This window comes from Micromys minutus, assembly GCF_963924665.1.
Source record: "Micromys minutus genome assembly, chromosome: 1".
Classification (NCBI taxonomy): Eukaryota; Metazoa; Chordata; class Mammalia; order Rodentia; family Muridae; genus Micromys; species Micromys minutus.
The window spans coordinates 163,655,596-163,727,684 of NC_137969.1; the positions used below are offsets into that span (position 1 = coordinate 163,655,596).

The 72,089-nt window shown below is 39.6% G+C and overlaps 2 protein-coding genes across 4 annotated transcripts; both read left to right on the forward strand.

Moving 5' to 3' along the window:
* Positions 1-8,453: 8,453 nt before the first annotated feature.
* NT5C1B (5'-nucleotidase, cytosolic IB) lies at positions 8,454-29,474 on the forward strand (the record flags this gene model as incomplete). Of its 3 annotated transcripts, XM_080938647.1 has the most annotated exons (10): positions 8,454-8,486; positions 10,046-10,135; positions 10,459-10,632; positions 11,219-11,350; positions 12,507-13,025; positions 13,207-13,374; positions 14,875-15,004; positions 17,564-17,686; positions 18,070-18,254; positions 29,145-29,474. In XM_080938647.1, 10 exons carry the CDS (start codon positions 8,454-8,456, stop codon positions 29,472-29,474), a joined length of 1,884 nt encoding a protein of 627 aa, XP_080794773.1. The 3 variants fall into 3 exon arrangements, with proteins under 3 accessions (XP_080794773.1, XP_080794774.1, XP_080794775.1); XM_080938648.1 differs by lacking the exon at positions 10,459-10,632; XM_080938649.1 differs by lacking the exon at positions 10,459-10,632 and having other exon boundaries at positions 12,507-12,977.
* A 679-nt stretch (positions 29,475-30,153) lies between these two features.
* Positions 30,154-34,973, forward strand: RDH14 (retinol dehydrogenase 14). The gene is made up of 2 exons (XM_080938672.1): positions 30,154-30,577; positions 33,957-34,973. The coding sequence occupies exons 1-2, from the start codon at positions 30,191-30,193 to the stop codon at positions 34,572-34,574; spliced, it is 1,005 nt and encodes a 334-aa protein (XP_080794798.1). The 5' UTR covers positions 30,154-30,190; the 3' UTR covers positions 34,575-34,973.
* Positions 34,974-72,089: the final 37,116 nt, after the last annotated feature.

The following is a 72,089-nucleotide window of genomic DNA, read 5'->3' on the forward strand; positions in this document are numbered from 1 at the left end:
GCTTCTTCTAAGCATCACACTTGATTCCCCTCTTCTCTTGTCTCTTTTCCTTCCTGAAGTGAGGATCATTATCATTGCTGTTTTATAAAGGAGGGTATGGGAGATGAGAGTAGGAAACTTCCCCTCCCCCGACATATAGCGAGAAACAGCATTAGTCTAGGACCCCAAGCTATAATGTTGCCTTATTCTTTTGCTACATATCACTCAAGGAGGTGAGCAGTGTCACCTAAGTGGTCACTCTTCCTAGAATTGAGAGCCACTGCCATTCAAAAACTAACTTAGCAATCGAAGACATAGAATGATAGACCATGTCCATGTGCTGATAACACAAATTCACTGCTTTTTTCTCTAACAGCTGTCTAGTACAGAAACCATCCTCCCCACCACCTCCCCATTCCTCCTTAGATCATAGGTCTGCCTATCAAGTCAGTTAAGTACCAATTGGTCCTTGGCCAGAAGGCATTGTTCTTCATTGTTCTACTGAAAGCTTGGTTTTGAACAACAGAAGCATTAGAGTGTCACGCAGAATGGGTCTACACACAGACCAGCTCGAAGGACACATGTCTGTCTATATATGCTGTTTTTCCAGGTACAGCTGCTGCTGTGCATTGCATATACATAAGTCCCAGTTAGCACTTGTTCAACTGGCCAGCCTGAGCAGGAAACCCCCACCCCTGGATGAGGCACATAGCAAGATGATTAATGATGTGAGGTAGGATTGGCTGAGGAGGGAAGTTCTTCTCATGCTTTTTTTGAAGAGAGCTATAGCTGGCATGTGGAAAGAAAGGTATGCTTTGTAAGGAGGTGGCAGGCAGCACTTAATTAGGGTTTGGTTAAGGCTGCAGGGTGTTGAGCATTCCTGCTAATGGCTGTTACTAATGGGAGAAATGGGATCATTTGTTAATTTTACTTATGAGAGTGGGTATTGAAGGCAAGATAGAAAGGGAGAAATGTAAATATGGGCCATTTGGGCTAAATCAAATGAAAAGTGGAAAAAGCAAGTCACGGGTTTTGTAAAAGGAACTAGACACCAGTTTCACATAGGAACCATGCTATCTTGTCTTTATGTTAGCATGGTTGCTGACTTCTGCATAGCCAGGCAGATCTCCAAGCCCTTTGGCTGTCTTCCAATTGATCTTCTCTCCCTGTTCAGTCTATAGATAGATTTTTAAATACTGCTTGTCTTGGAGATATGCATTATTAAGAATGTCTGGGCTGATGATGTAGGCCATTGATAGAATGTTTGTTTAGTATTTGACGTTTGAACAGATATTCTGCCACTCACAAAAACAAACAAACAAACAAAACTTCTGTGAACTTCTTATATACTTTTACTTCCATGACTGCGTGCTATTAGGGTGGTGTGCATGCATGTGTTTGTATGTGGTTTGTGTGAGGAAGAGGAGGAGTAGTAGTGTGTGAGTGAAAGACAGAGAGAGTGAAGGTTTAATTTTTATTTTACAAGTGAGAGGATTGTAAGTATTACTTTTTTGAAAGTTTTATATTTTAAAGAACATCTCTACATTTGAGATAGCCACTTTGGTAGAATATTTTTAAATTACCGGTGTTTTGCAATAAACAAACAAATAGACAAAAATTAAAATGTGTTCTAGTCCATCAAAGGCAGTCTATCTTAGTGTTCTTGCCAGGGTTCTTTGGCTCTCTGACTTCATGGTAACTCCATGACAATAACCTGTATGAACAACCAGTATGGACCGAATCAAGAACTGTGAACTTCAAAGACAGCTTATTGTTCACTTGGGACTTCGGAGGAGCACACTCACCTCTCTGGATAGGCTTCTTAGAACTTATATTTCATAGCCTTGGCCAACATAAGTGTAATGCTGATGTCACCATGATTTAAGAAGAGACTGGTATAGACACATTGGCCTTCAGTCAAAGTTTTAGACAAGAAATTTCCACTTAGTAGCTTTTGGCAAGCATATTCTGCAAATGTGCTGTAGCAGGGACCACATGAGAGGCTTCTCCGTAATAGTACTCTGAGATTTGGGGAGAAACAGCAACATTGGGTAATGTTCATACTTGGAAACTGCAAATAGATCTAATCCAATTCTTTAGTCTCTCTGACTGCACTGGGTTCCACATGCCTTGGCATAATGACTGATGTAGGGGACAAGGCTACTGTGGAAAAGAATGATTAAAAATGACAACCATTATAATTATTAGAGGCCTGAAGGGCATAAATAGAATCCTGACTCAACCAGTTGTCACTTTGGAACCTCAGGCAAATTATGTTGCTCCATCCTGCTTAATACTGTTTTGTGAGAAAGGAAAACACTATGAAGTATATCCAACATGCCTTCATATGTTTAAGGTTTCTTGTGCTCATCGTCCATGGTTTATCAGTAATCAATATTTTAATCCAAATCTGGCATAACAACATTCCCTGAGGTTAAAGCACAAAAGCACTTGCTATGAATGCTAAGGTCCTCAAGGAATCCTGTTACTTTGCTACCTAGAAACCTGACAAACTGGATATAATAATGCCTGTTTTATAAAGCACAAAGAAATAAGACTTCTAGATTAATCATGTAGATAGCAGCAGTTTTTACTTGTTTTACCTCAGAACGGTTAGATTTTAAATGATATAATATTAAACTAGATAAACTGGGCATGGTGGTGTGGACCTATTATCCTGCACTTCAGAGCAGGAGATAGGAGGGTAGGGAAACTGAGGCTAACCTGGCCACATAGTGAGATGCTGTCTCAAAAAGCAGGGTGAAAAGTTTCGGATATTCTTAGAAAGTAACCATGAGAGGTGCCTCCATTTATGCTGACAGCAACTAACAAGAACATATCATTTTTATTTTTATATTTAATTTTGGATGTATTTAAAACTTGCCTTTTTATGTAAATTAGGTGTAAAGGAATCCTTTAGCTTTAAAGAAACATTTAGGCCTAATTAATTCCAGTCTGGAGAATAATGACCTCAGAGGAAACAGGAGACAGGAGACAGGAGACAGGAAAAGACATCCAAATAAAAGAATATAAAAGACTTAAGCATGTGCTCCCAAACATCTGTACATATTTCCTTTCTTAGGCCATCCTCTTAAAAAGCAGGACACAAATCAAATAAAAAAGATTTTATTTCTATTTACTGAATAAATAGTGACTATTATTCATTTCAACTCTATGCATTTTTAAGTAGCACCCTACTTTAAAAGCTCAAAAAGGTAAAGTCAGTTGAAGAAGTATGTGGTAACATCGTGAAACAGTGTACAGCAATACTACAGCCAGAATACTGACATTGATAGAAGCAAGGTACCAAAACAGATCTTCCATGTTATTTGGTTATAGCTACATCCACTTGCCCTGACTCACTTTTGAACCCTAGCAAGGATGAGTCTGTTCTCCATTTCTACTACTTGTCAATTTAAGAATGGTATTCAAATGTAATAACACAGTTGATTACTTTTGAAGATTTTCTTCTTTAGAAAGTCATCTAAGTGACTGGCTATGTGAACTTTACTAATTCTCTTATTTCATACCCGGTACACTAGTGTCACTTCTCTGAAGCACAAGGAAACGACTTTTTTTTTTCTTCTGCCCCACTACAGTTGGTATAGGGCTCTGTTCCTTTCTCAGCATTGCTAATTAATGTACTTTCTTAAGAGAGTAATTTATCCATTAAACAGTCACTTAGTAAAGTACCTGGAGCCATTGTTCTGGAACAACTGTGAGAAAGGTACCCAAGTTAGGTCAAAAATTGCTTTTACTTCAGTGGGACAAGAAAAGGTGATCAATGAATAAAATCTTGTGAAATAAAGTCAGGTCAAAATAATTGTTGTGAATAAAGATAAAACAGGATAAGGGTTCTAGAGCAAATGAAAGAGGGGTGCCAATTTTAATGACAAAGACCTCTGTGAGATGTCACAGGTATGGAAAGCCAGCTGAAGGGAGCACTTGAGCCTTGCAAATATATGAAGCACATTAGCAGACTGAGCAGTAAGTTTAACTGCCTTTACTTGATTTGAGAATACTCTTACTTGCTAGACATAGAGACAGAGAAAGAGAATGCTATAGGATATGAGATGAGAACTATCATGGATGGACTTTAACAATGCTTATGTGCACTTGGATAAATAGTTTTTTGAGTGCAATTCACTTCATTGTATTACTAAGTCATTGCTTCTATTGTCTTAGAATAGGAAAGAATGCATATGAGAGCCCAGTGGAACTATTGAGGCAGGTAAGAGTTGATGAAATTAGTTCAAATCCGGTAGTAATATTTATAGTAATGAGTGGCTGAATTGAATATCTTTAGAAAGCAAGGTAGTAATGATTAGATAAGGGTTTGATAGTGAGAGAATAGTAGACTCAAAGATAGAACTAAGATTTACAGTCTTATAAGTGGCTGGGATATCTGGGATGTCACACAGGAAGATGACAAATCAAGTTGAGAAGGTTAATTCAAACTGGACTGTATAATATGCCAAGTTGAAGATGCTGTAGCTGCCTGTTGGAGTTACTAGTCCCTGTGGGAATAGACTTCATACTTCAGAAATTTTACACTGGTTGAACAAAGAAACAAGGAAGAAACATATAAGGAAGAAAAGTTGGAGATGCACCCAAAATTCAATGGAATGAAAATCCTTATGTAAATGATTGTATCTCCAGTCTGTAATAGTATGGAGTCATTAAAAGCTATGATCAGCCAAGGAATGTGACAATGTAAAAACTATACTTAATATTATGAAAGAAAATACAGAATTACATGTTATAAAATTCTTGCTATCTGATACAAGGTTAAGTGAGATAAGTAAATCTACTACCTAAATTTATATAGGAAAATATTTTTCTTTTGGTAGGTTTGATTATTTTGTTATCTCATAGTATTTCATCACTTATGTTCTTTGATTTTTTTAAGTAATCTATTTTTATGACAACCTCATGTGTGTTTATAATGTATTTTAGCTGACCATTCTTCTTACCCATGCTTTCTTATCTTCCACCTGTGCTTCCAAATCTAACTTTTAAAATTGCAACACATTTAAGCTTGTGTTTCCACATCTATGAAATCACTGTAAAATAGCAATGAAAGCTATTGACATGACATGTTGTGTTTTCCTGTATCTTTAGACTCAGTAAAGTGAGTAGACAAAATCATTAAAGTAACAAAGCCACATCTCACAGTGTTGATTTTTACAGAACTTAATGGGAAGAAAATGAGTCTTTGAAGCCTGCCCTGGATGGCAATTGCTAGTTGTAAGATTCAATCTTTGCCTTGTACTTTGAAAAGCTCCAGACTAACCAAGAGTCTCCTAACATCTCCAAAATTATCAAGTGATATCATTATTGTCCCTGAAAATAAGAATTAGAGAGAGTATGTCCAAGTGGAAACTATGTCCCAGAAAACTTTTTGAAACACCCTTTAGGAAGAACAGTGCCAACACAAAGGGGTACATCATCTTTGTAACCGTAGCAAGAACTAAAAAGTATTTTCTCCAAATAGATGAAGAATGCAGATTTACAACTCTCCATATTTGTGGTTTTCCAGCATTCCTTTCCAATCCTTTTATGGATCTCTTTTAAAAATTATATACAACTGAAACTGGCAATGGTAATTAAATCATTAAAACCAGTCTGAGGTTGTCTTAGAAGGCCACACTGGAAAAAAAAGTCATAATGAAGTTTCAAATTTGCCTTTATGAGCAAGGTCAACTTCTGGAGAGAAGAATCAGAGCCAGACAAATTACTTACCTCCTATACACATGTGTTTTCCATGCTCAATAGAGAAGTTAAGGATTAAAGAAGAATAAAGAGAAATAAAGAAATTTGAAAATAAGCACGAAAGAGCTTTTTATTTTTCTTTTATTTTTTATTAGATACTCTGTATTTACATTTGAGATGTTATCTCTTATCCCACTCCCATCCCCCCTCCCTCTCCATTTGCCTTCACAAAGGTGGCTCCCTCCTTATTCCCCCCTCCACTCTATTGCCTTGGCATTCCCCTGCATTGGGAAAACATGCCCTCCCTGGAACAAAAGCCTCTTCTCACACTGATGCCAGACACTGCTATCTTCAGCTACATATTCCACTAGATCAATAGGTCTCTCAAAGTGTGCACAGAGGTTGGTGTTTTACTCCATGGGAGTTTTGGAGGATTTGGTTGGTTGATAATGTTTTTATCTTCACATGAGGTTGCAACCCCTTTCAGCTCCTTACAAAAGAACTTTTAATGTCACCTTCAGGGCTTGAAACAAAATAATGTAGCTATATATTTAGATCTCAACTCATAAAATAATTTTAAGTACTTATTAGAATCCTATTGTCTTCTAGACTATGTAATATTGGAAATATTTAATTTCTAGGTTAGCTGATCGGAGTATAAAAGAGATTAGACAAGCCTATCTTAGCTATTTTTTGGAAGGGTCAATAACAAAGCAAACTGGTTTAAGTACTCAGCTCTATAATAACTTCCTTCTTTATTCTGTAAAATTTATGTCAGAGCTTTCCCAGTATCTGTCCCATGTCAGATGTCTACTTCACTCTGGGACACTATGTCTGCCAACTAAGGAATGAACAGTTAATATGTATTATTCAGTTATAAATTCTGTTATTTCAACAATTACACTAAATTGGGGTGGGGTTGGTTCTTCACTGACAAGAGTTAACAGTAGAGGCTGAAGGTCATGGTTGGGATGTTTTCTTCAATTGCTTTTTCACCTTATGTTTTATTTTTGTTATATTCTTGGCTTTGTTTTTAGGTTTGTAATTTTTTGATGGTGCTTTGTTTTGTTTTGTTTGTTTTGTTTTGTTTTTACTTTTCAGGTTTTTTTAAAGAGTCAAATGCAAAGGTCTGGTTCATATCAGCTCCTTCAACTGCAAAACCTGGTGGTAGGGACTGCTTCAGCTTTTCTGTCTTCTTGTTTGTGGTATCCAGGGTGGAAAGGTCCCTACTACAGCAAACTCTGAACTTAACATTAATTTTGTCCTTCTTGATCTGGACAGATCTGGCATCCTTCTGATGCGCTGTAAGCAGAAAGTTCTTGATTTCCTCAATTTTTCTGAGACATGGTGACAGGTGCTCCACTCTGGCACCTGCATAGCACCCCAGCACCCCATGGAAGAAAAGAACAGAAAAGGCTCTACCTTTCATTCTCACCTGTTGCATTTCACATACATAGGATAACAAGCCCTTAGAAACCACCTGCTTTTGTCCTGCTCAGTGCTAATGTTAAGGAGTCTCCCTCCCCCTCCACCAATCTGGCTACTTAAAGTAGTGCTGAGGATTCAAGCTCAGATCTGCCTGCTTACCCAGCAAGCTCTTCACTCACTCAATTTATCTTGCCAGTGGTCATAATACACTTTAAATGTTTTTTTTTCAATTATACTCTAAACATGTTCTCCACTTTGTAATGGAGAAAATTAAGATTGTTAAAATCGTCCAAACTCTTTGAGGTTGCAGAAAGGTACTGTGGTAGAGAGTGGTGGCATAAGGGAATTCAAAACTAATGCCCAAATGATATATACAGTAAAAAAAAAAGTATTTAGAAAATGTGAACTCGTTAAACTCATCAATCAGTCATTTCGGGGAAGATCAGAAACCTGTCTCTCTGTTTTTATGGTTTCAGCAGCTAGGACTGGCAGAGCACTGTATCTTACCTATATTTGTATGAAGATTAAAAACAGAACAAAAGCAGAATATGAATTTGACTCTATAAACCAGCTCCTGGGGTCTGTTTTAGGTCTAGTGCTCTCTCTTTACACATAGGGAAAATGTATATTTCAAAGGTTAAGGATTTGGCTAACATAAGAAAAGACATAGATACTGCAGGAAATAACCTACTTCTTCCAGACATAGGGTGGAGCTTTGACAATGACAAGGGTCTTTGCCACTGTGAAAGAAATCACACACACACAGAGAGAGAGAGGGAGAGAGAGAGAGAGAGAGAGAGAGAGAGAGAGAGAGAGAGAGAGAGAGAGAGAGAGAGAGACTAAAGCAAAGCTCAGAGTCAAATTCCACCACTAGAACCAACTCTCATCTGTCAAGGAGTCTGAATCAGCACAACAAACCAAATGCCTGAACCCACAAATGAGGTTGCATTCATTTCAACCAGAAGACGGACAAAGCCTAGTAGAACAGGTATGATGTATGGCAGAGGAAGGCTTTAAAGACATAGGCACAATGAAGGTGTAAATGGATATTGTAGCATAATGAGTATCTGAGCAATTTACACATCAGTTCCTACAACTGCAAGACAATGATGATAAGTAAATATGCTGAAACAGGCAAGGTCATTACTCTCTTTACAAACAAACAAAGCCTAAGTATATATGCGTGGCATCAGTTAGTTGCCGTGGAATCACACATGATGTCACAAATTTGACATTCTAAACTCAGAGCTAGACTGAGCCAGCGAAGTGATAGGAAATGGAGCTGGGGAGATGAAGAGCATCATAACAACAAACGAATACCATCAGTCGAAAAAATGAGTCAAACATCCTTGAAACAAAAAAAGAAAGTGAGTGAGTGAGTGAACCAGCCTTAAAATCTTACCAGAAAGCTGAGGATACATAAACATTAGTCCATCTTTCGTCTCTGGGAATGTTCTGCAAAAACAAACATTTCTAGATCATGAAGACATGTGAAAGGGAATGGAGGCAACAGAAGAAAGGGGTGGAGTGGGAGAATGTAGATTAACCTCCAGTGCCACCCTTTGTTGAGCCTATGCTCATAGTTGACATGAAGGAGCGAATACAATGACTCTATAGGAGAGATGTGTAAGCAGCGCAGTTCAGTGCTCAGAGAGATTTGTACGAAGACAAAAATAAATGATTCCCTGTGGCACTGCAATCTGATTGGGATGAGCTGAGTTTTGGAGACTATTGAAGAGAAACTGGCTGACAAATATGTGACACAAGGGATGAGCATCAGAATAGAAAGGAGTGGGGGTTCATCCTGGTGCTCCTAGTCTGCTTGGGGGAAGAAAGAGTTGACCCAGGAGTAAAGCTTAAATAGGCTTACATCCAACGAAAGAGACAGTTTTGGAAAAGTGGAGGCTTTAAAACCCAGGAATTGGGACCTGAGAAGGAGCACAGAGATAAAGAATGGTTAGATGTAAATATTTTGAGGAGTTAGAAATGACACGATGTTATGGAGCCTGAAATGGGGACACGGGTGATGACGGAGAGAGCACAGATCAGTTCAGTAATTATGCAGCTAAGCCGTTCACTGAAGTCACATTCTCATTCAACTAACATGAAGATGATGACTCCTGAGCAGGCACAGGGAGCAAATGGATGACTTCAGAAGTTTCTGAAAGGACTTTGGTCTAAATTATGCATGTATGGCACATCATGGACACTTAACACTAATATTAATCACCGTACACACCTGAATTAGCATGAAACAAATAGTCTTCTAGTATTTCCCAATCGAAATGCAAACATCAATATTTGATTAGGTTTCCACGAAGTAAGCGGTCATCTTATCTGTTCTTGATTTTTACCTATTTGTTTGCGAGTAGGAAGTTCCCCCTTTCAGCTAGATGCTGAGAGAAATTTGACATTAAGAATAGATGTTGTGCCAATAAATGTATACAAGAGTAAAACCTCTGTTTGTAAAAGTCAAATTAATACTGATTAGAGCCAGTTAAATGAGTTTCTGTTTTATATAGAAAATGATTATTTTCATAATTGGCAGTCTTGAGAAAAATGTAGGGGAAGAAACAGTTATTCTGCATGTGCAACTTTATACTTAAATCTAAATGCTGTTGATCCTTGGAAGACTCTTGTTACAGCCCTCATGTTATTATTTTAATGATAAATACTGCTCATATCCTGAACCTATGGAATGACTGAGTCATATAACAACATTTTAATGTATTTTTTATTTATAAAAGGTGTCTTCTTCTTAAACTTCTTAGACTGGGAGAGAAATCCTAGCTAAAGTTTACATATTTTATTTGTCAGCCAAGAGACAAAGTTTAGGTTTTATTTACCCTGTTTTAATTTCCAGACCCAAGGTTTCTAATGTCTTTGAGAATAAATATTAATAAACATTCTTTGTTTCCATATTAAGAATGAGCCTGGGATGAGGTACTCAAAAGAGAGTCTAGATGCAGAGAAAAGAAAGGAATCTGACAAATCTGGAGCTCGTCTGAGCACTCAGGTGAGCTACACTGCATAGCAGAGCTGAAAGAAAGCAGAAAACCCAATGGTAAAAAAAACAAGGGGAAAGCTCGGGAAGAGACATGTGAGCCCTTCAGGTCTGCACCAAGGGGTAACTAAGGTCCTAGTGAAGTGGATAAGCATACACTCAGAAGCTGGCTCTTGCCCTCCCTCCAGTCCACAACCTACCTGTTCATGCAGAATGAGAAGTGTAGAAATACAGGCTCCTCCACTCGGCCAACAGGAGGAGACTGGTCCATTCAGATCAGGGAGGGAAGGGAAGTCTGGCCATCACATTGACCCATTTTCTGCACAATCTTTCAGATGAGGCGTGCGGGCTATCCGAATCACTCGCTGAGATGTTGCCCCATGCGGTTTCACCACTCCTGTAGACGCTGCCTTTGTGCAGCTGAGGGAACTAGCCCCTGTCGCACAATACGCATTTATATTCACATGTGCCTGTTGTGGGAGCAGGGCCGGCAGATCACCATGATCAGGGTGAGCAGAGATCGCATGACTAATTTGGGAGGGGAGCCCCAGCCATCCTGGGTAGGGGAAGGATATGGGACAGAAAATAGTCTACTTGCCTCTCCAAGGTGTCATCATGAAACAAAAGTTGGCAGGTTGTATGCACTTATGTGTAGCTGTCACAGAGCCCTGTTGCAAGCTGTGGTTTGGGTACCGGCTGCCCTCGATTTATAGTATGGTAAAATCATAGATCTATAATTTTGACCTATAGTAGTAGGCTTATCTTTAAGGGAGGATGTTGGGGAAAGGAGAAGATATGACTGAAGAGTCACAGGTGGAAGACTGTGAGCTGCTACAAGGTTTTCTTAAGGTTGTATGCTCATGCTTTTCTTGGTGAACTTCTACTTTGTTACTTCATCCTGAAATTAGGATTGAGCCTAAACAAGAACAGCACAACCAGAACCTAGACTGAATCAAGGGTCATAGAAACAGGGCTGGAGGTCATCTTTCCATTGGTTGCTGCTGTTTTGAACCTGACATGGTTATCCTGTGGGCACATAAAATAGAAGGAGTAAATGGTTAAGAATTAAATATTTGGATCTCTTTTCTTACACAGGGATCCCAAGAATTACCTAATACAGACTCCCGAGGGTACATTGTGCGAAATCAATGGTCCAGAACATCACGGAGCCCATCCACTAGGGCTCCATCAGTGGATGAGCCCAGAAGCAGGAATACGATTGTCAAGGTAGAGCTAGCAATGAAAGAGAAGAGTACATAATAAATGATGTCTTATATCTATTGTGACTTAGTTTTCAAAGTGTTTAAGCCCTGATCTGGATAGGTGACTTCTTGGTAGTTAAATTAGCTCTTCCAGAAACATCCAGGCAAGCCTAAACTTACGACTGAGAAAACAAAAGCACAGAGCAATCTGCCAAGGTTTTCATACTACGAAGTGAAAGGCAACAGTTTTAAATATAGCCTTTAGGTCTAGCTGTATGTTCTCTGCCCTTCATTCAAATAACAAACACAGTCAAGTACCCATGGCTCTCAAAGGAGGAAAGGGTCAAAAAAACAATCAAATCAAAAGAGAAAAGTTGTATGTCATTGTATGGGCTTTAAGCACGTAACTGGGCTTGACCACATAAGCGAATTTATGAAATTCTTTTCAGATGCATAGAAGAGATTCCCCGATGTAAATATATAAACATATCCCATATACCTATATTTTTGTTGGGTTTGGTTCAATACTCTCATTACGAAGGCCATACATGTGAAACAAACATAAATTGAGTGTTATATGAAATATGTGAATGTTTAATAATATCTTTCAGAGCTGTGTCCATAATGTATTCTTTCTCTAGAATTGCCCCTTATTTAGAGAGATAATCAATTCTGCTGTTATCTGATCGCATACCAAGACTGAAGACACGTGACTCCCCAGCCTTCCCAGCAATTGCATGCATAGTCACTGGCTAAAGGGTCAGTCATAGAAGATCAGGATAAGTAGAGCCTTCTAGTGCCGATGTCTTATCCAGTTTGCACATGAAGCTCACTCGAGTCACTGAGCAAGGCAAGGGTTATGACTTATGTTGCTTAAGAATAAGAGAACTTGATCCTAATTACTCAAAGCCAAACACTAGGTGCTGCAACGAGCATGAGTGACACGCATGCGCGAGGTGCAGGTTGGTGGATGAGAGGTACAGGGAACAGTCTATTCTAACAGTACCATCATATATCTGGAGACTAGAAAATGCTTAGATGCTTTTCAGTCTAGTTAAAGGGGCTAGAATGAATTAAAATTCATTCAAGATCCAGAGTAGGCTAGAGCTAGGATGTGCAGTGTGGAAGACAGGGATGTGAATTGCTGTAGGCCTGAGATTCAATCACCATTTTTTCAGCAGGCCCCCAACAGCTCTGCTACCTCTCGAACTTCCTCTACTACCCCCAGTCAACAGGAGACCTCACCTCCACCTCAGGTATCAGAGAAGTCTTCCATTCAACAGCAGACTCCACAGAACAGACCTATCATCCAGCTTGACTCACAACCTCCCACACCCCCTGAAACAGAACCCACCTCCAAACGGACAACGAAGATGTATGAGGTCAGTGATCCCTGGGTCCACAGGGATCACAGAGAGCCTAGAGACTTGCAGTTGAGGGAGTATTCACACAGCTGTGACTCGCGAGAAGGGATAGCCAACACTCGAGAGTATCCACGCACTCCTCCTACGGAGTGGAAGTCCTATGTTCAGCGCCACCTGCAGTATGGCACCTCTGTGGATGTGGACCAGGAATGTCTGTCTGAGAGCCAACAGCAGTGGCAAAGGCAGCAGATGGAAGAAGATGAAGTGGATGAGGCCTATTGGGCATCTGTGAGCATGCTATATGAGAAGATCCCCAGCTGCACACGGCCCAGGCCGGTGAGAGTGCCAAGGCTTCTGGCAACCCTAGGCTCCCTTCTTCCTGCCCCTCAACTCCATTCCAGTTATTATGTAGAAAAGTCCTTCCCATCCTTCCCACCTTAGTCCTCTATCCCGTCTTAGATGCATCCCTACCCCTTTCTATATATATTGAGTCTTCTTTCCTTGACCTTCTCCACAGCCCAAACCCAAGCATGCCATCACCATTGCTGTCTCTTCCCGGGCACTTTTCAATATGGTGGATGACAGGAAAATCTATGAACAAGAGGGTCTAGAAAAGTACATGGAGTATCAGCTCACCAACGAGAATGTCATCCTTACCCCAGGACCAGCATTTCGGTTTGTCAAGGTAGTTTGGGAACTGCCTTTCACTCTCATCAGGGTCTCTAGATAGGAAGAACAAGGAGCCAGGTGGACCTTTGGAGTTTGTCCATTCTCCCCAATAATCCATATACCATCTTTATAATTCTTGTCCCATTCCATTTGACCAAGTCCCAAAGATATCTGTAATTGTTGAGAAAAGGATTTTTCATCCTGAACCTACCATTATGGACTGTGGCTTTCTTCAATGGAGCCCTAGTCATCTGACCTTTTAAAAAAAGCCTGTTTCTTCCATACGGGATTTATGTAGGAAGCAATGAGGAGTTAATGGCCCTAAGTCGTGGAAAGAAAATGCCTTATTAAAATGATGGGATTCATTTGAGTTGGTCTGACCCCACATACATTAAGCAAATCAAGAATCATGGATGTATACTAAAATATGTAGTTCTCATAACTAATCTGCATAAGTCATTGGTTATTATACAATCAATCATATAACCATGTGAAAGCAAATGACACCTTTATGGGTTTGGGGTAAAAGGTCCTTCAGGACATGTAGAACCATGGAGAGAAACCACTGGCTTATGAGACACATTGAAAAACTGTTTAAAAATAGATTAAAGGGTGGGAAAGAAGAGTGTGGTATTTAAAGCCGGCAGTGTTCTTGAAGAGGACCTGACTTGGTTCTCAATATCCCCACAGGGCAGCACGTAACTATCTCCTAATTCTAGGCCAGAGGTTCTCAGCATTTGGGTAATTTCCCCTTTGCCAACCCTCTCTCTTCAAAATATTTACCTTACAAATAAAAAGAGTAGCACATTTTCTGTAACAAAGTATCAAAGGAAAAATTCTACCGTTGGGGAACATCCATAACATGAGGAACTATATTAAAGGGTCTCAGCATTAGAAATATTCAGAGTCACTGTTCTAGACTCTAAGCACCTCATCCTTGCATATGCACACACACACACACACACACACACACACACACACACAATGAGTTATCAATTTGCTTCAATCTGCTTTCTGCATGAGTGACCCAAAAATTCCCAAATCATCCTGAATTTCTCACAATAAAATCAAGATTTACAAAATTAAACAAACAAACAAATAAGAAGGTGTACCATTAACTGTGGTATGCTGATCTTTTTCTCTACCAACTGTTGAGATAATTCTTTTTGATTGATCATTTTATTTATATTATATTTCAGATATTGCCCCCCTTTCCGGTTTCTCCTCCATAAACTCCCTACCCTATACCCCCTCCCAAGATATTTCTGTTAAGCAGAACATTGTAATAGCATCCTGTAGACATTACTATTTGTGCTGTGGGCATTAATTGAGGCTTATGTGTGGGAGTCAGAAAACATAGGAAAGGTGACATCACCATGTGTTAAAGGAGCACTGATTTCTCTGCCAGGATTCTTGGAAGTTTGATTCTGACCCCCAATGAGGTGTTTTTCCTCTCACTGCCTAACGCCACCCCCTTGCCTGTCCTTTTTTTATACATCGTGTTTGTAACCTGCAGGCACTGCAGCATGTCAACTCTAGACTCCGTGAGCTGTATCCTAATGAACAGGACCTATTCGATATAGTACTGATGACTAATAACCATGCCCAAGTGGGAGTGCGGCTTATAAACAGCGTCAATCACTATGGTAAGTAAAATAAATACCATGTGGAAGGCCAGCTCTCAGCCCTGCAAAAAAGAAACCATGCTATTTTGCTAACTGTGGCTTAAACCATTGCAATGTCTTTGATACCAACACCCCCTTCTGCGTGGGGAATGTTTATTTGCCTATGTCAGAACAAGAAAGACCATGTTCATTTTTAACTTCAGCACAGAGTTGGGCTTAAAGCTCTGGACTTAACTTGTCAAGGGTGAATTTCAAAGTCTTAATCCCAGGTCCTCAATATATTTCTCTGCTTTATGTTTTTCACTTCTGAACTTGACTTCAAGGAGCCGTCAGCCCAGAGGCTTTTTCTATGGGATCAGACTTTTTCCTCACCACAGATCCATGTTAAGGGTTTAAAGGTTTTCACCTTCCCTTCCAGCTCTTAAAATTGGATGCTCCTGGCTGTGCTCTTCCCACCCCTCCGCAAATCCATATTTTTTACCAGAAAAATGTCTTTATGACTTTACATAGAAGATTGCATTTGGTGCTGGTATTCATAGCTTTGCCATCATTGTGTGTTTCTTGTAAAGTTTCCTTTTGTGTTTCTGCTATGAAGTGGCCTAACAGTCTCTTGGGATGCCACTGTCTTTGTTTTCTAGTAATGGATCTAGTTGTGAGGAAGTCACATCAAAGTCAGGTTTAAATTATGCATATAGATACTGAGTTTTATTTTACTTCACATGACCCTAGGCTCTGAGGGGCATACAATACTCTTAGCAAATGAAAGTATTTTTTCATATGTATGAATCTCAAAGGCTAGCTCTAGATCATCTTGCCTCAGTTTCACAGTATTGGACTACAGGTATACACCATCACAATCTTACTGATTTAGTAATTGACACTGATATGTCTGTCCTGACGCATGTTAAACAGAGGTTTTCCACCTCTGCAATCACAGTTACTTATATATGAATTCTGATGCTTAAACAATTGGAACACATTTCCATCTGGCCTTTTACATGAAATTACAACCTTTTACCAAGGAAGAGTTGGTTATTTCTCTCCTTAGGTATATAAGGCAATCTTTGCTTATTTCTTCTGTGGTTTTTGTTACCAAAATCATGTCTGGGTTCATAGTAAGGGGAAACACTTTAAGAAAACAGCCAATGTTTTTTATTCAGTTTTGAAATCCTAATGCCAATGCATGTTTTCTAGAACATTATGTTGATGTTATCTAATTGTTTATAAGATATGCTTTTGAATCACTTAAAGCCAACATTGGATAAAGTGAAAATTTTATATTTTCTACCCACATTGGTGATCCATGCCATTAATTCTTCCAAAACAGCTGACCAGACTTTACATTTTGCTTTATCTACCACGGTTAAACAAAATTTTGAATAAACACATAGACTTTTATTATATGGTTTAGTCTTACATTGATGATTACATATTTTCAAATATAATCATGAGCTTAGATTTTTATACTTAAATCCTTACCAAAATTCTGTATATTCATTGAAATAATAGCATCAGAAAAGGAATTCTATGTTGAAAGGTATAACTCTCTAAAAACTCATAATAGATAACATTAAATCAATTGTTTTGCATAAGGAATGAACCTTAGACCTCATTAGTGCTAGACAATGGTCAGCCACCAAGCTATAGCTCTCAGTTTACTAAATCTTTTTTAAGACAACTTATACCAATTCATTCATTTATTCATTGCATATGTGGGTGCTGGATGTACAAGATCTTTTGAACGGTCAATTTTTTCTCTTTTAATTGTTGAAAGGCATTTAAAAGTATATTAATAAAATCCTGGTGGCATAGGCTTATCTTGCTAACTTTTCAGAACACTACAGAAAGAGGCAAGAGGGTTACCTTGGATCCAAGACCTACTTAGGCTACACAGTAACTAAGCAAGTTGAAAAACAGTATGGGCAACTTAGATATACCATAATTAATAATTTATACAAGGTAAATGGATGCTCATTGGTAGAGATATCAGTTAACATTCCATTTTCTATTAGCTGTAATCAAATATTCTAATCAAGAAGGAGTGAAATTTTTAGATTATCTTTAGAAAATAATTTAAATTCTGGGGTGACTTAGTACTAAGTATTGCATTGTAGAAATGTAAAAATAGTATTTAAAATAGGGCCATACCTGAAAAACTCCTTACAAGCAAGGAGGATGCTGTACTTTAAAGAAAAGAGAGAATTATCATAGTGCAGATATAGTTAAACATGTGGGCTGAAGACTGCCCTATGTCTTTGAACTAGTAGGTTGGGCAAGTTTTTTCAGCATCCTTTTTCCATGAGAATCATACATACCATGCTGTTTTAAATAAATTGACATGGTCTGTATGAATATGTTCCATAAACTATAGTGTGCCAAACACTGAGTATGAAGTACCTCAGCGGTTTTATAATATTGGTGCTGTAAAACTTTTTAATTTTCAAAATTTTGTAACATTCAGTTAGACTTATAAATGAACTAACAGCATTTACTAGCACAGCATTTTATTCTTACAGTAAATGTCATTTGGATCAATATTGTATCTTTGGTCATAACACAGCCTTTCTCACCTGATAATAGGTCTACTGATTGACCGCTTCTGTTTGACTGGTGGAAAAAGCCCCATTGGCTATTTGAAGGCATATCTTACCAACTTGTATCTTTCTGCGGATTCTGAAAAAGTACAAGAAGCAATAAAAGAAGGTAGTGACCTGGGTTTATTCTCATAGATCATAAGGTTTGAACTGATGGTCAGTTACTTTGGGATTCACACAACTTTATCTGGCTTATCTCTTATTGGCTCTTCTGCTGAGGCTTTTACACATGTGGTACCCCTTACTTGTGTTCCCTAAGGATTTGACCTTACTGGAAGAGAGTATTTTTCTATGGTTATTACACAACTCATTTTCACCTCCCATTCCTGGATAAACAGCCTGTGCATATTCTGAGATTTGGAGTTGTGGACAGGGGCAGAATTATGTGGCAATAGTTTCAGAAGAAGCATCACTGTGGGAGGAAAGATTTCAGTAGGAGAAACTAAAACCCATATGCTTAAGAAGAGCACTAATCTCTCCCTATGATGTCAGGCATTGCCTCTGCAACCATGTTTGATGGAGCCAAAGACATCGCTTATTGCGACACACAGCTCCGCGTGGCCTTTGATGGGGATGCTGTCCTCTTCTCGGATGAGTCTGAACGTATTGCGAAGGATCACGGGCTGGACAAATTCTTCCAACATGAAACACTATTTGAAAATAAGCCTCTTGCTCAGGTAAGATCACCAACCTCAGTTTTCATCTGCTTTTTTCCCCAACATGTGAATATGGATATTGTTCCTTGTGATGACTTCCAACAAATTTTAGGTGGTCTTCACTCTCTTTGCACATTGAGCTCCTTCATCAATTCCTCCTCACTTGGGAACCTGTGCTGACCACAACTCTGCCTGTGGATTTTATTATTATTTTATATATCCTTTAGGAAACACTTCTGTGATCTTCTGTTACTGGAGACTTAACTTTCTTCAGGTTAATACTGACACACAGGACGGTGTACCAATAAGCCATTTCAAAATCTTAAGCCCTCAAAACCATAAGGTTATGTCCAACATACTAACTGCTCTGGAATCATTTACTTGGTCTGTCAGACTGTGACTTCAAATTCAAGAAAGACACGTTAATTGAGAAGATTCTGGGTCCAAATAAGTAATTAGCCTTCAACATCCCTTACTAACCAAAAGCAAGTATTGGGGGATTTAGTGTATTCCATTGTAATTTTCTTTTTCTTTTTAATTAATTGGATCATTTATGTATTTACATTTCAAATGTTATCTCCTTTCCTGGTTAGCCCCTCTCACATCCCCCACTCCCAGCTTCTATGAAGATGTTCCTCCTCTCACCCATCCACTGCCATCTCCACCCACCCATGCCTACCTCAACACCCTGGCATTCCCCCTACACTGGAAAAACAAGCCTTCACAGGACCAAGGGCTTCTCTTCCTATTTATGCCAGACAATGCCACCCTCTGCTACATATGTGTCTGGAGCCATGGGTCCCCTCCCATTGTGTATTCTTTGGTTGGTGTTTTAGTCCCTGGGGGCAGGGAGGTGTTGGTTGGTTGATATTGTTGTTCTTCCTATGGGATTGCAAACCCCTTCAGCTCCTTCATTTCTCTTTCTCTAGGTCCTTCATTGGGGTCCCTATGCTCAAATATTTGATGGGTTTTTCTTTTTTTCTTCCACATATCTGTTATTCTTCACATGTCTTACTCCAGTGTGACCAGAAAACATATTTTGTGTTTCACGTTGTTTGTTGTGGTATATGTTGTTCTAGGAAGGTTATAGCTCAGTGCATTCTGCATATTGTGAAAAAAATAGACTATGAACATCCACCACCAGGAAAGGCAGAGACCCAGACAACACAGGATTGGCAAGAACTGGGTAAGAAGGGATTTCAACTAGCCAGGGGGCAGAGAGATCTCAGCAGAGCACCCAGAAAGTGTGCAAGTGTGCGCCTGCCCACCCAGAGTGATCCAGGGATCCAGGAACCCAGCAGCATCGAGGCCCTCTGTACCAAGCCAACAGCTTCCGGGGTGCACAATAGGCACTCAGAACATCCGCCACCAGGAACAGCAGAGATCCAGGGACACAGGCCAGGTACAAGGGAAAGGCGAGAACCAATCACAGACAACAAGATGGCAAGAGGAAAGTGAAACAATGTACCCAGGGAAACCAAGACAACCTGAAAACACTAGAACCCTGCTCTCCCATCACAACAAACAGTGGAATGCCAAACACTCCAGAAAAAGAAAACTCAGACATGAAATCCTACCTCAAGATGATGATAGAGATCCTTAAAAAAGAACGGAAGGAAAAGCATAAAGAATTAGAAGTTTTTAAAGAAGAAACAAGAAAAACACTCAAAGAACTAGAAGAAAACAGAACCAAAGAGATGAAGGAATGGAAAAAGGAATTTAAAACGGAAATAGACATAATAAAGAAAACACTAAAAGAGACAACCCTAGAGGTAGAAAACCTAAAAAAAAAATCAGGAGTCACAGATGCAAGCATTTCCAACAGACTACAAGAGATGGAAGAGAGAATCTCAGGGGTGGAAGATAACACTGAAAACATAGGCAAAACAGTCAGAGAAGATGCAAAAACAAAAAGCTCCTAACCCAAAATGTCCAGGAGATCCAGGACACAATGAGAAGACCAAACCTAAAGATAATAGGAATAGAAGAGGGCAAAGAATATCAACTAAGAGGCACAGTAAATATCTTCAACAAAATCCTAGAAGAAAACTTCCCTACCCTTAAAAATGAGATGACAACGAGCATAAAAGAAGCCTTCAGAACTCCAAATAGGTTGGAACAGAAAACAAATTCCTCCCAACACATGACAGTCAAAACACCAAGTGCCCAAAGCAAAGAAAGAATACTAAAAGCAGTAAGGGAAAAAGGTCATGTAACATATAAAGGCAGACCAATCAGAATCACACCCGAATTCTCAACAGAGACTATGAAAGCTAGAAGAGCCTGGACAGACATCATGCAGTTTCTGAGAGATCACAAGTGCTAGCCCAAGCTGCTATACCCAGCAAAACTATCAATCACCATAGATAGCAAGACAAAGATATTCCAAGACAAAACTAAATTCACACAATATATGACCACAAACCCAGCACTACAATGAATTATAGGTGGAAAACCCAATACAATGAGGGGAACCACCTCATAATAAAAACACGAAAACTTCTAAGGAAGAAAACCAAAAGAAGAAAGACACCCAGGCACAATTCAATCTACCAAAGCAACAATAGCAGGAAACAGCAACCACTATTCCTGGATATCTATTAACATAAATGGACTCAACTCCCCAATAAAAAGATATAGGCTATCAGACTGGATACATAAACAAAACCCAGCATTTTGCTGCATACAGGAAACTCATCTCAGAGATGAAGACAGACACTATCTCAGAATAAAAGGTTGGGAAAAAACCTTCCAAGAAAATGGCCACAAGAAGCAAGCTGGAGTGGCCATTCTAATATCAAATAAAGTAGATTTTGAAACAAAAGTTATCAAAAAAGATAAGGAAAAACACTTTTTACTCATTAGTGGGAAATCTGTCAGGAGAAACTCTCAATCCTTAACATATATGCTCCAAATACAAAAGCACCCACATTAATAAAAGAAATCCTACTAAAGCTCAAAAAATACATTTTACCCCACACAATAATAGTGGGAGATTTTAATACCCCACTGTCACCAATGGACATATCATGGAAACAGAAACTGAACAAAGACACTGTAAAACAAACAGAGACTATGAACCAACTGGAATTAATAGATATCTATAGAACATATCATCCTAAAATTAAGAATACACCTTCTTCTCAGCACCTCACCGTACATTCTCAAAAATTGACCACATAATTAAACACAAAATGAGCCTCAGTCGAAACAAGAAAATTGAAATACTCCCATGCATCCTTTGATATCACCATGGTCTAAGACTGGACTTTAATAACAACAAAGACAACATAAAGCCCATATACACATGTAAACTATACAATGCTCTATTAAACTAGAACAAGGTCAAAGAAGAAATAAAGACAGAAATTAGGGATTTTTTAGAATTCAATGAAAATGAAAACACGACATACCCAAACCTGTGGGATGCAATGAAAGCAGTACTGAGAAGAAAACTCATAGCTCTGAGTGCTTCCAAAAGAAACTGGAGAGAGAATACACTAGCATCCTGACAGCACAGTTGAAAGCTCTAGAACAAAAGGAAGCAGATGAACCCAAGAGGAGTAAACGGAAAGAAATAATCAAACTTAGGGCAGAAATAGACCAAATAGAAACAAAAAGAACCATTCAAAGAATCACCAAAACCAAGAGCTGGTTATTTGAGAAAATTAGCAAGATTGATAAATCCTTAGCCAGACTAACTAGAGGGCAAAAGGAGAGTATCCAAATTAACAAAATCAGAAAGGAAAGTGGAGAAATAACGACTGAAACTGAGAAAATTCAAGAAATCATCAGATCCTACTACAAATACCTATATTCAACAAAGCTGGAAAATCTGGAGGAAACGGATGAATTCCTAGACACATACAAGATACCAAAGTTAAACAAGGACCAGATAAACCAGCTAAATAATCCCATAACACCTAAAGAAATAGAAGCAGTCATCAAAAGCCTTCCAACCAAAAAAAGCCCAGGTCCAGATGGGTTCAGTGAAGAGTTTTATCAGATATTTATTGACGACATAATAACAATACTGTCCAAACTATTCCACAAAATAGAATCTGAGGAACACTAATTAACTCATTTTTTGAGGCTACAATAACCCTCGTTCCTAAACCACACAAAGACCCTACAAGGATAGAGAACTTCAGACAAATCTCACTTATGAACATTGATGCAAAATTACTCAACAAAATCCTTGCAAACCGAATTCAAGAACACATCAAAATGATCATTCACCATGACCAAGTAGGTTTCATCTCTGTGATGCAGGGGTGGTTTAATATAAGGAAATCCATCAATGTAATCCACCATATAAACAAACTCAAAGATCAAAATCACATGGTCATCTAACTAGATGCTGAGAAAGCATTTGACAGAATCCAACACCACTTCCTGTTAAAAGTCTTGGAAAGAACAGGAATCCAAGGACCATACGTAAACATAATAAAAGCAAAATACAGCAAACCAACAGCCAACATCAAACTTAACGGTGGGAAACTTGAAGCAATCCAACTAAAATCAGGGACTAGACAAGGCTGCCCACTCTCCCCCTACCTATTCAACATAGTACTGGAAGTCCTGGCTGGAGCAATTATACAGCAAAAGTAAATCAAAAGGATGCACACTGGAAAGGAAGAAGTAAAAACATCACTCTTTGCAGATGACATGATAGTATACTTAAGCGACCCCACAACTTCCACCAGAGAACTCCTACAGCTGATAAACAAGTTCAGCAAAGTGGCTGGATACAAAATTAACACACACAAATCAGTAACCTTCCAATATTCAAAGGACAAACATGTGGAGAAAAAAATTGGGGAAAAGATACCCTTCACAATAGTCACAAAAACTATGAAATATATTGGTATGACTCTAACTAAGCAAGTGAAGGACCTGTATGACAAGAACTTCAAACCTCTAAAGAAGGAAATCATGGAAGATCTCGGAAAATGGAAAGATCTCCCTTGCTCATGGATTGAAAGTATCAACATTTTAAAAATGGTCATCTTACCAAAAGCAATCTGCAGATTCAATGCAATCCCCATCAAAATTCCAACCAAGTTCTTCATTGAGTTTGAAAGAGCAATGTGCAATTTCATCTGGAATAACAAAAGACCTAGAATAGCAAAATCTATCCTCAACAACAAGAAAACATCTGCTGGAATCACTATCCCTGACCTCAAGCTATATTACAAGGTAACTGTGTTAAAAACTGCATGGTACTGGTACAGAAATATGCATGTGGATCAATGGAATAGAATAGAAGATCCAGAAATGAGCCCTCGCATATATGGTCAACTGATTTTTGACAAAGGACCTGTAAACATGCAATGGAAAAAAGATAGCCTATTCAACAAATGGTGTTGGTCAAACTGGCACTCAGCATGCAAAAGAAAGAAAATAGACCCTTTCTTATCTCCTTGTACAAAGCTCAAGTGTAAGTGGATCAAAGATCTCCACATTAAACCAAGTACACTGAAACTATCAAATGAGAAATTAGGGAAAACTGTAGAACTCATAGGCACAGGAGAAAATTTCCTGAACAGAACACCAATGGCTCAAGCTCTAAGGTCAAAGATTGACAAATGGGACTGAATGAGATTGCAAAGTTTCTGTAAGGCTAAAGACACTGTCAAGACAACAAAACGGCAGCCAACATAATGGGAAAAGATCTTTACCAACCCCACATCAGATATTGGCCTAAAAAACTCAAAAAGCTAGACACCAGAGAATTAAACAACCCTATTAAAAAATAAAGTACAGACTTAAACAAAAAGTTCTCAATTGAGGCATATTGAATGGCTGAGAAACATCTAAGAAAGTGCTCAACATCCTTAGCCATCAGGGAAATGCAAATCAAAACAGCCCTGAGATTCCACCTCACACCAGTCAGATTGGCCAAGATCCAAAACTCAGATGACAACAGATGCTGGCCAGGATGTGGAGAAAGAGGAACACTTCTCCACTGCTGGTGTGGTTGTAAACTGATACAATCACTCTGGAAATCAGTCTGGCGGTTCCTCAGAAAAATTGACATAGTACTACCTGAAGATCCAGTTATTCCACTTCTGGGCATTTACCCCAGAGTCGATCCAACACACAACAAGATACATGCACCACAATGTTCATTGCAGCTCTATTTATAATAGCCAGAAGCTGGAAAGAACCCAGATGTCCTTCAGTAGAAGAATGGATACAAAAATTGTGGTACATTTACACAACATCAGAACAGGAGGGGCACCATCCACAATAGGCTAGACCCTGCCCTGTCAATGACTAATTAAGGAAATGCCAAATGAACCCTATGAACGCATTTTCTCAAGTGAGGTTCCCTCCTTTCACTCCTTTCAAATGACTCTAGCTTATGTCAAATTGACATAAGACTGGCCAGTATAAACTGACCCCTTGTCAGCTTGACATACAATGTACAAATATCACTATTAAGCCATGACCCAGTTTTTCTTGTCTCTAAGATCTCAAATTAAAATTGTAAGTAACTTTAATAGTCCCATAGTTTTAAATTTAAATACTTTAAATGTCAATCCCTTTGAAATAGCCAATTTCCTTTAAAAACCAAAGTGTTAAAATTCAAAGATTCTCATCTATGGGCTCCAGTAACATAAAAAAATAATTAATTTATTACTTCAAGAAGTAAGATCCAGGACACTGTCACAATCTAATCACGCAAACCCAAACTCCAACAGTTCCCCAAATGGCCATAACAGAATTTCTAATGTCTGGGGTCTACTTGTGCTTCTCTGGGCCCCTGCAGAGGGCTTGAGTCACTTCTCCACCTCTCTCCTCTTCTGCACAAACAGCTTGATTAGGAGGCTACAGCTGGTTCTTCTCCACTGCTGCTCTTCTTGCTCAGTACATGGCACTGGTTTCTCCAAAACATTGGGGTTTTCTACTACAACTGGGCGAAACTTTCACCAATACGTTTATTTATGGTGCAAAGATTCAGTTTGTTTACAGTGACCCTTTCAATCTTGGGTCTTTGACTACCACTAAGTCTGCACCTTCACCAATGACTTTCTGGTTTCTCCACTGCCAAGCCTCAGCTGCTCTCCACGACCCCTGCATGCCTTCAACATCGGTACTACCGGTGTGACTCTTAGATTACAAAGCTTTGCTGCCAGCACGAGGTACAATCATTGTCACCTCTGTAACACAGCTGGTGTGTGATGACCCTCAAGAAACACTTTTCTGAAGGTTTTTGCCTCAATAATGCTAATCTTATCGTAATCACTGATCAATTCTCAGTTCCAGGTTTTTGCCTCAATAATGCTAATCTTATCGTAATCACTGATCAATTCTCAGTTCCAGAAGATCAGCATCAAGCATCACAGCAGAGCCAAGATTTCACTTTAGTAGTTCCAGTATCTTGTTAATCACAGCTGATTCTTCAGTTTCAGCTAACCAGAACCACAGGATCATAAATCAAAATAGCAAATGGCCCTGAAAGAGTCTTTAAACTTCCCTCTGGAACTCCACAGGCAAGGTCTCTACCACTATACTGCTCTTCTTTTTTTTTTTTTTTTTTTTTTTTTTTCACAGTATTTTTAAATTTTATTTTACATCTCAATCCTAGTCCCATCCTTACACCCTTACAAATCCTTCCACTATTGCCTTCTCCCCTTCTCTGAAACTCCCTTGTGTACTATTCCACTCTGGAACAACTACGCCCAGCAAGACTAGGCACATTCTCTCCCACTGAGGCTGAACCAGGCAGTCCAGGTAGAGGGGAGGGGATCCAATGGTAGGGAACAGAGAATGAGACAGTTCCTCTTCTACTTGTTAGGGATACCACATGAGGACCAAGATGCACATTTGCTACCAATGGGGAGCGAGGCTAGACTCAGCCTCTGCATACTCTCTGGTTGGTGGCACAGTCTCTGTGAGCTCCCAGAAGCTCAGGTTAGTTTACTCTGAAGTATAATGTTGTTGCACCTGGCTTGCTCAGTTGTATTCCCTAGTCTTCCACAAGACTATCCAAGCTCTGCCTGATGCTTGGTCCTGAATCTCTGTGCCTGCCTCCATTTGCTACTAAATGAGGCCTCTCAGGAATCAGTTATGTTACATTCTTGTCCAAAAGCATAAGGGAGTATCATTAAATGTGTCAGGGATTGGCTCTCTCACATGGAATGGGTTTCAAGTTGGTTCAGTCATTAGTTGGTTGTTCCCTCAGTGTCTGCTCTATCTTATCCCTGCTCATTTTGTAGCAAAGACAGATTTGGGCTTGAAGGCTTTGCTAATGGTTTGAACTTGAGAATGTCACCACAAGTCAGTTAACCAAGAGCCAGAAAGACACATGTATGTGCTCACGTATAAGTGGACATTAGCCATAAAGTACAGGATAACCAGCCTACAGTCTACAGACCCAAAGAAACTGGGTAATAAGTTGTTCCCAGGGAGGATGTATGAGTCTCTCTTATAAGGGGACACTAATGGTCATCAAAGATGGATGGAAAGAGGGAACTGGGTAGGAGAGGATGTGAGGAGGAAAAGGTGATAGTGATCAGGCATGGAGAGGAGTGGGGATATGGATGGGAATAAAAATGGAAATAGGTGAGAGGGGGGCATCTCTGGGATGAGCTGGAAGCCTGGGACAGGGAGAATACTGGGATGGAGGAGGATAAGGGAAGTCTATAGGGGTGAGCCTATCTGAGATTCTTACCAGAAGGAGATCATAGGGACTGCAGTGGCTGCCTCTTGTTACCAGGTAGGACTTCTAGAGGAGGAAAGAAGGCATCAATCTACTCACAAAACCCTCTGAGCTGTTCTTAACAATTTTACCTTCCAAGATCCCACAGAAAATACAACTAAGCTCTCAACATAAAATGGCTTCCTAGCCTAAAGTTCTAATATCCTTCCACAATTCTCCAGTTTTGGGGAGGTCGGGTACCCATTTGTCTTAGGTGGTTTCTTTCTTTCTTTCTTTCTTTCTTTCTTTCTTTCTTTCTTTCTTTCTTTCTTTCTTTTTTGATTGCTTGTTAGTTTGGTTTTTGTTGTTGTTATTGTTTTGTAGTTTTGTTTTGTAGTTGTTTGTTTGTTTATCTTCAAAGGAAGTTCAAACAAGAACTCCAACAGGCCCAGTACTGGAGGTAAGAGCTGATAGAGGCCATGATGGATGCTGCTTATTGGCTTGCTTACCCTGTGTTGCTCAACTATCAGCCTAGGGTTGGCACTAGCCACAGTGGACTGGGCCCTCGGTCATCAATCACCAGTTTAAAAAAAATAAAGATGTCTACAGCTGGATCTTTCAAAAACATTTTTTTAGTGGAGACTTCTTCCTCTCAGATAATTCCTATTTGTGTCATGTTGTGTCAAGCTGACAAGTAGCCAGTATAGTAACTAAGGCTTTCCTTGAGCTCTGTGATGGTTTGTATAGGCTTGGCCAAGTGAGTGGCACTATTAGGAGGTTTGGACTTGTTGGAGTAGGTGTGTCACTGTGGGTATGGGCTTTAATACCTTTGTACTTGCTGTGTGGAAGTCAATATTCTCCTAGCAGTCTTCAGATGAAGATGTAGAACTCTCAGCTCTACCTGCACCATGCCTGCCTGGATGCTACCATACTTCCACCTTGATGATAATGGACTGAACCTCTGAACCTATAAAGCATCTCTAATTAAATTTTGTCCTTATATGAGTTACCTTGGTCATGGTGTTTGATCACAGCAGTAAAACCTTTACTAAGACAAGCTTAGTACCTCCTGACTCAGTTTCTCACATGGCAAGATTACAAATGAGTTCTACCACACCTGGCAGTTTTGATCAGTTTTGCATATTTTAAATCCCACATATTTAGGAAAACTGTATATATACTATATCATATCTGTTAACCCTGTTTCTCATACAATGCCTGTCTGATATTCATATATTCCTGATTTTTAGAATAATACTGTATGCATTATGTATTCTCTGTAATTTTACCTTCAACCAGCTATGTCTTTGTAGTCATCTTGATTGTATGTTTAACCATGTGTATGCATGCCCCCATACTATAAATAAGCATGGCTTTAAAATGGGCCAGTGAGGTGTCTTAGAGAATGAGAGCGTTTGCTTGTCACCAAACCTGATGACCTGAGTTCATCTGATTCAGAGAAAATATAAATCATAGAATCTGTGTTCAAGCAAAACCTCAGTCAGGTACAGGGGGCAGTAAGCAGTATGTTGATAACATACTAAATTTTCAAACAGTGTTTCCAAAAGCACTTTCTTGAGAAGACTAAGACTAAGGAACACGTGTTGGCCAGTGTATCAATGGCTGCATGCACATAAAAGACGTAAAGAGTATAAAATAGTTACTTATGGATGTAAACATAAAACTATGGTAAAAATGTGAATAACATAAAAAGAAGCAAATATTATGTCTTAGTGTATAAACTATAAATTTATAAAGATATATATCTTTAAGACAGGGTTAGACTCAGGCCAGACAAATAACTAACTAAAGAGACAGTAATGTGTAAGTTAAAATGTGCAGCTAACCAACAGTGGGGTAAAATGGTGGTTTTGGTGCTCAACTGAAACACATCTCCCAGTTACCAGGACTAGTTCATGCCTATTGCTTTAGCTCACTATTTATAGAACGTTCTTTCATGCTTAAATATCTTCGTCTGGATGATAAATGATGTGGTTGTCCTAGATTTATTCCAGGCATGCAAGGGATGGGTTCGTATCAGGAAATATCTTTACATAAATGCAGAGAGTTTGGCATCATACTGTTAGCTCAGAATCACTATATGTCAATCAACAACGTGTGGATTTTAAGGTCATATAAGACCCTGGTTTTTTTGCTTTCTGGTTTTGTTGGTTTGTTTGTTTATTGTTTTTTGTTTTCTTTCGGTAATTACTTCTCTTTTTGCTCATCATGCACAGCTCTGAGACTTATGTTCTTTCTTCCAGGGTCCTCTTAAAGGCTTTCTGGAAGATTTAGGGAAACTGCAGAAGAAATTCTATGCCAAAGACGAACGATTGCTTTGTCCCATCAGGACCTACCTGGTTACAGCTCGGAGTGCAGCAAGTTCAGGTGCCCGTGTGTTGAAGACCCTTCGCCGCTGGGGTCTAGAGATAGATGAAGCTCTTTTCCTGGCTGGAGCCCCTAAAGGTCCCATCTTAGTCAAGATTCGGCCCCACATCTTCTTTGACGACCAAATGTTCCAAATCGAATCAGCACAAAAATTTGGTACCATCACGGCCCATGTGCCTTATGGCATTGCTCAAAAACGCAACTAGGGATGGGGAGGAAAAATAAACAGTCTGGTATTACAAATAGCACGTGTTTTGGATGTCTTGAGTGACTAAGTATTTCTGATAATTTGACCACAAAACTAAGCTTTTTTTTGGTATTTTTCTTTGTTGCTTTTTGTTGTTTGTTTGTTTTGGAAAATATTTTGAGCTGTCAAGGTACGGTCAAGCAAGCAACTTTTCTTTAAGCTAAGATGTTCGGATCTCAGTGTACCTATATGTCTGAGTTGTAATGGTGCCTCTTTAGACAAGTTTAGAACCTTGATACTTAAGTTGTTTCACAGGAAGCTTAATTGGTTTCCAAAACGCATTGCTCATTTTTAAATATTAGCCAGATGAATGAATGTCTATGTAGCATTTTATAAAAAAATTCAGGGTGGAATGAACACTACTGAAAACTGGGGCTGTGTCCTTTGTTATCTCTGTGTGGCAAACATTTTACCAAATCAAAATGAGAAATGTCACTTTATCTGCAGGTGTATACCAATTTTAACATTGTTCACTTTTAAATAAATCCGCTGGTGGTTTCAAGCACAGTTCCTAAAATCAAGTCTAAGTCGTCGTTATCAAGAGGAAAACTACAAACCCCAGAAAGCCCTGCGCTCACTAGCCCAGGACAGCAGGCGGCGCCCCAGAGTCCTTCGCGTGGCCCCCTGGACTCCGGAACTTGTGCGCTAGGACCCGTGCACCCTGCCCGGAAGGCTATGGCAGTGGCTAGTGTGGCCGCAGCACTCCTGGCTGCTCTGGGTGGGGCGCTGTGGCTGGCGGCCAGGCGGTTCTCTGGGCCAAGAGGCCAGCGGCGGCCGGGAGGCGGGGACCCGGGCCTCATGAACGGGAAGACAGTACTGATCACCGGAGCGAACAGCGGCCTGGGCCGCGCCACGGCCGCAGAGCTGCTGCGCCTGGGGGCGCGCGTCATCATGGGATGTCGGGACCGCGCCAGAGCAGAGGAGGCGGCGGGTCAGCTGAGGCAGGAGCTCGGTCAGGCTGGGGGTCCCGGGCCCGACTCCACCGATGGCCAGCTGGTCGTTAAGGAGCTGGACCTAGCCTCGCTGCGCTCAGTGCGAGCCTTCTGCCAAGAGCTGCTACAGGTGTGGGTCTAGTGGAACCCAGTCTCCCCCGCGAGGGGCCTCTGAGGCCTGTTGTGACCTTGAGAGTGGCCATGACCAAGTAGGAAAGACACCTGTCAGCCTGGGACCCTGCTAGGAGGAGGGGCAGGGCTGAGAAGGAATTCCTGGGAGGTCCTCAGAAGAAGTGAATAAATAAGCCAGTGTCTGGACATTTCGTTTTGTTAGGCAAGGACAGGCCAGGAATGGAGCAGCTGATCTTTGAATTGTTTTCACCCTGTCAGAAGTAAAATATGTGCCAAGAATTATGGTGTCGCTAAAGGCCTTAGACCATCACAGGAAAAAAGCTAGCCAAGAACTTTGATTAGACCCATTGTACAACGTTTCTTACTGTTTTTCTCCCTCATTTCTGTTTCCTGGTTTTGTTTGGGGTTTTTTTGTTTGTTTGTTTGTTTTTGTCCTGCTGAAGTAGGAGGGGTTGTCACTTGCTTACTGACACCCTGCATGGTCCCTAACCAAACTCTACCCTGATTTCCAAAGAGAATGAAAGTTGAAACCCCATTAATTGACTTAAGAGGGACAGAAATAAAAAAATTAATCCTTACCTTTATAGAAAGTTTGATGTATGCCAGGGGGTGTGCTAAGGATATATATATATATATACAGAATAGAGTTTATTCAGGTCATGGGGGGCATTAAGAGGGTAGTAGAGGCAGAGAGAGAGAGGAGAGAAGTAGAAATAGAGGCTGGCCATGAGCATGTGGAGAAAGAGGGGAAAAGGGAATGAGGAAAGGAGGGGGGAGGGGAGCAAGAGAGCAAATGAGTGTAAGAGAGCTAAGGACATTTTTAATATTTTTGTTGTCAGATCTTGAATAACTCTTGTAAAGCAAGCAATAATATCTCTACTTCATAATAGGAAACTGAGGCATAGGAAGATTAAATAACTTAACATGTCTGTCTCCAGACTTCTTGCTTTAATCTCCTGTTCTGTATTCCTGGTGCTGGAAGGCTGAGGTGTGTGGTTTCCTTGGGTGTATGGTAAAATGAAGTAGAAAGGCTGTGGCCAAGGTGACTTGCCAAAGGTAGATCTAAAGGCACTCAGACACAAGAGGGTGCTTGTTTCTTTTGCTTGAATTGAAAGCTGAAGTCCTAAATGGCTTTTTTTGTTTTGTTTTCCATGACATACTTAGACCAAAAAAAAAAAAGGACCTGTAAATCCATTGTTTTTACATTTAGGTATTTAATTCTTACAATTATTATTAATGGAACTGTGTGCATATTGGATATTGGACACGGTAGTAACTTTTCAACCCCCCATCAGATGAGATGGACACAGCTACCTTCGTTCCTGTTCAACACAGCCTTTTTTTTTTTTATTTTAGCTTTTCACTTTTATTCAAGACAGTAGCTGTTAGTAACTGCTGAAAGCACAGCTGTACAAAGAATCCGTCTCATCAGAAGGAAGACCATATTGAACCACTTGGAGCTAGGAGCTAGTAGTTTTTCCCCAAAGTTTAAGCCGTTGCACACCTTATAATTGTGTGCTGGGGCATCATGTTGCTCTTTGAGAGCTAGATAGATAGAGAAGTTGGTATTTTGTTTTGTTTTTAGCATTTCATTTGCATGTAGAGGATCAAATAACTTGGCTTCCTTGGGGAGATTTTGAAAGCACCAGAAGCAAGTTTTCTTGTCTCATTGATGTGTAAATAGGTTGGGCATGCTTTTTCCTGATACCATTGTTACTTTCTGGTCACGAGGTAGAACCAGTAAAAACACTCAGAATACAAAGAGGTACCTAAGTAGTGCGGTCCTAAGTATTCAAGTTCTTGCTTGGCTCTGAAGTTCAGTGTTTAGAATTAAAAGAAAAAAGAAATAGAAGTTTGGCATTCTTGGAATTTATGCTATTTACCTCCTAGAATTTAAAAAATAGAAAATGATAAAGTCTTAAACCCAGCAAAGAATGATAGCTCAGAAATGATTAGTTCTAGAAAGCATCCCAGCGGATTAGTGAAGGTGAGCACTCCTTTCTTGCCATATCTGTGAACTCATGCCTTCTTTTTGAAGTTGATTGTCGGAAAACGTGAAGTCTTCTTGACAGACCAGAATGAGCAACAGTTAGCCCGACAGGTAGCCTCTGATAACAGTTGTGAAATTTAACACATTTTTCTTTCACTTACACTTGGCAGAAAAACTATTGAGTTGAAATTTGACCTGAAATTAATTTAATGATAGCTCATCACCATGGCTTTACACTTAGAACATGTTGTACATTTGTTTTCCTCTATCATCAGAAGAGACAGAGGAGCCAGGAAAGAGCCAAGGAAAAACAAATTCGATAAGGAATGAAAAGCTCTCTGTGAGAACGGTTCAGTGTAGGAATTTAATTTTGGAAGATGTGGAGGTATATGATCAAAGTACTAAACTGACTATATATGTCCTGTAATTTGGGAACCCCTTGATCCTTAGAGAAGAAAGGATAGTTCTAGAATCACAGTGAAGGTTAATGGTATTCCTAGTTGACAATGACTAACCACTCAACGATTGTATTAACTTTTCTCTCTTGATTTAGTCACAGTTCTCTCTAGTCCACAGTTTGCACCTATGATTTTTCTCTTTGTACTAGTTTTAGGGAAGTACACTCAGCTATTCTGTCTCTGTGGTGACCTTTTACACTTAACAGAATTACAGATTACCAGTACGGTGAGAGTCACAATATCAACCCTCTGCTGGATATTGTCACCTGCCGACTCAACCTCTGTTTTAAACATCCCAATAGAAGGACAAACTAGGTTACTGATTATGAGGATGGACTTTGGAATTTAAGAATTTTATCTCAGGCTGAATCTGACATGCCTCTTAGAAGCTTGTTGACACTGAGCAAGTCACCTGGATTTACCTTGAATTTAGAGTATTATTGGAAGTAGATAAGGTTACCTAAGAAAGGGAACAGGTAGGCCCTATTAATCATGCAATATCACTTTAAAGGTTTATTTATTTTTTCATATTTTCCAAGTTTTTAAGTTCATCGTAGAGACATACAAGTTTGATATAATACCAAATTTAACATGATAACACAAAAATTGAGTTTTCTAGTTCAGCTGAATCTAAGGGAAGACATGGAATCCTATGATGGATTCTCTCATCCCCAAATTTGCTGTATTTGTTTTTTTTTTAAAAACCTTGAAAATTAACATATAATCAACATCTGAGTGAAATGTGAAACTATACATACTCATAATTACTAAGTTGCAAAGAGCATGACAGTGCTTCAAATAGTTCCCAGATACACCAACTAAAATTTGAGATTAGTTTTAGTTACAAATTGTTGTTAGTAAAACATAGATGAATAAAAGATATGAAAAATGTGTGTTCATAATTCTGCATTCTCTTCCTGATTTCAAAGGAGGAGCCCAGGCTAGATGTCCTGATCAATAATGCGGGGGTTTTCCAGTGCCCATATACGAAGACTGAAGATGGGTTTGAGATGCAGTTTGGAGTGAATCATCTGGGCCACTTCCTACTCACCAATCTTCTCCTTGGACTCCTCAAAAGTTCAGCTCCCAGCAGAATTGTAGTCGTTTCTTCCAAACTTTATAAATATGGAGACATCAACTTTGAAGACTTGAACAGTGAACAAAGCTATAATAAAAGCTTCTGTTATAGTCGAAGCAAACTGGCTAACATTCTTTTCACCAGAGAACTAGCCCGTCGCTTAGAAGGAACAAATGTGACTGTCAATGTGCTGCATCCTGGCATTGTGCGAACAAACCTGGGGAGGCATATACACATCCCATTGCTGGCAAGACCACTTTTCAATTTGGTATCCTGGGCTTTTTTCAAGACTCCATTAGAAGGTGCCCAGACCTCCATCTACTTAGCCTCGTCCCCCGATGTAGAAGGTGTGTCGGGAAGATACTTTGGTGATTGTAAGGAGGAAGAACTCTTGCCTAAAGCTATGGATGAGTCAGTGGCAAGAAAACTGTGGGATATCAGTGAAGTGATGGTTGGCATTCTAAAATAGGAGTAAAGATAACAGGTCTATTTATATAATGATCCATTACACCCTCGGTCAGGAATGGCATGTTGTGAACATGTGCTACTTGAAAACAGTCTTTGCAGCAATCCTGCTGAGTGCACATGGGTATTCAAAGGACACTGCTACTATTTGGGGGCTAATACAAAGTTCAGTAAAGATGTTATTAATGTGGATCATAACTAGAATGTAACAATTCTCTTTTATTAAATATAATTGGGCAATTAAAACTGTTAAAGATACTGGTAATTTAAAAGATATCGTAAGAGGATTTTCAAATTTTTTGAGTTTCATTGCAAAAATATTCAGAAAGCTTGCTTTGTGGAAATACTATGCCTAATGTGTGCACATGAATCATCACGTGGAATAAATGTATGATGTAGGTTTTCCAGTGTGAATTTCTTTAAAGCCACTGAAGGCAGTCCTTTAGTTTTTCCTCATAGGCCTTACTTGGTCTTGCTGTACTGGGTTCTCCATGTCACATGTTGCATGCTGCTCTGTTTCTAAACCGGCAAGTCTATGACGTGTCCTCGCACACTTTCAATCCTATGATGGTTTTCCAGTTTTCATTTTGTTTTGTTTTTTTGTTTTCCTTTCCCAGCTGTAGAATTCTTTATTCAAAGAGCTCAATGTTGAGTATAGAAATATAGCAGTGATGTAGGGCTGGAATCCCCCAAAGGGACATTATAGAATGTTGTAGTTGATAAATCATCCTTACTTAAACTTCAAGCTCTTTAATTAACACTGGAGACACTTCTTGGTCTGTCCACATTCCTTTTATTCAGTGCTGGTGGATGGAAAGAATTCTGTCACCATAGCCCCAATATAATGGACTAGATATGTAGAAACAGACTGTGTGAAATTTGTATTCTTATTTATACTCTTTAAGCTCAAATTTCATTCTTTAGATTCATTTATACCCTTTAAACAGGTAAATGTTCATCTACAGTGTCCAGCTCTGAATGCAGAAGAGCAGCCCATGACCTTCCCATTAGATCATTATCTCTTTCTACATCCTTAAGTCTAGACTACCCTTTTCAACCACACAACTGACCTGTATCCAACCCGTGTTCCTGAAGTCAGGATCAGTTCTTTTCTCCTTCATTTCCTTTGATCTTTGTAGTTTGCAAAAGTGAACTAATTATTCACTTCAGGTCCAATTAGGCAATTTAAAAGAATTATCCTGAAAAAGAAAGCAGTTTTTCTCCCTCAAGAATAAGAAGAGTATTGCTGGCAGGCAGTAAAAAAGTGCAACAAATATGAAAGGATGTTAGGCAAAAACATAACAGCCAATCAGAATCCTGTTGGCATCTGCGTGGTAACACCAGAAGTATCCGCTTAATCACTTCCACTTTTTTCTGTTTTGACACCTCAAAATACTGGAAAAAGCAATGAGAACAACAGGTGAGAGGCAGCTCCATTTATTTTAATTGCCATTTGGACAGACCTAACTCTTTGTTATTTTTAAAAACATGTCACACCTGGTTACTAATATTGGTTCTTCTTCAGACTGGCAAGATCTTGGCAGATCACGCAAAATGTCTGTTTTCTTTTAGAGCACTACCCTATGAATACAACAAACGGCCCTCTCATCACAGGTGTTTTTAACGGGTATAATAGGCAGAGCTACATGGTGTTCTTTGAAATGTATTTTAGAAGGTTGTCCTACAAAGAGACATGTTGAATTTGGAAAAATTGGACAGGAAGTATACAAGAATGCAACTTGGAATGGAAGCTAATAAATCTGTCCTACACCTTGACTTCATTAAAAAGGAGCTCCCTTTTTCATTTCATACCATCTTTTTCTGGCTGTGTTATGATACCTGATGCTTTTCAGGGGATTTGGATCCTTTGAGCCTTTCAGAGATCTTGTTTGTGGCACCACAATAAAAAGGGACATTTTAATTTATTGTGATGGGGAAAACTACTCATCTGCAAACACCAACTATTGTAGTAAAATGAGCTGCCATTTGGAAGGTGTCTTTCCCACTACTGTGGCTGATAGAATCAAGAACCCACAGTACCACCTACTAGGAACAGTTAGAAGATCTTATTCCAGCCAGATCTTTCTCTCTTAACTCACTTCTGATCATTATACCTAGAAAAGGAATAAGGGAAACAGTTCTGTTATTTTGATCTTTTTACATTTGGTAAATACTGGTAGAGCAACTCAGAGTCAGGTAATAAAATAAATGAGAGAAACCCCAGTTTTCCATACTAATTCTTGAATTGTTTGTTGTTTGTTTTTAATTGACCCATTCAAGTAGCTTGGTCCTAAAGCAACAAGATCACTGGCCTTCTGTTTCCACATCACACAGACTACTTAATTTAGGGGGATTCTTAATTACTCTCTAACTAGGAAAGGGATTTCATTTCTTAGCACATTACTAAATTGGGTTTCAGTAACTATCTCCAAATTTATAATAATGAGAAATTACTTAACCTTTCAAAATGATGTGTTCCTAACTCTTGTATTAGATATATAACATCTCTTTAAATGTTGCGGTTGTAAATAGAGATAAAGTGCATATATGTCTGAGCTGCCACATATATGTGAAGATCGTAGAACAAGTTTGTGGAATCATCTCTCTCCTTCCCCCTTCTCCTTGGTTCTGGAGATCAGACCCAGGTCAGCAGGCATCTGTAGCAAGTACTGAACTATTCTGCTACCTGATAGCAACATACATTAAAGGACTAGTCAGTGAGCAAATGTGACAGAGAAAGCAAAGCACATCAACCTTTCAAACCTGTGCCTAATAGTAGCGCAAGATTCAGTGATAACAGTGGTTCAGTGATGAAAGGCCTCTAAACCAAGAATCAGTAGCTCAATGCTTGTAAACGCTAAATGTACACATTAAGATTAGAGACATGCATATGTAATGATTCATTTTCAATTCGTGTTTCATAGTCTTAACATCTCTTTTATTTTCTCCAGTATTTTAAATTGTAAAACTACTCTCAGCTAGTCAAGAACATTCTAATGTACTTCAATAACCAGTGCTATCTTCCAAGGCTGGTATATTCACAAACAGTTCATCTTTATGCAGCAGTTGTAATAATGCAACAACTCCTACTCTATGAAGCTGCTTCTGTTTTTCTATATAATTTTTAATCTTGTATGATTATTTGCTCGAGGACCCAGGAGGTCTAAGGAGTATATTTTTAAATCTATCTCCAGCTATAAATTCTGGAGTGAGGAATAGCAGTTATCTTCCTCCAACTCCTTCCCTACACAAACCTGCTGGGTCTGGCCAGAGATCTAAGAAAAATCTATATTTGAATATTTAATTGATTCCAAATGTCCCAAGGAACACTAAAGAGAACATGTTACTAATCACCCTTCAGGAGCTGGGCCCCCACAGACAGCTTCAGATGTTCACAAGGCTTTTCTGGACAATGGGGAGTTAAATTAGCTATAGGTCAACATGGAGGAAGGTAGTTAATTCCTAGAGGAAAGCTGGAAGGCATGCCTAGTTTTATGCAAACAGCAAGAAAAAGGTTTTTGCCAAGCCAGATGTTTAATCAACGTAGATTCACTCTTCAACATCCAGCATGCACAGGCTTTCTTTAAGGCCAGAATCCCTATTCTTTCTGAAAAACACTCAGCCTGATTCTCCCAGCTTGTGAAAGTGCTAAGTTGGTGGCCTTCACTTTAGCAATGTGTGAGTCCCACTTTTGGTCATGGCAAGAGTACTTTGGAAAGTTCATTCTGAAAAACTGTGAAACTACATTTATTTAAAAGTACAAAAAAAAAGTTGTAATGTTTTAAGTAGGTCTGTGATTTTGTGTTAGGCTGGACTCACAGGTATCTGGGAGTCCTTACGTTCCACATGCCACAGGCTGAACGAGACTGTGGACTCTTTATTCCTTTTTCTCTGATTATCATTAAAACAAACACATTATGTACCATTCACTTGTTCTAATTAACAGATATTTGAATGTCCTTTGCGTGTTAGAATTGGCCTAGTGTCTGATTTTGGGGGATTCAGGAGGCCCCAGAGAAAAACTGGCTAAAGCTGTATGTGTGTTCTTGTGTGCTTGTTACCTAGGTTTACTGTTAAACCTAGCTACAGTATAAGTTAATAGTTGTGACACAAGCTGGTGAAATCTGCGGTCAAAGAAAAGTAAAATTTTGTGAAAATTAGCCTGAGTGATCTCCTGAAAGGAAATGAGGGCAGATCGTTAGACTTTATTGCTGAATAAAATTATAAACAACTATGTTTTTAAAAAAATAAATGCTGTGAATGCACTAAAGATACCAATACTTAGTCCCTTGCAAGTGACTTTTAACTGGGTTTAGTATCTTCTGCTTGCATCCATTTTTTTAAAATTTCTGTTTGTTTAATTTGTAGTCAGACAAGACAATGGGCTTATTAATGGCATTTCTGTGTGCACCCAGAATTGGATAGTATTCCTCTTGTTATCCCCTACACTATACTGTTAGGTCATCTTTTTTAAAAAATGACACAACAGTTGGAAATCATAGACTGTACTCTTTAGTGAATATAGCATGCAAAGATACAATTCCAAGTGGATTTAAGCTCAAAGAACAGCAAGGAGGGTGATTAAGCCCTTAGCCCCAAATGAGATGATGGATTAATGAATGGATGTGCTCTGGTTCAAGTGCAAGTAATAGCTTCATGGTGTAGATGACTCACGATTATGGTTTCCGTCTTTCCTAAGCCTCCTCATGTAACAAGCCAGATTCAAGTAAAAAGGCTTCTACTGTGTAAAATACAGTAATCGCTTCCATTTCTGAAGAATTTCAGTCTGATGTGATTCGTGATACATATTTTCTGTGGGCAATTCATAATTTTCCAAAGACTTCTAAATTTGGGGATAACTTTATTTTTTTTAATGTACCAACGTGCTGAATTGATTATCTGATATAATTAGTGTGGCTCAAACGTGTTTTTGCAGCTGTTGCTTTAGATTTAATTTCATTATCAGTTTTGCTTCTCTCTCCCTCATTTAAAAAAGTGCCTGCTAATTATGTTAAATAGCAAAGTTCCTGAATGCTAAAGATTTATTGTTTTAACATGTCATCTTGTATTCAGACGTCGCTGTCTCACGTACGGTGTGTTACAGTCCTATTGCTGATATTTGAGTTTGTTTGAAGACAACAAAAGAGATATTCATTCTTTCATTTGTGAATTCAAACTTACACAAAAGTATTTGTCGCTTCCTTTGTTGCTGTGTTGTTGTCATTACATCACACAGAGCTAATTAATTATCCAATCATTAACAGAATAAAATGGGGAGCTTTTCTATCAACCTCTTTTTTTTTTTTGCCACCATGAAATTTGTAAGATGTTTAAGTCAAATATTATGTGGTAAACAGATTAAATAGAGACAGACGTTTGTAATCTATAAGACCTGCATAAATGTTGGTCTTTTAGCTGTACCTGGAAGTTCTGTGTATGGGTTTGAAGAAATGCTGAGCTCTATCATTATTAGCTTGTTAAAAAAAAAAAAAAAAAAAAAAAAAAAAAAGCAAAGCTAGTTTCTACCACCAAGCCATGAAAGCACAGGAAATGGCTTCATGTAGTAAGTGTCCAGGTCTAAGCAATCTGTTGACAGAAGGGGCTTCTACCCAAGGGTTTCTTGCTAATGTAATCAAACACTTCAGAGCCTTAGCCCAGCAAGAGCAGGTCCACCCACCTCTGAGTTTATCTTTAGCTCATCTGGAAGAGTTTATTTTAAACATTGAACATTGTTTGCTGCTGTTGAAATGAAAGTGAGCGAGTTACAAGCTTTATTCCACTGCCATCTGGCAGATTTACTGATGGATCGGGTTCTTTAATCCATGTAACCCCATGTGTGGGAGCTAGTGTCTTTGTGTTGATCATGCAGCTGGCTTGGCTGAACTTTCAAATGCTCACACAAAGCTATCAAGAGCCATCCTATAGATAAATGAAGTTGGGGTTGTTGTAAAAGTCACGGTGGCCTTTTGGAGAAAGTGTGGATGTATATTATCTTTGTTCTTCTTTGATTACACGTGTTTGCTGTGTCTCTCTTAGCGAAATGAGAAAGATGACCGCATGTGGGTATTTTAGAGAAAAAAAAAATCGAAAACTATAAAAACCTGACTGTGCTTAAAAAGAAAAGGGAGTAGCAGAATGAAAAAGCAGGGAGTAACAGTCAAATAGGTGCTCTTTGCAGTAAAAATGTGTCTGACTCCATGTCCTCTCTCATTCTTTACAGATGTAGGCTTCTTCAGGGATGCACATATTACATACGAAAGCATTGGATGAGCTTAGAGTGTCGTAGTACGCAGAATTCCAAGCAGTACTTTACAGTAAGCACAGTTTATAATCAACTGTGGAGAACGCTCCCAAATGGAAATGTACATGAGAATCAAGACACCACGTGCAGAGTGCTGTGGTAGCTAAGCAGGTAAGGACGCTGACAGCCATCACTCATGGCCTGGGTTCACTCGTCATATCCACATGGTGGAGAGAACCAGTTCCCACAGGTCGCCCTCTAACTTCCCCAGGACTGCCATTCCTGTGTGGCTACACAAGTCAATAAGTGAATTTAAGACATTGTGTGCAAACAATAGGCTTTGTGGAAGATGGACTGACTTGCATGAACATATACAAAGTTTACAGGAACAAGGTCAGACATAGAATACAGAATATTCAGATACAATCAACTGGTATTCAATTTTTTCCTAATCTAAAAACATTTTGTGCTTTTTCTTTAGCTCTTCCTTTTATCTTTTGTCTGTTTTGTCCTATTCTCATTTGTTGTTTTCATTTTATCTTGTTATTTTTTGTCTACTATTTGATGTCTGATTTTACTCTAATGAGTAAAAGAAAGGGCATGGATTTGGGCGGGTGAGCAAGTAGAAAGGATCTGGGAAGAGTTGGAGAAATGGAAAGTATGATCAGAATATATTGTATGATAACACATATTTTCTATTAGAAAAATGAAACCAGATTTAAAAATTCTAATGAAGAGTTGCATTTAAAAACAAAAGCCGGGGAATGTACTTTAGTCAATAAACTTGCCTTACATGCTTAGAGCCCTAAGTTCTATCTCCAGCCCCACATAAACTGGGCATGGCAGCGTGCCGGTAGTCTCACCATATAGAAAGTGGAGGAAGCAGAAATTCTAGTTTCTCTTTAGCTGCATAGTTATAGCCCTGTAGTTGTACTAAGGCTAGTCCAGGATAGGTAAGACTCTCTCTAAAATGTGTTTATAAAGCCAACCCAGAAGTAGCTGCATTGGCTATATTGTGGATAGAAACATGTCATCCCAAATGGATGGCACTAAAGAGATTTTGACAATAGTACCAGGAAAGAAGCCTTGTTTCTGCCGCTATGGCATATTTCCTACTGGCAGGAAAGATCATCGAAACAGTCACTTCCTTTGGCTCAGCTTTGTTTCCTGTGTTTTGTCTGTTTGTTTAGATGACATGGAGGCCTTGGGGCATAGCACTGATAATTCTGGAGACTCGCATGACTAAAGGTGTTGAGAGACAGGGACAGTGCTGGTGATGTCCTGATTCCATTTCCTGATCCTGGTGCAAACCTGGATTCCTGCATTCTGATGACCCAAGTTCTACTTATCATCCCAGCAAAAGCCTCCAGCTATCTTGCCTTCCTCATTATGGTAGAAGTAGCCCTTTACCTCAATGATTAGTTCTTGTCATATTCTCTGTAACTTACCCCATCCTTCTAGAACTTTTCCATTATTTTATTAGTACTTAGCTTAACGTATTTTTGTTCTTTTTGTCTTCAAATATTCAAGATGGACTGTGCTTCCAACAAATAAGATAGGCCACCAGGATTACTGACCTTGTCAATGACTAAATGACCCTGGTATGAACAGATATCACAAGTATAGAAATTGAGCATTTTTACAGCTCCAAGGGGAAGGAGACATTGAGCTGGGAAGAAAGGCAGCTAATATGCCTATTCCTTGGTGAAATTAAATTGTGCAATGTGTGAACCCCAGCTTAGCAGCTGTGAGTGTTTAAATTTGTTGATATTTGTTGTTGGTAACAAACAAACACAAACAAAAAGGGGGAGAGGAGAGAAACCTAACTTCAATTCCAATGAAGAAATTTGTTTAGAAAATCAAATGGTGAAAAGAATCTTTGAGCTATGAATCAGAGCAAAGGAAGTGAGTTCTTTTTTTCCTTTTAAAAATATGTACATTTATTTATTTATTCATTCCAATTGTTACCTCCCTTTCTGGTTCCCATTCCAAAAGTTCTTCACTCCATCCTTCTTCCCCTTGCCTCTGAGAGTATGTTCACACACCCCCTTTATTTACTCTTCCACTTTATTCCCTATCCCCCTTCCCTGAGGTATCAAGTTTCTACAGGATTAGGTACATCCTCTTCCACTGAGGCCAGACAAAATTTTCTTCTGGTACACATGTACCCAGGGCCACAGAGCAGCCAATGTATGTTCTTTGGTTGGTGGCTTTGTCTCTGGGAACTCTGAGGGGTCCAAGTTAGTTGATACAGTTGTTCGTTCTATGGGGTTGCCATACCCTTCAGCTTCTTCAATCCTTTTCTAACTCTTCCATGGAAGTCTCTGACCTCAGTCCAATGGTTGGTTGTAAGTATTTGGGTCTCTCTCAATTAGCTGCTGGTAGAGCCTTTCAGAGGACAGCCATGCTAGGCTCCTGTCTGCAAGCACAACATGGCCTCAGTAATAGTTGCATGGTTTGGTGCCCAACCATGAAATGAATCCCAAGTTGGGCTGACATTGAATAGCCTTTTCTTCAATGAAGGCCCACGTGTGGATGTTTCGATCCCATTTAGAAGAAGGAACAAAATAGTCACTGGAGACAGAGGGAGAGACCTAAATGGGAGAGAAGATAGGGAGGGAAAGGGGGAGTCAGGATCAGGTATTGGAGTAGACGGAAGAGAAGCCCAGAGGGCCAAGAGAACAAATGAAAATATGCAGCTGTGGGGGTAGGAATCGGGGTGGGGAGGCTCTAAAAAGTTCCAGAGACCTGAGATGTGAGAGGACTCAATGGGGATGACCTTGGCCAAAATGCACAACAGTGGGGAGGTAGAACCTGAAGAGACTACCTCTAGTATATAGGCAGCCCGTCCCCAGGAAGGATGGGGTCACTGACCTACCTTCAAAATTTTTGACCCAGAATTGTTCCTGTTTAAAAGAACAATGCAGGGACAAAAACGGAGCAGAGATTAAAGAAAAGGAAGTGAATTCTTAATTGAATGATTGGTGATATAACCAGTAAAATTTGCACTAGGTGAATCCTTAACCACAATGTGTGCTCTGGCAGTGGCTCTTCAAGAAGCCCCTGGACTCATGCACACTGACTTGTTGGATGTTGACTTTACTGTGACTTTTCCTTTTTCAATCCTTCTCAGTTTACACTTCATCACTCTGTGTATCTGTCAGAGACATAAAGGCATCCATATTTTCAAAAATAGGAGTGGGGATGATATTTTAGAAATAGGAAGGATGGGCTGACATTAGAAGAATATCCATATATACACCATCTATAGAGCTATAGCCATACCTAAGGTCAGGTGTTTTATTGAGTTTGACTGTTTTATCACATCTTCTTTCCATCCAAGAAACAGATGGCATACCACAGGCCTCCTTCACAGTGGGTGAGGCTGAGATTGCAGAATGATTTGTGGTGGATATTCCCCGGTAAGTGTCTGAAATATTGAGAATGGGTAGGAAAGACATTCATACTGGAATCACCAAGAATATTTAACTCTATTTCTCTGCTTCAAATAAAAGCAGAGAAGTCAAGGTAAGAAGTGAGTCAAAGGCCAGAAAGAATAAAAAAAATTGTGACTGCATAAAAGTCAAGCACTTGACTGAGTCATTTCTGTGTCCTTACCCTGGCATGACTGGCCATTAGTCAATTATAAAATACTGGGTTATGTTTTTTGATATTGGATTATTAATTAGTTAATTGGTAATCTGAAAGCTAAAATGTATAGCACGTCACTGATACTCAGGAATGAGTTGCCATGGTAGCAAAGTAGTGTGTTTTAAACTCTCAGCAATACACCAGTGTTCAGAGTTCAATGTCTGAAGAGTAGAGAGCCTTTCTGGCTGGAACAGGAACAGATGGGTTCTCTGAAACAGCTCTGTTCAACAGTGGAAGGGAACTAGGGAAGGGCTTTCATCATTTTTTGGAAACTATATCAATGGTAACTGAGAGTTATTGTGAGGGAAGCAGGAATGGTATGGAGAAGTCATACAAGAGCAGCCACACAAGCTGAAAAAGTATTTCAAATGCTTCCACCAATTTCCTCTGCATGATTCTGCATGTCAATCAAAGTATTGTTTCCCTTCATCTTGAAGCTTCTGTGGATTTAAAGTGTTGCAGTGAGCTGTCTGCTTTTCCTTGATTAGACAGGACATTATCAATTTCTGCAATAACCAGTATGCATTTTATGTGGTCCCTTAACAAATTTCCATATGAATTAACAGATAAAAAACAAGGGTTTTTTTTCTACTTAAAAAAACAATACATTCTTTGTGAACCTCTAGACCAAACATCCTACCTTAATAACTAACACCAAACAGCATGTGATCAAACTCACTGGCAAAAGCTCTCTCTACTTTAACAACCATTTCTGTGAGAGGTCTTACTTGTATCACCTCTAATACTAATGACAACATGGTGTGCAATGGATGTTTATTCCTCTATTATGGATAAGAAATTGGAATTCAGGAAGTTAGTGATTTACTTAACTAAGGCTTGATGAGCCAAAGGCTTAACTAAAGTCTTTCAGGATTGGGTCTGTGGCTGCTTTAATATATCAGCAGATGCTTCCTTTAGGTCACCAAATAAGTTACATAAAACCAGTTAACATTTCTTGTAAACTAAAACCAATAATATATATTAAACCCTCATGTTTTTAACTATGATTTTTCTATCTTTCTCCTAAATATATGCATTACCTAGAAAAGGTATTATTTTAAATAAGGTGAGTTCTGCCTGGTGAGTCAAGAATGTGTTAAATTTTTCACTAAGCTTACTATATTTAGTTTCTCTGTCAACACAAGCTAATTGAAAAGGTTTCTGCATAATATCCCAACTGTAAATTATTTATCAGAGTGGTTAAATAACCCAGTGCCCAGCATAGTGTTTGTTTCCTGCCAGAGGGAAATATATCATCTTTCATGGCTCCAGAGAAATTGAACAAACAATGAAGATGTCTGAACAAAATCAGAATGCAATGATCAAAAGAGCCACGTTATAGCACTTTATCGTAAATATATTTATTTCTTTTGCAATGAAGCCCTTTTAACTCTCCAACATCTGCTGAGAAGTCAGACATTAGGCATACCCTATTAGTGAAATCCTAGCTAATTAAGGCCCACACTTATTTAGAATACCTTTCCTACTCTGTAACTGATAACATACCTTGCATAGCTACATTATGCCACATTGGTTTTATAAATAAAATGAAAAATGACAGAAAAAAAGATTTTTTTTGTTTATTTAAACAAATAGTTGAAGGGTCGCTGGCATTTGGATATAATATGCTAAATTACATGGACTAATCCTTGTTTAAGGACAACTCTGGATAAAATCTCATGTGGTTTTTTAAACTTCAAAGAGCTGTAAGACAATGAGATGTTTTTAGATCAAAATCAGGTCAATATGAATAAATGAATTCATATGGACTAAAAAAAATCACTTTTATCAAGAAGGCCTCTGTCAATCTGGAAAACAATTCACACAAACTTTTGGTATTTGAAGAACAATAGAATTGAGAATTACACAAAATTAGACATCTACAGAGTTCACATTAAACTGGATTTTGAATGACTATCAATACCCAATACTAAGAATTCAGTTCACAGTAAACTGGATTTTGAATGACTATCAATACCCAACACTAAGAATTCAGGCACAGGAATGGTCCGTTGACCCTCTGCTTCTACTTCAGAGAAAAGCACCATTGGATGCAAATGGCAAGGTAATGACAGTTACTGTAACAGCATTAAAGTGTGACCAGAGACAGAAACCTGTGAAAGTGATAGACCTGAGCAATGCTGAAATAAGACCTCTATAAATGAAAACAGAACCAAAAAGGCTCAGAGGAGGAGTCAGCTCTGCATACTAGAAGGGAGAAAGAGCAACCAGCAGGATGACCAGCAGATGTTACCAAAATGCCATGAGAGACACAGAGGGCAGAAACCTTGGAAATATACAAAGAAATATTACAGGATGAGTACGTAAAGAAGGAACTGGATATACAGAAATAAAATTGTAGGGAGTGAAAACAGAGACAATATGTGTAGTGACGGTAAGAAAAAGTTCCTAAAGCAATAAAAGCAATAATTCAATTTGAAGAGGCCTAATTTGAAATAGCAACAGTGAAAATTTACATCTGAAAACACTGAACACAAACACACACACACACACACACACATACACAGAGAGAGAGAGAGAGAGAGACAGAGACAGAGAGAGAGAGAGAGAGAGAGAGAGAGAGAGAGAGAGCACAGAGCACAGATACTACAGCAGGTTTAATCGTGACAGCCCAAACCTGAAACAGTTGAGGTGAACACATGAATGGATAGAATGCTGTGTGTAGTATATCTGAGCAATGAACCAGATTTCACTGCTAGCCTATAACATATGTCCTGTCCAGTCTATCTTGGGGTCATACTATGTACTTAGCAAAAAAGTACCACCCCATATGAGCCCAAGAATGCTGCTTTCTGCGAAACAAAGCCATAGAGGCAGGAGAAAGATAAGTCATTACAAGAGATTGGGATGTATGAATATGTGGAGTACACACAAGTCTTTGGGCATCTTCGTTGTGCATATATGTCATCTTTCAAATGCCACTACAGCTCATCAATAGTGAACTGTATTAATAGCAATCAAGAAAGCATTCATATCTAAATACATAATGTAGAAATGTCCAGAAACAAAAGACAGAGAAAAATTTAAGAAGCTACTGAAAGGACTCAGTGGATCCCTTTAAAGAGTGGGCAGCTACCTTCTCAGTAGTCATGTGAACCACAAACCACAGCACACCCAACAGAAATAACTGCCATCTTACCACCTACTCCAATCAAGCTGTATTTCCACAGGAGATATGAAATCAAATGTTAGTCAATGTACCAGTAAAAACAGGATTGGCCACAACTGAACCACATCAGAAGAATTCTCAGCGATTCACTTCTGGCCTAAGAAAGGTCATTTTAGATGGAAGATCCAAAGTATCCAAAATACAGGACTACGATGAGAGTGCTGAAGCTAAAACTCAGAGTTATATTAGAAAATAAGAATGTAAAATAATATGGTGTGCTTGTGGGTATGCATCTGTAGAAATGGCAAATTAAAAATGCCTAGCAATATTTAAATATAAATTTTTTTCTGGATAGTAAAAATACTGATTTGAAGGGTTCTAACATTTCCCCCATTTTCCTGAATTCAGATAAATGTAATGATTGATATTAAAATTTGCTAATGACACATGATGTGATACGGGTGTTCACCACATCAGTAACAAAAAAGAACTCTCTCCAGCCTCACGTAGCAGACAATCAAATAATGACATAACCCGAGGACAAATGAGAAGAGGAAAAAGTAAAATATGCAGGGTATGGAAGAGCTTGGTGGGTTTCAATGAAATGTGATACATGTGAGTGATGGTGTACTACTCTGTAATAATTTCCAGGTCAGGCAGATGCTCTGCTGGAGGAGGCTAGAGAGGTACATCTTGAAGCAACTGGAGCAAGGAAGGACTGTCTCCAGGCAGCTAAGAGGAGGGTCTCAAAGCCCAGTCCCACAGTGACTCACTTTCTCCAATAAGGCCATACCTCCTAATAGTGCCATTCCATAGGCCAAGCATATTCAAAGCACCACAAAATGTTTCAACAAATTAGTAGTTAAATGACAAATAGCTTCATTAAGGCATACTCAAACCAAGTCCAAAAACATTACTGTCACAGATGATATCAGGGTAATAAAAATTTTAATTTGTCACTTTGTCAACTGTGCATAAACATAGTTATATGAAGACTTAAATAATATAGCCTCAAAACATTAAAAATCCAAGAAAATCCAATAACTGTATTTAGAAAGGGAATTTCTGTATTTACCATCAGAATTAAAATTGTATGCATGTTCTTGAGAACTGGGATAAAACATAAGTTATAATAGAGAAGATTTAAGCAATTATTAAACAAAGTTTATAATTATTATTAACTATAATAATTATATTTAATAATAATTAAAATTATAAAACAAAGTGACTTTGTATTACTTATAGAGCAAATTTTAACTTATGACATAGGTTTGGAAGTATATGAAAAGTCTCCTAAACCACAATTCAGCCAAGAAAAACATCAGGAACTAAGTAATAACTAGTTGTTGAAGAACAAGTCTCTTCCTAGGGAGACACAGCACACATACATAGAGAACTCACAACAGGCCAATACCAATACCACTGTGGTGCCCACAGCACTAACAGCTACTCTGAATCCGGCGAAGGCCTGAGAGTTTGAAAGACAGACACAACTCAATTATTCATGTTCCCAGAAATGCTTTGCTCCATCTCCAACAAGTCCAACTTCCAAAGTTCCCAGAGTCCGTAGCAGGATCAACAAAAATGAAAAAGGAGTTGAAGATCTGAAGACCACTTTGACATCAGGCATGGAGATGGCAGAATTTGGAGCTTGCCCAACTGCTTGCCTAACTTAATTCAAGCACTACAGTTAAGTGATTGGATGGATCTCAGAAGAGACTTTGAACTTTGGACTTTTAACATACCACCAAATTTCAACTGAGTGCACCATGAGTTTCATTGGGATTACTTTGAGAAATATGGTGAGAGCTTACCTAGCAGGAGCATAAATGACTAAAGACTGTTGCATTCGCAAAGCCCAGCCCAGCTTGGCAGACAGCTCACAATAGCTGGGAAACTCCAACATGTTGGAGAATGACTTTTAAGTCACTCATTTTTTCTAAACTTCTTCCAGACAGCAGGCTGGCTTCTCCTTCATCAGGAGAGCTGGTCTTGTCTCGGAGTTTTCTTTGGTGGTATCTTGTCTGAGAGTGAGTCTCAACAGCCATTATTGCTTACTGGAGTAGAGAGGGACCTAGTGAATCTGGCCAGTTTCAGGGACTTCCTGAAGCTATTTTGAGTTGTTTATCTTGTGGCAAGTTATGAAGCTGAGGATACCGTTCTGTGTAAAACAAAACCATAGAGGCAGCAGACGATCAGAGTTCATCAGCTGTCAGGAAGTGTGACTAGGAAGCACGGTCAAGTTCCCAGGCTTTCCCTGAGGAATTGAAGGTTTCAATTCCAGAGGAAAATGATACATAATATTAGTAAATGTGTACATTTGGAAATGAAGACGTATATTTCTAAATGAGTAATGAGTCAAATGAGAAATGCAAATGATATAAATCGCATTTAAAGATATTTTGAAACAATGATAATGAGAATGAGATAATAGCTTCAAAAATAAATTAGAAACAAAGAATAAGGAGAAATCAAGGATGCATCAAAAATTAAATAAAATACAAACCCCCTTTATGTACAGGAAATTAAAATAGCAATTTAAAGAATAGGAATGGTTCACCTAGCATTCAAAACACTTCCACTACCAAATACATTATTTTCTCACCCCAAGCAGTTCCCCAATGCTCTACAGTGTCCAGTGATTCAATACTGAATCAATTTTTTAGTTAGGCCTCCCCAATTAAGACTGCCCAATATTGTAGATATGAATCATGAAATGTAGGTTACCCTATCATTCATATTATTTCAAAATTGATCACAGGCTAGATATTCATACTTTCTATCCTCAGCTTAGTGTAACATCTCATAGCACTCCAAAAGCTTTACCTATTGCTACCATTTAAGTATAAAGGATGCAGAAAAAGACAGAAATGAGAAACCAGGTGGTAACATACAAGGACCATGTGTGTGCAAGGCTGTTTTTGTCTATCTGAGGGTATTATCAACCAAACATGTAGATGTAGTTCCATCTCAGAAGCTCTGAATCCAGTTATTTGAGGTATTTATGAGAGCTACATCATATAGCAAGCATACCTGATGCAGTCATTGGCTATAGGCCAATAATCTTCATTTCTTCTTCCTCCTCTATAGGTTGGGAGGTAACACTCAATATTTCAGCCTTCAAATCACAGTCTGATTCCTCTGGCAACCAGACGTTTCCTTCATTAACATAAGCCTGTGTACACTGAAAGAGATGTTTAAAATTATTGTAAGCTGCTCTTTTTATTCTCACTAGGAATTTGCAAAGGATATAAAGCTCAGAGCCATGAGTGATGAAGACCTACCATCTACTTCGTATTAACAATAAAACTACACACACACACAAAAGAGTAAACTATTCCTAAAAGAGAAACAAAAACATCAACAGATTCAAATAATCCATGAAGCTCTTTGAAATGGTCAATGATCTTAGAGCATGAGCAACTGGAGCTCTGTTTAGGAATTTTGTACCTGTGCCAATGAGTTCAAGGCTCTTTCCACTTTCTCTTTTATTAGATTGAACGTATCTGGTTTTATGGTGAGGTCCTTGATTCGCTTGGACTCGAGCTTTGTGCAAGGTGATAAATATGGATCTATTTTCATTTTTCTACATACAGAAAGCCAGTTAGACCAGCACCATTTATTGAAGATGCTTTCTTTTTTCCATTGTATATTTTTTGGCTACTTTGTCAAAAATCAAATGTGTGTCAGTGTGTGGTTTTATTCCTGGGCCTTCACTTCTAGTCCATTGATCAACCTGTCTGTCTCTGTACCAATACCATGCAAATTTTATCAATATTGCTCTGCAGTAGAGCTTGAGGTCAGGAATGGTGATTTTCCCCTAGCTATTCTTTTACTGTTAAGGATTGATATTGCTATTCTGGGTTTTTTGCCTTTCCAGATGAATTTGAGAATTGCTCTTTCTATGTCTTTGGAGAATTGTGTTGGGATATTGCTGGGGATTACATTAAATCTGTAGATTTCATTTGGTAGGATGGCCACTTGTCAATATTAATTCTGCCAATTCATGAGCATAGTAGATCTCTCCATTTTCTGAGATCTTCTTCAATTTCTTTCTTGGGAGACTTGAAGTTCTTGTTATACAGATCTTTCACTTGTTTGGTTAGAGTTACCCCCAGATATTTTATATTATCTGTGACTATTGTGAATGGCGTTGTTTTTCTAATTTCTTTCTCAGCCTGTTTATTTAGGTCTGGGTTGAGGGGGAGAAGATGCACCTAACCCTCAAGAGGCTGGAGGCCCCAGGGTGTTCAGAGGCCTGATGGGGTAGGGATATCCTTGTGGAGACAGGGGTGCAGGGAGGACATATGGGATGTAGAACAGTCAGAGGGTGGGCCAGGAGGGGAATAAAATATGAAGTGAAAAGGAAGAAAAGGCCAATAAAACTAGAGATGGCACAAGAGCATCACTCATTGCCAACGCAGATGCACAGCCTTATAGATACTATCCTTAGAACTGGCCCTGTTTTAGTTAATTCTTGAATCCCTTCCAAGTCCCTGAATGCTACCTGGTCCCATCTTTGCTTTAGTCCTCATTCTACTTCAAACGATCAGATCAGTCTACTTCTCCCTGATAGTAAGACAATCCACTCCGTAACTGAGTTGCTTAATACCATAGCAATGTGCACTGATGGGAAACCAGGAACCACTTATTTGGGTCTGCATTTCTTTGTATCTCTTGCCTCCTAGCCTTGGCTGAGTGCTAATCTGTGCACCTTCCTGGACACTCATTCTTATTTGAGAGCCAGTGCCTGGGTTTTAATGCTCTGCCTGCTCTGTTTTCAATTTCTAACACCTTTGCCTTTCACTCTGGTCTTTGCAATGCAGTCTGATAGGAAGATAGACCATTCACTAGAGCTACACAGAGAGTCTAGCTGTATCATAATTACTGTTCTTTTAGGATGGGTTCCGTGATGAACCCTGGTGCCTGGTTCCTGCTTTTACCTTACTGTTCTATTACCCCCAAAGGTACCTCTGGGTCTCTAATCACTTGCCACATAGTCTCTTTGAATAACACAACACTAAAAGTCAAAAACCCAACAAACCAATTGAAAAGAGACCACAGAGAAAAGGAGAAAGGCAACTGAGGCAGGAGAACTGTTGTGAGTTTTAGGTAAGATTAAGATTTGTAGTGAGTTTGTGGTCATCAACCGAGGTTACATAGTGAATTCCAGACAAGCACTGAATACCTAAGCAAACCTTGTGAAAAAGAGGAGTGAGTGAGGGAGGAAGGGTCCGAGGAAGAGAGGAAAGTATTTTCATTTTGTACTGGATTCCACAAATTAAGAAGTGAGTCCCAAACTTGTAGCAAGAGTAGGCTGAGAAAACAGCTCCAGCTGTTTACACAGAGGGCTGTTGCTGCGAGGACCTGACTCCTCTGGACATCAGCTTTGGCATGCAGACAAAATTCCTGAAGCCTGGCATCTGGGTTTCCAGAGCAAGTGTTCAGGAAAAGCTGGCCCTTCCCCTTGGGTGTGGGCCTGGAAACCTGCAGCTTCACTTTCAAGAGGTGCTACTCCTGAAATCAACTGAGTCCAATCATCCAATCAGATACAAGCACAGGGACCAAAGACCCTGCCCTCTCTGAGGAGTCTCAAACTCTTTATGATCATCCACAATCTTCCACGGGGACATGGGTGGTAAAATAGCATGGGGAGCTAGTAGGAGGGATGATTATTACTGTAAAGGAGGCAGAGGGGACTGGAAAAAAGTCTGTGGGGATGGAGAAATGTGACCTCTTGAGGACAAAAACTTTTTTTCTTTTTAATTTTTATGATTTTTAATATATATATATGTATATATATATATATATACACATACGTTCCACATTTTTAAAATAAAATAACAAGAGAATCAGAAACTAAAAGAGCTAGCACCCTGTAATTTCTTAGATATATTTTTGGACCTTATGCATAAGTACTTAAATCATTTTCTTAGTACTGTGAATTTTACTTGTATTTATATCATTTTGAAGTTGAAAACTGAAAAGAAAGGCTATTGAACTCAGGATCATATTTTCATATGCTTCTGGTCAAGCTATAATATCTTTAAATATTCCCATATGTGTCTTAGAACTCTCTCTTTCTGCTGATATAAGTGGAAATGAGGTAAAACTTTATCATGGAGTCTTACTGGAGACTCTTGGGTGGTGTTCCTGGAGATGAAATGTGTGTCTATAGACTGTGTGAAACAGTCTCTACCTTTCTAATGCTACAACCCTCTACAGTTTCTCTTGTTGGGACCTCAAACACAAAAATTATTTTGTTGCCGTTTCAATTTTAACTGGAATTTTGTTATTATGAATTATAATGTAAATAGCTGTGTTTTCTGATGGTCTTAGGCCACACCTGTGAAACGATCATTCTATCCACAAAGGGGTCATAATCCACAGGTTGAGAGCCACTGGTTTAATGTCAAGAAATAATGAGCCAGTGAAATTGCAACAGTGTTTTAGTTGCCCAAGTGAAATGGTTTGACCCAAAGCAAAAACCAACATAGGCTCCTAGACCCATTCTGTTCCCCATGCCTGCTGGCAAGACTGCCCCAACCATGCGTACCTGATCCAAGGATCAAGGACAAATTAAGTGATGCTGAATTACTTACGGGTTGGCTATGCCTCTTCTATGGTGGGTGCTCAAGAGGGATCCTCAATGGGAAGGGGCTCCCAAGGCCGCACCCATAGTTAAGAGCTACAGGATGATAAGGGCTGCTGGAGGAGGTAGAGTCACTTTCCATTGGGTATGATATGTTGTTCAATTCACTAAAGGATGGCCCCACACCTGGGCATAATTTGACTCAGTAGATTTTTTTTTTAATTAAGGACATTAAATAGGGAGGGGGATGTGATGAAAGGTCTGAGAGAATGGGGAAGCCCAGGGGGATTGAGAAAGATATGGTGGATATTTGGATGTGAATTTCAAAAAGTAAACAAAAGGAGGGGTTATTTCAAGAATTTCAGAAATCTTACACACATATATTTTACTATGAACACTTTTTTCTATGTTTTACTCCAATTTAGTGTGGTGTTCTCGCTCCATGTCCTTTACTGCAGAGTGTTTGTCACTATTCACAAGTCATATACATTCTTAACTTGGTATCTTTCCTTTTAAACAAAGCTAAAACCACACTTATAGCTGTGGACCCAGGGCTTTCGACCCAAGTTTCCCCATCTTTTATGCTCAGACACCATACCCAAGAAGGCTTAAAGACTTCTTATGTCTGAGCATGCAAACTTTCTTGAGACATTTCCCCCTTAGGTCCCAATTCTGTTTGCTCCACCTACTCTATGTCACCCTTGGGCCTTAATTGACACATATTAATCTTATTTATACATTATTAAAGAGTCCCTGGTTTCCATGCATCCCTTCATATTAGAGATTAGTAACCACTTGACTTGGCTCTTTCCTCCTCTCCTCTTCTCTCCCTTTCCCTCTCCCTCTTCTCCTTCCTTCCTCCCACCCCTTTTCCACATATCCACAGCACTCAGCAACAGCCTTCTTATTTTAGGGACATTATAATAACTTCCCACAGATTTCTTGCACACCTGAGATATTGCATTTGTCAGTACATTTGCTTCCTACTTTCCCATCCCTGTTCCCCATAACTGAAACTGCTAACAAATGTGCTGTTGTAGCAGACCATAAGCTAGCTGTGCCTCACCTACTTCCAGTAATGGAGTACTTATTGGCTTCAGGAAAGGGCTTTAACCTGGAGCTGAGAGACACCTTCTAACAACAGCAATTCCATGGTGAGAGTCTCATCTGTGAATATCAGCAAACTGCTGTTTTACAGAGCATATGCTGGCTACCAGATAAATGTTGACATAAAGTAAGGTGACCGGAGGTAGCTTATCATAGAATCTGCCACCTTGTATTTCTCATTTTGCTTTAGTTTTGTAGTGAGTTTCCAGTGATGAGAACCAATCCAAAGAGTGAGACGTGAAGCTGATGAAAGTTGTCCCTGTAGAACGTCACAAAAATAATAACAAAGACCTGTAAAAATAGTTGAATAGTATCGTGTTATATTTAATTGTAATGTATTACTATAGTTTATTATTTATGTAGCATATATTTATAATATGTATTTTGGTGCATCATTTATTCTTAAATTCTCCTTTTCATGCATTCATCTCTGGAGAAACTTGCTGGTGGAGGTAAGAGGAAAATTAAAAGGAGGATTTGAAGACTGTGTAACAGCAATATTGTATAATTCAACTATGGCTGTGTGCGTATGTTGTTCACTATGCTATAGCTTAGTCAAACATTATCATTAGGGAAAGCTAGAAAAGGGTATCGGGTATGTCTCTATATTGTTTATTTAAAATCAAGACTAGTCTGAGAGTCATAATGTTTTGTTTTCATTTCAAAGATGTGTAAATTTATTTTATTTTATTTTATTTTATTCTTAGACAAGATCTTACTTTGCAGCCCTAGCTGGTCTGTAACATTTTCAAATCTAGCCAGAAGATCAGAGATCTTGCTATGAGATTGTTACCTAGTAATTTCAGAAGTTACACTCATGAAGCCCCTCTGTTTACAGTGATAGGCAGTGAGGAATAAAGAGACCACCAACTAACACTTCGCAGAGGTGCAGACCCCAGCACACACTCAAGTAGCCATCCTTCTCCAACCACACAACCTTTTAGATCTCCCCCTACCCTATGGACATACATTTTGGTGACTTTGGTCTAACACATTTTAATGTAAGACCCAGAACTTTCCTGACTGTTTAAATTTTAAAGACACTTGAAGAGTCAGCAGAGAGATCATGGCCTGATAGATCTTCAAGAACAAGAACAAGAAGTTGAACTAGAAAAGTGGGTAGCCACTCTCTGTACATGAAGTGAAGGCAGGTTCTGTGTAGGAGAATTAGGTTGTAGTTCATTCTGAGAAGGGGGAAAGCTTTTTCAACAGATCACATCATCTTAAGTGACTTCCAGAATTGAATAATACCTCCAGAATTAAATAAATTGCACATGTGGTTATGAGAAAGCTGAGCACTTATTTATCCATACCATTAGTCACTGAAATTCCAGTAGGGAGGAACAGCCCAGCCCCACAGGCCATCTACTTCATGTTTCCTTAACACTTCCACCGGTTTTTAAACACCCATTTCTTGATTTATGGCTGCACCCTGGCCTCAGGCTGGGCCTAATAACACAGCGCTAACCGCCCCATCAGAGTGACACACACATTCCCTCGCACCAATTTAAGTCATCCCATATGTGAGCTCACGTTCTTTATTCTGCTATCTGAGAGTTCATGAAAGCAGGTGATCTGTGTGGCAAGCCAAAGTTCTTTGTTTTGGTTCACAATTATTACTTCTTAGGTTAGCTTTGGCCATTCTGTGTTCTTGCCCCCCCCTCCCTCATTTATTCAGTTTCCTCCAATTGGGACACCTAATTCCATAGGAAATGGTTTTTCTTTATCTTACGTGGCACGATCAGAAAAAAAGAAAAAAAAAAAGAAAGGTTGTTCTCATATTAACGTTCGCTAGAGGAACAGAACCTGCTGAACCAATCTATTTTAAAAGGGAATTTATTAGATTGGTTCATACAATATGGCTAGAGTAGCCCAGCCATGGGTGTCTTTACTCTGAAAAAGATCAGAGCCCAGTGTTTGCATCCAGGAGGCTGAATGCCTGGCAGTCACAGTATGGGACTGGAGGATTCCTGGAGAGTCACTGATCTCAGATCACATTAAAATGTGGAAGAAGCTGGGTTCTAAAGTCAGTGAAGAACAACTGAGGTGGAGATAACAGCAATAGAATAAAAGTCACCAGCAACACAAGAGCAAGAGAAGTCAACTCACTAGAAGCTATGAAGGCAAGCAGGCAAAAAGCAAACCTGTTCCCTCAGTCTTTCTTACATTTAGGTTGTTGCAGAAAGGTACCAGCTGTTCTCTGTAGCAGAAAATAAAAAATAAGAATCCATCCCACACTAGCGCCAGCTACTCTCTGGCCCTGGTGGTCTCCCCACCTCCATGGCTAGCCCCATGCATTGACTGCCCATCTTGCAGTTCTCTTGTTGTGGATTCTGTTCACATTCCCAGACATTTGCCCCCTATGGTTAGCTATCACAAATCCCTATAACCCAGTAAAATCAAAACTCTAGAGGCTTATAATATATCAGTCATATTTGTATCATTAAATTCTCAACTCACAAATATTCACACAATAAACACAGAGCCAATTGATATAGATATAAACTGCCCACCTAGATAAGACAAATTGTCCTGAAATTATCTATCCTTTATAATATATTCTTATCTACCTGTGGCTATTTAAAGTCACACAGAATTTGTATCATCCTTGTCTTCCTCCATCTCTTTAGTCTCTGTACCCTTTAAAATTGTCAGCCTGCCTTCCTTTTCCACTGCCCAATCACAGGCTCTTGCCTTATCTGGTGCCTGCCCTCACCTGCATATAGACAGCAATCCACAGTTCTCGATGTGGGTCTTTCCAGCCAGTTGATGTCATCATGAAGTGCCACCAAGAAAACCCATAAGCATCTTGTAGGCAGGACAAGATGAGCAGGAATAAATATGAAGTAGAGACTGAGGAAACAGTCAGCCAATGACTGCCTCAATTTGAGATTCATCCCATGGAAGAGAGCCAACCAACACCTGACACTATTAATGATACCATGCTATGATTGTAGACAAGAACCTAGCATAACTGTCTCATGAGAGGTCCACAGCTGAGCATCAGGCAGGCCTTGGGGAGTCTTATGGAAGAGTGGGAGATAGACTTGAGCAAGCCAGAAAGGCCAAGAAATTGACAGGACGACTTCCTGAGTCAACTATCTTGGGCCCATGGGGTCTCAAAGATTGGACCACCAGCCAAAGAGCAAACAGGGACTAAACTTATGTCCCCTACACATTTAGAGGAGTTGTACTATTTGGTCTTCATGTGGGTCCCCTAAAAATTGGATCAGGGTCTTTGACTCTGTTGTCTGCTTTTTGATTCCCTTCCCCTAGCTGGACTACCAGGTTGGGCCTCAGTGGGAGAGGAAGTGCTTATTCCTGCTGATTGGATATCCCGAGACAGGGTGGTACCCAAGGGGGTAGTTCTCCTTCTCTTCAGAGGTTAGTTGAACAGGATGTAAAGTGAATAAATACATAAATTAATTAAACAATACAAATTTCAAAAGAAAAGCTATAGTATTTTGTCTTAGTTGATTACAGGTTTGGTCAAAGTGACAATGGTAATTGCCACAACTTCCTTTATGAAATTACTGTCCCTATGGCAAGCTCCAGATCACAGAATGTCACCCTTAAATAGGAAATATTATCCTGGGTTTGACTTCATTAATCTTCCATGTTTTGTCTTCACATACTACTGGTTCATATACCCTAAATTACAGATATCAGAATCATCCTCGTTCCCCAAAAATACCATGACTATGTACTCCATTCTCCACAAAATGGTGGAGGTCATGGCCATGTTGACTGTCTTTAGGACTGATCATTGTTGTTTTAGTACCTGGCATCAAGGATACACGGGATGGAACAAATCAAGAACCCAGGAAAGAGAAGTATGCAAATTAAGGGCTCTGAAACTGAAAATATAAGGTTATCTCACTTAACTCATCAGTCCGGAGCATTTCATATGCTAACCATGGCAATAGAGCACCACAAACAACTCCAGCTTAGAGTTATAAGAATTCAATATAGCCAAAAAATCACAGACGGTGTAGAGGAAAGGAATTATGATTAATTCAGCCTGGGCGATCCAGAACAGGAAGCAGTCTCTCAAGAGAGGCTTAGAAAGAAGAACATGAACTTATAGATCAAAGATGGAAGCAATGCATGCTGGATGAGCAATTCCTCTTTAAGATCCAACAGGAGTATAGGTATTATTTCTTCAGGCTTTTCCTCTACCTGCCTCAGTTTCTTGTTTCCTCAGAAAACGTCTTCCTGTTTGCATGATGTCTGCAAAACGTCATGTATATGGTCCTTTAAGGGCCCACTCATCTACATCAACAGTATCTAACCCCACGGGATCTGAAGCACACGCTCATCTATGCATTAGCAGCTCCATCTACGCACCATCGCCTCCACAAAAGTGGCCTTTCCTGATTAGCCAGTAAAGCAACCCCATGGCCGCCAGAATCTAGTGTGTTGACTTTAGAAGACTCTGTTATTGGAGGCAAAAAGAAGCAATAAGCAGTTACCATTTCCATATATATTATTCTATCTAGAGGAGGAAAGTGAGACTTGACAAGTAAAGAACTTACAAGTATCATGAACTCATGAAATCATTCATTTAACCACAGTTACTGAATGCTTCCTAGAATTTACCTTGTATATCTATCATAGATAAGGTAACAGAGGAAAATTCACTTCACAGACAGTGGAGCGGCAGCAGGGTGAACCATTCAGAGGCTAGGTTCTGTATCTATTGCATTGCCTCGGATACTAAGCTCTATGGTAGGCCTTCGGACTCTGTGTGAGTTGCTTTCCTTATGACTGTGATGAAAATATCTGACCTGAGCACTTTAAGGGAAGAATGGCTTATTCTGGTTCAGAGTTCCAGGATCCTGTCTACCAGAGTAGAGGACTGAAGCAGCTGCTTACATTGAGTCAGAAAGCAGGAGTGGACTGATTTGTTTTCTCATGTGTGTTTGATCCAGTACATATGATGATGGAAAGAGGCCATGTGTGATTAAAGTAGGCCTTGCCACCCCAGTCAACATCATCTCTTGCAGGAATGTCCAAACGTTTGCCTCCTAGATGGTTTTAGATCCTGTCAGGTTGATGGTACAAAACAACCATTTGAGACACTGTAGTGAAACAGTGGCCTTCATTTACAGAGCTTGAATTTGAATAAAAGATGGCGTGGTGTGAAATTAATCACACCAGTATAGCTGAAGTGATCAGGAAAAACAGGGATGGTAGTGAAGAGAAATTTGAAACAGGAAGCTGTTTGCTTACTTTTTCATGCCTGACCATTAGCCTCACTCTGCGAGGAGTAACTATGGTACTGGATGTAGGAGCTGTGTGGCCAAGGCTCTTATCTCAACTTGGTTCTCCCTAGCGATGAGCCATGGGTCAGGTTACTTAATCTCCTGAGCTTATCTCAACAGCATACAAAGTAAGCATATATGTGATACTGTGTAAAATCATTCAGGCAAGCTTGGCACGGTGTAAAACTCTGGAGATTAGCCATGTCAATATTCATCTAGATGCAGAAGACCTGTGTTCAAACCTAACTCTGTGCCTTCTCAGCTTTATGAGCCCAGACATCTTTGAGACATCTCTGAAGAGGAGTTAATGATCCTTGACTACATCCCAGCATTGTTTGGAGACTCTATGACATCACATATGTGCAAGTGTCCGCACATTGCAAATTACTGTGCAGATGTGCAAGGGTCTCATTGTTACAAAGAGAATGATCTCAGGAAGGTCTTATCCAGTTTCTGGATAAAGTGACAGGGGAAATATGTATTTCATGAATTTGGCCAAACTGGAGCAGCAGCCAACTGAGATATTCAGAGACTAGGTTCTGAAGAGACAAAGGATTCCATATGGAAAGCCTCACATAGGACCTTTTGCTCTTTGTACCAGTTAAGTGGGCTGCTGGTGGTAACCAGGACCTCTAATAGCACCTGGAACACATTTCCTTTCACTGACTCTGCTTGGTCAGTTAGGACTCAGCATTATTTAGCAGAAAATGAAAGCCATGCAAGAAGGCAAAGAGCAGAGAGGACATCCAGGACTCACAGCCAGCTGAACAAATGTGGTATCCCCATCAATTTCCTGGTGTTGAAGTTGGGTGGAAAGAACAAAGGCATGTTACAAACAAAAATAACTGGTTTTGTATTGTTTTGTCTATTAGTTATTTCATATTCTATATATTTGAGTATGCACAAGGTATATGTGCATTCATATGGAGTGAGGATACTCATATGCCAGTGTGTGTGCGGGGGGGGGGGGGGGAGTGTAAAGTTGAAGGAAAGCTTTAGATACCAGTATTCATCTTATATCTAATATCTAAAATCACCTTATATCTAAGAGAGAGGTTTTTTGTTTTCTTTCTAGTTGGCTGTTACAAGTGCCAGGCTAAATGGCCTGCTAGTTTCTGAAGGTTTCTCTTGTCTGGTCTTCTTATCTCCCTGTAGAAGCACTGGGCTCATAGGCATACACTAATCCACAACACCTTTACACTGGTCCTCAGGATTGTACAGGAAATGCTTTATCTACTAGCCATCCTCACAACCATGGCTTTTGTTTTTCTCAAACTTGGTCCTTCTCTATAACACAGACTAGCTTTGAAGAATTTATCCTCCTGCCTCAGCCTCCTGAGCACTGGGATTACAGGTATGTTCCACCACACCTGGCTTCCGCATATCTAGTGCTAATGCTTTAGATCTTTTTAAAACATTTAATATGAGGATAAACAATCTGTCTCCTATCTTCCCCAAATACTTTACTCAGCACAGGTGCAAATGCATCATCTTACTTAATCTTCACTGTATCAGTAGGATGTTGGCATCACTGTCTGCCCCTCACGAATGAAGAAAAGAGTCTAGAGTAGCATTGTGGCCCTGCAGAAGTCATGAACTCCAGGTTTATTCCATTCTGCACAAAGAGGAAATGAATCTCAGAGAGTTTGGAGAACTCATTCTGGGATGTTATGGCTGATGGAATGGGAGACAGATATGAAACGGGTGGAGATCTGAATCCAGGATGCTCAGGCCTTTCATCTTGATCTTTTCCAGACAGCATGAGCTGTGTTCTATGGAAGGCAGGCTTCCTCTTCCTTCAGCTGTTGCCACTGCTGTGGTGCCTGAGTTAATTGGCTAGCCTATATTTACCACTGAAGCTGTAATCTTTACCGATCACAATGCAGACTTAATCTAGCAAGAACTGCTTCTCCTGTAGAAAATAGAGTGAAGGTGGGGCACTCATCTAGGAAAGCTGGAAGAATGAGCTTATAGCAAGCATGCAACCACAAACAAGGAATAGACATCTCTGAATGGTAAGTGGACGTCCTTTGGGCTTTGTGGTATTTGACATCTCTGTGGAGAAATATCTTCTCATCTTCATATGTGTGTGTGTGTGTGTGTGTGTGTGTGTGTGTGTGTGTGTACATATACATATACACTTTTTATTTGAGCTTCTGCTTGAGGCTTTGGTGATTTCTCTAATCTAAAATAGCTTCTTCCATATCCATTTTTCTAGCCCATATTCCCAATGGATGTTTAGATTGTTTCTTCTGATTTGAGATCATTTTACTCATTTTTGAATGTACACCTTGATGATCAGGCTTCTCAGGTAGAATGTATGTATGTATGTGACCTAATGATTTGAAGGTTTGATCTCTGCTTGGTGAGGATGTGTGGGGAGGAAGTTGAAACTATCAGAAGTGGGACCAAGCTAGAGGAACTAGATCATTAAAAACATGCCTTTGAAGCTTCCGCCTGATCTTCTGCATCACACCATTAGCCCCATCTCTCTCTCCTTTTCCTCTTCATTGAGAAGTAATTGGCATCTGTGACACGTGCATCCCAAGAGTTGACTGTGACAGCCACAGGCCCAGAGTCATCTGAGCCATACCATAATGCCTCTGAAAACATGAGAGAAAATTAACTCTTCTTCCTCAAGGCGTTTGTGCCAGACAACTTGTGTTAACAAGAAGGTCAACTAGCATATTTGTTTGTGAACATGGGCATCCATTATGTCTGAACCATCCCAGGATCCTCAGCACTGCATGCAGCAAGCATTTAGTAAAATCTATACACATTGCTTGCCTCGAACATGGCATAATAGGGATTCACTGGCATTTAAATTGTAGAAGATTACATTTACAAGGAACAGAAACTCACTGGAGAAATGCATCAGAGATGAAAATTACATTTTTGGAAGAGAAAGTCATTAAAATATAAGGCACATATTAATTTCCATGTGAGAAGCAAAACCAAATGCTCTTATAATCATCCATTTTCACAACTAATGGCGAACACACACCCATGCACTGCCAGTAAAAATGTAAAGTGGTTCATTGACTTTAGAAAGCATTTTGGCAACACATAGGAAAAATAAAGAGGAGCATTCTCCATAGATCTGCCATTCGACTTCCAGATGTACATTCTAGAAGAATTCTCAAAGATGTCCACAAGCGAACATGTGCAGGAATATTCATTGCAGCATTGTTTTTAACAGCTAAGGAGTTGGTAAACGTCCAAATGTCCATCTATAAATAAATACACTGATATATATATATATATATAATGTATGTATAAATTCTATGCAGCTGTTAAGAAGAATGACCCAAATATATATACATAAATCTCAAAAACATATGCTACTCTCATTTCTGGCTAAGATGCAGTAGCTGTGTCAAAATACTGCTTACTCTGAGCACACAAGAAAAACAGAAAATCAAATCTTGAGAATCTTCTTGAAGGCAGCAGGAAGCTGCTGAGGCCTCTGGTGCAGAAGAGATAAGTTGTGTGTGCGTTTGCAGAATAAAGCTTATTTCCTACATAGGTTAGTTCTCTGCACTCAGAAGAGGCCAAGAGGAGACTTGGAAGCCCTCATGAGAAACTTGGAAGTTTGAAACCATCAGAGCAGCCAATCAGTAAAGAACTCTCAAGTTCTCCCAATCCCCTACAAACACCTGAGCAAAGAAACACATGGTATTTGAGAACTCAATAAAGCAGGTGTCCATAACCTGACATCTTCCTGGCAGTAATTTTTCCAGAAGGAGGCAAGGAGAGTCAAGTTTGCCAAGACTTAAGGATAATATTGGGCAAATTCTATGTAAACATGTTCTGAAGCAACAACAAGTATTAATTTAAATCTTGATGCTAATATGCCATTATTATATATTATTATAAATTATTATAATTTTATATATTATTACAACAGCTTCTATACCATTTTGCTAGCTGTGCAATGTGATAAATTATGTACATTTAAAAGCAGAGTACCAAATGCTCAAAATGTAAAATAATTAATTTCAAAATATATAAAAGGTAATGACTGATTGGAGAGAGACTAGTTGTTTAGCAGACATTGGTCACTAGGAATATATTTCATTAAAAAAAAGGTGAAGATCGAAAGCTCACTTTTGATCATAGTACTGGAGAGACTAAGACAATGAATGGAATCTCTCTCAGGCTTGTTGACCAGCCAAATTAGTTTACTTGTGGAGTACAAGGAAAGACATTATCTCAAAAAAAAAAAAAAAACAAAAAAACAAAAAAACCCAGAAAAACCCAGCACCCAAGGTTGTCCTCTGCACCCTACATTTACACAAAACAACAGACACATATACACACACTCACTCACATATTCACAGACATTCATATACCCACAGACACCCAGAAACACTCACTCACAAACACATGCAAACACATACATATACCGTCACACTGTCAAACACATGCACACACACACACACACACACACACACACACACACATACATGCACTCATACACTCACAGACACACAGAAATACACACTCAAATACATATACCCCTGAAGAGGACCCAGATTTGGTTCTCAGACCCACAGATGCCTATAACCCTAGATAAAAGGAATTTAATTTCCTCTTCTGACCCATAAGGGTTCCTGTGGGCATGTAGTTTTCATACATACACTCAGTACACATATGTTCACAAAAGTTAATAAAAAAATAAGTCAATTTAAAAGCACTACTTTCATTTTACATTTATAACTGTATGAATATTAGTATTTACTTATTTATACTTACAATTGGCCAAAGTCTCCAGAAATAAAGTACATCTCTTGGAGCTATGTCCCACATTGTATGTGAATATTCTGTTAGGACTTCCAGGCTGTCCCTGACTGTGCCTTCCAAGAGCAGGGTCTAAGGTCTATCCTGAAGTTCAGTTCAGAGAAGTTTTCTTAGTTCAGAATCCTTACCCCTTGCCATTTGGTTTGAGGTCTACTGCTGGATAACACCCATCTCATAATCCTTACCCTAGCAAGGCTCCTGGTGGGGGCACAAAATACCTGGAAAGATAACAACAGCTTCCTCCTTCTCCTCCTCCCCTTTCTTATCTCTTCCTCCACCCCTTCCCCTCCCCTACCTCCTCCTCCTCCTCCTCACTTTGCTTCTCTTTCTTATTCAGTTGGTTTCCTGTCTTTATTCTGATTGCTAAAAGATTTTGGAGTCCAGGACTACAGGGCATTCTATCTGGACAATTTCTTCACTGTTTTTCTACTTAACATTCCTTTGAGGTAACTGACAGCATTCTTCTGATTATTGTATGTTTTCTCCACCAAAGCTCTTTCAAAGTATAAGCTTTAGGAACTAACATTTTTTTTTTGTAATGGTCGAACTTTGATTCCCTGCCTGTTAGCCGTTTCAGGCACTCACATATCTTAGTCACTTTTCTGTTGCTGTGATACAATACTTTGACTGAAGGCACAGTTCATTGTGACAGAAAAGTCATGCTAGCTGCACTGGAGGCTGCTGGTCACACTGGATCTTCAGTCAGGTAAGAGAGTAATGAATGTTAATGCTTAGTTCACTTTCCCTTCATATTCAGTCTAGGACCCAAGGCTAATGGAATCTATAGTTAAGGTGGCTTTTCCTACTATTAATGTAACCCTTCACAGACAAGCACAGGTGTGTCCTATGTGATTCTAATCGATGATCCAGCACATCAGAACAGTGCTGAGTGATTTAGTTTTGTATTTAATTGGAGGGTATTGCCTAGTCTTTCACTTACAGAGAATCTAAATTCTTTATAAGCTTACAGCCTATAGCTCCACAATGGTGGGCTCTGCCAACTCTTACGCTGGCCATTGAATCAGCCATGAGGCACTGTCTTGAATGTCTCTGTGCTTTTGAATTCCTGTGTCCTATTCCAGCCTCCCACACTTTCATCACTAATGATCTACCTTCTTGAAACCTTACTTCAAAATGCAGCCTTGGGTCAGGCCAGGCCAGTCAATTCATCAGTTCATAAATTTTCCATCTGTCTGTTGTGACTCCTTTTCTTCGAAGTCTTCTGAGCCAACCCAAGGACCATCCTCCCAGTAATCAGTCTCCCTTTTCCAAGAAGCCTGCCTGGAATATGCACAGACATGGTCACTGGCTACTCACAGAGCCTTGAGTTTACTCAGCATGAAGACTCATCTTGGCAGTGACCAATCATTGCTGATGTTTCCGCGGATCTGAGTAACTGGCACTTTTGAGAACTACAGAGAAACTGTGAGAGGCTCAGAGAAGCTTTGTACAATGAAGGGTTAAAAGTCAGAACTCTCAAGTATTATTATTATTATTATTATTATTATTATTAAGATATTATAAAGGCTCTTTGTTCAACCAACTACTTGGCGAGGTGCCCCACAGTTGTTCATGGTTGGTTTGGTTGGTTTTGTTGTTGTTGTTGATTTGGGTTTCTTTGCTTTTTTTTTTTTTTTTTTTTTTTTTTTTTTTTTTTTTTTTTTTGGTTTTGTTGTTGCTGTTGTTGCTGATTTGGATTGTTTTGCTTTTGATTTTTTTTGGTTTTGTTGGTTTTTTTTGTGTGGGGGCTTTTGACTTTTGGTGGTTTGTTTGTCTGCTTTTTTGCTAGTGGTCTTATTACTTTATCTTAGAATTTCTTTACTCTTTCTTATAAAGAGGTAATAAACTTAAATAAATGTCTCAAGGTTTTTATGGAAAAGCTCTTGCATTATTACTGTGGCCTGTTATGATCTCAAAATGATGTAGTGCTCGAGCGGGGACCTTAACATTAGCTTTCTTTCTGCCTTTGTTCTCATTAGATCAAATAAATACTGCAAACGTATTGCTCATAAAAAATAATAACTGAAAATGTGAATTCACATGATGCCTAAATTCAGAGGAATCACAGGTCCTTAAGGACCTATAGGTAAGCATTTGATCTCCACAGACTATGTGCAAGGGACAAAATCAAGGTGAAGGTTTCACCATATATAGAGTATCCTTGTCTGCTCCCTTTTGCTGTGATAAATAGTGACTGCGGGAAGAAGTGGCATTTTTGACTTACAGGTTATAGTGCACCATCTAGAGAAGCCAAGGTGGGAATGGAGGCAGAAGTGGTGGAGGATCACAGATAAATGGTTTGTTTACCTTGGACCATTCAGCTTGCTTTTTCATACAACCCAAGATTTTCTGTCCAGGGAGAGTGCGGCCCACAGTGGGTCCTTCCACACCAATCATTAAACAAGAGAAGCCCTCAGTCCTGCCAAGACTTGTTTATAGGCTAATCTGATGAGGGAATTTTCCCAATGGAGATGACCTTATTACAGATGAGTCTGTGTCAGGTTGACAGAAAAATCCTACCCAGTAGAGGGAGTTAAAAATAAAACTTAAAAAAATAGGAATTGAGCTATGAGGGCATAAATGGGAATATATCTTGTCCTCACCCTCCATTTTTCTATTGTGTGTTATTTTTATTTTTATTTTTATTTTTTTCTGAAATGAGGATCTGTTGAAGCCTAAGATTGAACTCATTGTGTAGCTAAATGAAGCTGACCTGGAACTCAGGACACTCTTGCCTGAACCTTCCTTGTTCTGAGATTGCAGGTGTATGCAACTATATCTACTGTCCCCTAAGGATTCGTTACATCCTACCTCATATGGAAGAAACTGAGGCCATTGGCTGATAAGGCAGGACCAGATAATATGCCACTGTCCTGGACTTGTAACCTAAACGGTGAGCTGTCACCGATAGCGCAAGGCCAGCTAACAAGCAGGAATGCTTCTCATTCAGGGAGCACCACCTGTTCCCTGTTAGTCCTGCTCAGTGCGGGAACATTCTTAAAAAGTAGGGTCTTCTAACTATCTCCAGCAAGCAAACCAAAGTAAGGCCACAAAGAAAGAGGGGACTGGGTCATGGAGGTCATTCCACAGAGTCTATTGAGAAGGGGAGTGTAGTTTGAATCCAGGCTACTTGGTCCCTAATCAGACTCACTCTTCCATTCTTTGGAAGCTAGAGAGAGGAGCTTGGCATGTTCCCCTATTCCTTCTCATTCTCTGTCCTTAATATTTCTGCCTCTGCCTAGAGATCAGATGGTTATGCACTTTTTCTCCAAGTATCTTTAGCAGGCACACATTCCAGGAAAAGAAAGTCCAGTGGAAGAATTGGTGTGCACAGGACTGGATATGAAACTCTGGGACATGCACATTCAGAGGTCCAGCACCATGTCTAAGGCCAGGTGTGAACATAATGCCATGGAGGGGAAGAAAGCAGGGGAGCCATCGACAGAACTAGAGAGCTTAGGAGTTGGCTTTGATCAGGAGGCAGTGTGAATCCATTCCTCTCACTTGAAAAATGACTCTGACCACAATAGGAAGACCACCACATAATGTGGAGCGGGCACTGGGAAGTCTAGCTTTAGTATCCTTTCCACAATGTCTGTTTATGAACCATTCCATACCCCATGGGTTTTTTTAATGCAATCACCTTGCACAGTTAACTCAAATAGAATTGGGAGAATCTGCAGTCAATGATCAAAGATTCAGAGATGACAGAAACAAAACTAGCTTCAAACTGAGAATGATACCCACCAGTGAGGATTTTAGAGTCAAAGATTGGGCAGATTTTTATACTGAAGTTCTGTTTCCCAATTGGCTCTTGATCTGTGAGTAAAGAAAGCTAGTGAGGTAATTGCTGTGCAGAAGGTACAGGAGATACTTCTAGGTCCCTGGAGGAAAACGCAAACTCAAGGAAAGAGAGGTAGTGTTTTTGCCATGATTTGGATGGAGAAGAAGGCAGCAGCCATGTGAGGTGTCAGGAGGAGCTGGGGCTTATGGCCACTACTACAGGTCAGGGATGTTTGGTTGGGGCTAGATGGGACTAACCATGAGGTTTAGGGCAATTGGGAGGTACAGAGGTAAGAGTATAAATAAGGGTGAGTTTTTCAGATGGGACATAGTTTTGCCTAGCAATTGTGCCAAGAAGGCAAGTTGAAAAAGATCAACTGTGTGTGTAGGGGGGTGAGCAGGTGTGGGTGTCTTTTATCCAAGGATTCAAGGGAAGCTGGGAGGGGGCTGGAAGCAAAGGTGGGTAGAGCAAAAGCTACATGCTACACCTAATAGCCTCAACAAGTTAGGCTCCACTACCTGTATACAATATGCCAGTTAAAGAGATAAGAAATAAGGAAGAGAAAAGAGGATTGTTCAGTATGTCTACATTGGGAAGGGAAACATGGATATAAGATTTAAAGAGAGGGAGAGGGCTCAGCAGTCTTGGGTAAGGTATGGTCCTATCTATTACTGTCTTGGCGCCCACCTGTCCTGAATGGTGGTTTGATAACTTGCAGTACCATGAGGTCTCTTCTTGGTAAATGCACCTTTTCTTGCTGACATCAGGTCTTTCTCTTCTGTCCATCAGAAAATTGCCACATAAATTGGAGATTTTTTAGAGTTTACTGACTCAAGAGTGTGGTAGTGAAATGGGGGAGGGCGGTTATACATCAGAGGATCTTCAGGCTTTTCACTGTAGTCACAGTAGGGAGTGGATGACATCATTCTGAGGGCAGGGCCTGGCATAGCAGGAGGCTCAGAGGCAACATGTGGAGATGAACTTTGCAGCCTTTGCCTTACTAGAAACATCAAGAGGGAAAATGAAACTTGTTTCTATGGTAGAACTTTATTCAGCTACAGAGGCTACCAGGCTACATACACAGGGTTTTTAAGGGCACAGTGGATGGCTGGGAGGATAGTGCTGTGCAGAGCACAACGCAATTCGGACAGCACATGCTTGGGGGAGTCAGCAGATGCTGCTTGTGAAGAGGGTGCATTGGTTTTAGCTTAAGAAGCCAAGCCTGCTCTATGAGTCAGTTGGAGATCAGACCAGACTTCCCTCTGGCTCCATCATCACCATCACAGTTTTATTGTTGGAGGAACTTGTACAGGGAGGGAGATATAAGAATTGATCAGTAGCTCATCGGGCTGCCCTCCTTGTGGAAAGCTGTAAGGGGAAATCTGCCCTGACCATCCCTTGAGTGTGGTGATCAAGGAGGGCTGCAGTCTCAAACTTCCTGATGCTGTGACCCTTTAATATAGTTCCTCATGTGGTGGTGACCCCCCCAGACATATTATTTCTGTTGCTGCTCCATAACTGTAATTTTTCTACCATTGTGCATCATAATGTAAGTCTCTATGGTTTCTGATGGTCTTAGGTTACCTCCTGTGAAAGGATCATTCAGTTCCCATAGGGGTCATGACCCACAGGTTGCAAGTTGCTAAAGCAGAGTGACAGAATTAACTTTATCAAAGGTGGTCAGACAGGACAAGTAGAGCTGTCCTGTGGATCTAAGACTGGATGTCAAAATCAGGATGATGTGGGCAAGTTTGAGATCTCATATCCTAGCAAATACCTGTCACTGTTTTGTCTTTTAAGTAGTTATAGACCATAAAACGTAGATAGCAAGACACAAATTTGCAGCTCAAAATCCAGCAGATTCTTATACAAGTAGGTAGAGTATATATATGTGTGTGTCAGAGGCCAACTTTGGTATCATTCTTCAGGATCTATCCACCTTGTTCTTTTTAAGGGAACATCTCTCATTGGCCTGCAGCTTATCAGGTAGAGAAGGGCGGCCGAAGAGCTGTAAGAATTTGTCCAACTCCTTCCCTCTCCTAAACACTGGGCTTATGTGTTTATGCCATCTTGTCTGTTTGGTGGATTTAGGGGATCCAACTCAATTCCTTATGCTACTGAAACAATCTCTTTATTGATGTTTCAATGACAATACCTTGAACATAGTAGAGTACCTGCCCTTCTGCCTGTTACACCTCCTACCATTTCTGTGGTCTCTGAGCAATCCCACTGTGTTGGTCAGTGAACAATAATGCATGCTTGTATACTTTGTCTAGACCAAACATACTCCATCATTCCATTTTTATTCCTGCCTAATCTATCAGTATTTGAATGCATGGCCTCTACCAACTGTAAGTGCAGAGGGAGCAAAGACTTAACTGGAGTTCCTTTACCCACTTCCATATAACCCCTCTTTCTTGACCCTAATTGCTTTAAAGCTGAGTTGTAATTAATGTCTTCCCTAGACTTCCTCAATTGGCTTTGTGGGGTCTGTTGCATTTCTTAAGAAACAACCATAGTCGGGGCACATATCAGGTAGATTTTGCACTTCTAAGCTCAACCAGGTAGCTAGCCTCCCAGGTAACTCCCAGGTTGTGAGAAGGTTTCTGGGGAGAAGTGAAGCTATCTAGGGGGGCTTATGGAGAGGACTGGCCCACTTGATCCAAGGCCCAAAGCTAGATCCCCTGTCCTTGAGGTCTTTAGTTTCAGACCCTGCCTGAGAGAACAAAGGAGATTTCAGTTGTCACATCTCTGCAGCCCTGAGCTGTTCTGTTTCCTAACTTGGCTGCCTTTCCCATGTGCTGTTTCCCATCAATATCCCCCCCCTTCCCCTCAGAAGATTGGTTGAAATTAAATATCCTAAAATTACACTGAGAGGGAGGGGGTAAGCTAATATGAAATTTTAATCAAAATACAAGCTTAACAGTTCCCAGTCTTTGAAATGCGAAGC

What these genes read in the sequence shown, in the direction of transcription:
- RDH14 (XM_080938672.1), top strand. Translation starts at nt 30,191, where the DNA reads ATGGCAGTGGCTAGTGTGGCCGCAGCACTCCTGGCTGCTCTGGGTGGG. An exon ending in TCTGCCAAGAGCTGCTACAG is followed by an intron (nt 30,578 to 33,956) that starts GTGTGGGTCTAG and finishes CTGATTTCAAAG; the next exon opens with GAGGAGCCCAGGCTAGATGT.